We start from the raw sequence: 72,089 nt of genomic DNA, 5'->3' as shown, positions 1-72,089 counted from the left end.
CTAGGATGAGTTTGCGCGTGAGTGGGACAGCTATACAAATTAAAATGCACGCGTATTTTTCTATAATATTGGATCTGAATTCTTATCTGTGATATTGGAAATTGATGATGCACGAATGAGATAGCGCATTTACGTGAGCGAAACGTAAATTTAAGTTTATATGTTAAATCTATATCTGTATGTATACTAATATTATAAAGAGGAAAGATTTGTATTGTAGTGTGTATGTTTGTAATGAATATGCTCCGAAACTACTTGACCGATTTAAAAAATTCTTTCACCATTAGGAAGCTACACTATCCCTGAGTAACATAGGCTATATTATATCTCCAAAAAAATTAGGGATCCTTACTAAAACTTTATTAATGTAACCTAAGGAGCAATAATATTACATAAAAATACCTAACACCGCGTGGGCTGCATAAAGTATTGATGATAGAACAAAATGATTTACAACGACTTTATATAATACATTATTATTTAAAAAAATTGTCACGACGGCATGTGTCCAACTATTATAGTTATGTCACAATAAGTGTTCTTTTAATTTACAAATTTAATTAAAATGCCGGCGCTAGAGTAAGCCCTTTTGGTATATAAATAAAATTGGAGTGTCTCTATGTAATATTGAAAAAAAACCGTTTTTTACTACATACATGCATAAATACGGTACATACACCAAAATAATATTTTCTACAATTTTTGTCTGTCTGTCTGTTTGTTCCGGCTAATCTCTGAAGTGGCTGGACCGATTTTGACGGGACTATTTTTGGCAGGTAGCTAATGTAATAATGAGTAACTTGCCTAAGGTACTCCTTTTACTTTTATTTGAAAAATAATGTTAAAAAAAATACGGAAAATACGATAATATAATAACAATTCCTTCTCAATAAAATATATTACAATATTAATTAATATTTCAACGAAGATTTATAGTTATACTAGTTTTAATACAGACCTAGTATAGTTTAATACAAACTCCATGAGGGATTTTCTCCAAGTAAAAAAAAAAATACATAATTTACATTTATTATATATTGTATAGGAGACATTTTTGAAATTTGAATTATAATATTATGAGGTCCTGTTGTATATGAATATATACATATATATATATGTATATATAATATAGGTATGTTGTGTCATATTGTTATGCACTTTGAGGCCGTCACAAAAAATTGTAATAATTCAACCACACTCTGTATGCATGTGCTTTATATTTTTGTGATACTGCAATAAATAAATATAATAAAATAAAAAATAAAATATAGGTAAAAAATAACGAAAAAAGATATGTGTACCTATATCGTGATATTTGTTACCATACAGAAGTTAGATATAGGTACACATATCTTTTTTCGTTTCGAAACGGCTTTACCGATTTTTAGGAAATTTTGTGTGCACATCGGGTAGGTCAGAAAATCAGCCAACGTCTATTTTTCGTACACCTCAATGATAAGGGTGCCATAGATATTTTTTTTTATTATGATTTAACATAGAAAAATACATACACTCTAAAATTCTCACTCTTCTACCACCAACTCCTATTTTTAATAGCGATATTAATTTATATGGCAAAACAACGTTTGCTGGGTCAACTAGTAGTGTTTTTTTTTTCAAGGTGAACGACCTTCTCGATATGGAAGAGGACGTTACCTTCCCACCGGAAATGCTGGATATCTTGGACACGTTGGGATCCCGAATAGATCTGAATGGTGCCCTGAACGATACAATAGTACGTGATAATTTGGCTCTACTGATGGCAGACGCCTCCCCAGATAACCCTGTTAGGGGCTTGAGACTAACTGCAGGAGGAGAAGGTAGAACGAGAAACTCATTTTCTAAGGACACTTTCGAATTTCTCTCTGGTGAGTGATTTATTATAGCACTTATTAAGTTTAACTATATGATGTGACGCGAAGCGGGTATTTTTTTGTGTAATTGAAATTGCATACAAGCTGACGGCCCGCCTGATGGTAAGCGGTAACCGTCGCCTTTACACATGAACAGCTCAACGGACATCAAGTTATTATGTGATAGCCGTGTTACTTAGCACGGGTGTACATGTATTATATATATATAAACCTTCCTCTTGAATCACTATATATTAAAGAAACCGCTTCAAAATCCGTTGTGTAGTTTTGAAGAATTAAGCATACATAGGGACGGACAGACAGCGACTTTGTTTTATACTATGTAATGATGTGTGTTGCCATTCTACAGGACTAAAATGTTGTAATAATAATAATATACTTTGATAATTCACGCAGCGCCAGTTGTTATTATTTATTTATTTATTTATTTATTCATTTCAATATTACAACACCATATACCATTATAGCCTTGGACATAACATATTAGATGTTCTCGGTGGTATAGTGGTATGGGACATCTCTTCTCTTCTGAAGATTGCGGGTTTGATTCCTCGAATTCAAATTTAAATTAAAAAAACGGTTATGCACGTGGGAAAATGTTCTACATGAATAAATGATTTTTTAATTTGTCGCTTATGAACGTCATATTTTTTATAATTTTTTTTTCCTCGCAAGGTGTAATTTTTTTTTGAATAACTATGATTGTTTGTAGCGGTCGGGGTGTTCTTTGTATAAATTATGTATATATTTACAAAAATATTTAAGTTTCGATTCCTCGTACGGTGTAATCAATTGTATGAATGACTATAATTGTTTGTATCGGTCTGGTTGTTTTCTATATATACAATGTATATATTTACAAACAAAATGTATTTATGTAAGTTGTTTAGTACCCAACATAAGCTCTGCTTATCTTGGGACTGGATGGCGCTGTGTGAATTGTCCTGAGATATTATAGTAGTGATAATTTTTTTTCAGATGACGATCCTGATCATTTGAATGCTGATGCAAGCGATGCTGTAGTGCATTTACCAGAGTCTGTAGCGACATCTACAAGGCGTATTAGTTTTGTTGTCTTCCGTGATGACCAAGCGTTTGCCAACACTAATTCTCGATTAGCTGTCAACAGCCGAGTGATCAGTGTTAATGTAGAGAACTTGACACAGTTCGATAACGACGAGGTATATATTTTCTTTTCTTTTCATTTAATTTATAAGTTTCTTTCAAGTCCGCCATTACAAAAGTTCAAGAATGACGTCAAGTTAAGAATAGAATAGAATAGAAAATAGTTTATTCAAATAAACTTACATTGAAGCACTTTTGAATAGTCATCACATTTTTTTTAATCTACCGCTCATTCGGGAAGCTGTCTCATCACAAGAAGAACGAGCTAGAAACTTGCGTGTTGCCCTTTTAAATAATTTTATTCTTACTTTACATTTTTAAGTTTAAGTGTATGAATACAAACTACCAATTAGCACTAATTCAATTAAATACTCAGATAGAAAAAAATATTAAGTATACAACCAACTGGTTAAACAATTAATAAGAGGAAATCGGTCATAGTGATTAGAGCAGACCAGTCCCTACAAGCAGCATCCGTTCGCGAGTATGACGGATGAGCCAGCCATCACTGCGCTCGTCCATATTTTAGGGAGCCCAATGACCCGTTATTTCATATATACCTATAAAATAATAATAATAAAATTCTGTGTAAATATAGACATTATAAAATATAATTGATAGACAACATTTGCTACACGACACGTATGTCTTAAAAAAGTAGAACAACTTTCTTTAGCTGAAATCCTTAATATGACAGCGAGGTTCAGAATATCATTTTTATTTTATATATTTTTATACAGCCTTCTGTCTTATTATACAACCCTCTGTCTTTCGACTTTACCCAAAGGTTGCCTGGTACAGTTTGCATGCATGATAAGATGTTATATATATATTTTAATTCACTAGGAAAATAATGCAGTAATATATCCTACAAAACCAACGATTTAAATAAATATATACAGTTACCAGATACTCGCCCCGGCTTCGCACGGGTGTACATGTGTTTTACATATAAACCTTCCTCTTGAATCACTCTACCTATTAAAAAAAACAGCTTCAAAATCCTTTGCGTAGTTTTAAAGATTTAATCATACATAGGGACGGACAGAGAGCGACAGCGACTTTATTTTTACTATATAAGAATACACATTTACTTTGTCTTCTATTTATATTTCCCTATTTCTTATATTACATTTCATATCTTTATCTATTATGATTCCTGTAATATAAATCTGGTACAATAAATCGTTAATAAATGAAATAAATAAACAAAATTAAGCAGACGAAGTTCCTTAAACATTCTCTTTCAATATTATTATCTTTATATAATATATAGTTTTTAGGATTTTTAATTTCTAGGTTCTTAGTTGTACAATTAAGTTATGTAAATAAAAAATTATATATGAGAAAAACACCTATTCAAAAGAGCAACACTCGAGTTTCATACTCATTTGTCTTGTGAAGAAACTGCCTTCCGAATGAGTGGTAGAATAAAAAATGTGACTATTCAAAAGTGTTTGTACTGTGTTTATTTTAATAAACATTATTTCTATTTCTATATCAATAAATTGCTTTCCAGGTGGTGAAATTGCATCTGAAGCCTGTTATCGAAACAACAGGCGATATGAACAGATCATGCGTCTTCTGGAACTTAGAAGACGGCAGTGGATACTGGTCAGATAGAGGCTGTAAATTAGTGAAGTCCACAGATCCTGGAGTTCTAGATGCGTGCCATTGCAACCACTTAACACATTTCGCTGAAGTTATAGGTAATTATAGTGTTTTATAATAAAAACAGGCTACTCGCTCCGGCTGCGCACGGGTGTACATGTATTATACATATAAACCTTCCTCTTCAATCACTCTATCTATTAAAAAACCGCTTCAAAATCCGTTGCGTAGTTTTAAAGATTTAAGCGTACATAGGGACGGACAGACAGCGACAGCGACTTTATTTTATAATATGTAGTGAAGAGGTAATTTACAAGTATACTTGTAATTTATTATAGAAAAAAAAACACTCTAACGTTCTTTGTATACAATATAATAATGGGTTTTGGATGTTGTTGGGGCTCCCTCGGTTCTATAGCGCATCAGATATGTTTGGAGTAGTGCGGGTAGCCGCATAATACGAAAACAACTGCATCACTGATGTCTAAAATTCGGTGCAAACAGCATCCTAGCAACTGTTGCAAATATATTAGATTGTCCGCTCCAGAAGCACTAGATATCGTTGCATTGCGAAACCAGTGCTTCTGAGCGTGAGCACAGATATATGAACTAATCTTCGTATATTATAATTGGCTAGCATAGTTTATAAGTTGTTCACTAATACAATATATCCATATTGTATTAGTGTGTAGTAATTCAAATTAAATAAATAAAAAAGTATCTGTGCTCTTTTGTCGCAGCAACAAAAGAGCACAGATTAGAATGCATATGCATACACCAATCTACACTATAATGTATTTGTATTTATATATACTCTTTTGTTTATTGCCAGTACGACTGCCAGTGTTTATGATTATAAAAGTATGGCCATTGACAATAGAACTTTTATACTATTCGAACTCATAATTTAAATTAATTACGGTCTATAAACTAATCATAATAGATCTCAATTAATAAAGTTATTTTAATTAGATGGATGGATTTGATATGAAAACTATACGTCATATTCTATTTTGATATGTAAAGGTAATTGAGTATAGTCATTAAATTTTTGTATCGCTGTGATCTTAGAGATAAGATTAGATTTGTTAACAACATATAGAGCAAATCAAGTTATTTAACTGTCTGTATATCATGATTTCAGTTCTACCACCACCCGATACCACGACCGAGCCGCCAGGTACGAATATGAAAAATTGCATTTATTTATTTATTAATGGGTTTTAATTTATTTTTAAAAATATAGCCTATATGTCATTCTGATGCATAAGCTATATTACTGCAAAGTTTCATCAAAATCCGTTCGGTAGTTTTTGAGTGAAAGAGTAACAAACAACCATTCTCACAAACTTTCTCGTTTATGATATTATTAAGATATACAATTCTCGCGTCACAATTTTAGTTACCATATTCCTCCGAAATGGCTTGACCGATTTTTATGAAATTTTATAGTTAGTATATTTAATAGTTCTGAGATTCGGCTACTATATATTTTTCATTTAAGTGATAAGGGTTGTCCATCCCTAACATTATTTTTTAAATATTTTTATAATGTGGCATTAAAATACATACAACCCTAAATTTTAACCCGTCTACCAGCAACCTCTATTTTTTTAATGGCGATTTTAATTTATAAGGCAAACCTACATTTGCGGCGTCATCTTGTTATATGTATAATTATTTGACGTTGGCATTTCATTGGTACTTATTATTTAATTGCAGAAACATCGACCGGAACAACCAGTGCTACATCTTCACCAGAGGTATAACGAATGTTCATTAAAAATAACATCTAGTATAATAATAATAATCTCAGGACAATTCACACAGCGCCATCTAGACCCAAATTAAGCTAGCTAAAGCTTATGTTATGGGTAGTTAGATAATAGATATATTTTTTTCGTAAATACATACATATAGTAGAAAACACCCAGACCTATACAATCATACTCATGAGTATATATGTTTGCGTCGTGCGAGGAATTGAACCCGCGACCATTGGAAGTAAAGGTGTGCTAAACTACTAGACCACCGAGGCCGTCAATCTCAATATATACATAAATATCGATCGGAAAATCTGTATTTCACCGTATATCATTATTATTAACATTATTGCTGTATATGAGAAAACTGTTACCTTAATTACATTCGTTGTTAATTTAACTTCATTAATCTGAATATTGAATTGTTTATTATTATGTTTCAGCCGGATTTAGAGCAAATTTTAGAAGACCTGGAGAATCTGCTGAATACTACAGACCAAATAGACATCAACCAAGCTGAACCTATATTCGATCAGGTATTTGAAGTTTTAGTCTCAATGAGTATACAATTATTTCGGTTTAAAGTTTGCAATAAGGAAATCTTAAAGCCCAAATATAATGTGCCCAATGTGATATGTTTAAAACGGCCAAAATTTTTTGTATGATCAATTTTTTTCCAAAAATTCTATAAATTAAATTCTAAAGGATTCAATACAGATATATCGTACATTTTGAAGAAAGCAATTCTTTAATACATTAAATAGAGGGATAACGTGAACTAATTATTCTATCGATGTCAATATAGTCCTCCACGCAGTCCCCTCTGGAAATCACTGTGATTACTTCCCGGTGAATTTATCGCGATGGGCCAACTGATCTCATCTTATCATCCTCAACTGGTGTCCCGCTAGCATAACCCGTTAGCTCATTCAGATGGACCATTCCATAATCATTAAAAATACACTAGATAAAATTTGTAGAACTGCGTTCAATAGTTATTATAATAAAAAAATAAAAATTACTTCTGAGAAAGTTTTAAGGAAGGTGTTACTTATAAATGTGGATGATAAGGAAGAAGCAGATAATGATACTCCAGAGAAAGAACTACGTGCAATACTTACTTTAGTAATAAAATTACAATTTATTTTGTAGATCGATCATCATTTGAGTATTGGAGAAGAAGTATTCCCGAGTAGAATTCTACATCTGCTCGATGTACTTGCATCTAGAATATATGTTGACGACTTTGGAACTGAGAGACTAATAAGAAATAATGTAGCATTGATGGTGGCTGATGCCGATCCCGATTCAAATCCTGTAAGAGGGCTTACAATAGAATCAGAAAACGATGGTTTTATGGGCAAACAGTTGGACTTCTTACGAGGTAGCGTTGATTCAAATATTTTTGTGTTTACATGAAGTGTTTTATTTAGATGACAAAGCATCTTTATCATCTTTATCTTCAATCATATTTTTTTGCTAATAATTAAAATGTCCTTAATTTATTTGATGACCTCGATGGTCTAACGGTTTAGTATACCGTCTTGCTTTGTATAGTTGCGGGTTCGATTCCTTGTACAGTACAAACATTTGTGTTCATAAGTATGATTGTTTGTATTGGACTGGATGTTTCCTATACATATATGTGCATGAATTTGTAAACGAAACGTATTTAAGTATTTATATTTATATAAATTGTAAATTCTACTATCTATAACATTGCCCTGGTTAGCTTTAGACTGTTGTGTGTGAATTGTCCAGGGGTTATTATTATTATAAATACCATACGCTATATGCTTGAATGTGGTCAATACAAATTTAGCGTTGCTATAAATGGATGTAGTGATTTAAAAGAATAAAAAATAAACAATTGGCAAAGATTCGAGAGACATAATTTTATTTACAAAATATTTAAAAGATATATTTTATATTTCATAACTTCTTCATTAGCTAATTAAACTTATAGTAACATTAATGTATTTTATTAACACAGATGAAGTCAACGCAACAATATTAGATTCAGATATACACGAAGTCGTAGTGAATCTGGCACCGTCGCTATTAAATGCACGGAGACATATAAGTTTTGTGGTATTATACAATGGTAACGCCTTCCCCCGTGATGACGTGTTCACCATCAACAGCCGAGTGGTCAGCGTCAATATTGCGGATATACCCCAGACCAGAAATGGAGAGGTAAATTAATTTATTAATAACTTATTTTGTTAACATTTTTAACTTTATTCCAGCTCTGCTCCTGATCGTAGCATAATGATATTTAGCCTGCCTTCCTCGATGAACCGGAGATTACCTAGAATATCAAAACGTACAAACTATACCTTTTTTTATTATTCAAATTCAAATTAAAAATATCTTTATTCAAGTAGGTCTATTACAGACTCTTATAATAAATAAAATCTACAGTTAATTTAAAATGATTTCGAAATTAGAAAACCTGACAAGAAACTCATTTCGTACTCTTTTTAAATAAACTTTGGACATGTTTACAATAATACAGATTCATTTTTAAATTCAAATTTGGGAGAATAGAGTGACAACCAGCTTATGCTATTACAAAAGCTAATAGTCTAATAAGTGTTCGTAACCCGAACAGACTAGACCCCACAAGCACCACCCGCTTACGAATATTAGACCCGTGGGGTAAATCGTATTGATTTCATATAGTGTTACGTATTTAGCCCATGTTGATGTTCTGATGCAATATAAAATCATTTCAATTTATAAAATGCGATAACCGTTCACGAGTATGAGGATGATATTATTTGTATAATAATATATAATAGGTAAAAAGTATTCTATATGTTAATCTAAGATATAACACTTCATTCGAATTTGTGCAGTACTTTTTGTGTGAACAACAAACAGCCATTAATCCTCACAAAATTTTAGCATCTATAATAACTGCGATTTCGTCTTCTCAAACGCTTATCCACTATTTCTCCTAGATTCAGTTTATTTATGAAATTAACAGTGCCCTATATTCATTGTGATGATTGTAATAAGATAAATAGTATCTTCATATCAAATTTTGTTAAGATCTTTCAGTAGTTTAGTCGTGAAAAGATAACAGACAGATTTACAGACATTCGTATTTTTTTTTAATATAAGTCTGCAAATGTGGATTAATAAGATTATCCAATGATATAAAATGTAATTATCGAGGTAACCTTTGTACAAAGTACTGCGTAGGTTGTATGTCTCGCATTTTTGAGCCGCTAAGTAACATGTTTTGTAAGACGTGTTTCGGTCAAAAGGGCAATGCGTTTAGTGGTACCATAGTCATTATATTATAATGTAATGTCCGCGATTGTTCTCTCCTGTTTACATGTTTAGGTGACGGCATCTTACTGACTTCTTTTGATAACATTTTAAATATTTGTAATTCTCTTTTCACAGTTGGTAGACATATATTTGAGTCCTTTGCAACTGCCCGAACAAGACAGAAGGCGATCTTGCGGTTATTGGGAGTATCAAGAGGACAGCACTGGATATTGGTCGCAAGAAGGCTGTACTTTTATTCCATCAGACAACCCAACAGTTTTAGACACATGTAGATGCGATCGTCTTGGACGATTTGCACAAATTGTGATATCGCAACCAACATTTTCTAAATCTAACGAGAATGCATTACAAGCTATTACTCTAACTGGTAGCAGTTTATCTATTATTGGTGCTATATTTATTGTAATTACAGCTTTATTGTTCAGATCATGGAGATCAACTTTCCGCAATCAAGTTTGGGTTCAACTCAGCATTGCGTTATTTATATTATCCGTTTGCTTCATAGTCACTGCTTCTGTAAGATACGTCGAATATAGTGTATCATGTTTACTCACCGGTATATTTATGCATTACTCTGTACTGGCCTCATTTTGTTGGATATTAGTAGTGGCTGTAATAGCATACAGAGACTTAGTTATAATTTCAAGACATGAAAATACGCGAAAGATGATAGTAGCGTCAAGTTTTTCTTGGGGTGTACCTATAATATTAATGATGATATATGCATTAGCAGCTGAAGAACCGTATGCGATGCGTTTTGCAGAAATGTCACCTAGTGGAAGTTTCTGCTATCCGTCGGGACTTGGTTTATGGTTATCAGTATATACACCCATAGGTGTCATATTGTTGGCTAATGTCATTCTGTTCTTCTACATAGTCGGATACATTTCCAGAAGCGTCTATATTCTGAATGAAGAAAATGCTAAGAAAGCCATTAAAAGTTCTCGCATAGGATTTGGCCTTGTCATTCTGTTCAGTTTGGCCTGGGTATTTGGCATTTTCGCTTACAATATTGTCACAGCCTATCTATTTACTATCACAGTCACTATACAATGTTTCATTCTATTTATATTTGTAGTATGTGGTGATAAAGATACGAGAGACCTTTGGCTTCATAAATTGAAATTAAAAAGTTCCACAAACAACTCTCTATACTCTAGACGACTCTCTCCGTCGTTTTAATAAATACTTAATTTAATGATATAATCAATAAATTATATTTAATTATAAATGTACTAAAGTTAACTTATTTATAGAAACATTTATCTACCTTGTTAATAGATCTAAGAAGTAATGTTTGTATAAAAATAAACCAAAATACTGTAAATACGATACGTAGTAATTTAGTTGTAATAAACGTATTTAACTGGTAAATATTTTCAAGAAAGAAGCAAAAAGATCTGCTTTGAAATACGTATAGTATTATTAGAAGTAATCAATAATATACAAATGTAAATAATTGCAGTCATAATAGTTTAAGTGTTAATAATTTTATTATAATTTTTAATTACTTTGAAATATACTGCCATACCTATTTTAATGTGCACAATTTGTATTCTAGAATTACGTTATAAATATCGAAGTAAGCTTGTTATTGTTATTTAATATTTGTTATTTATTTTACAATGTTAATATTTATTTAAATTATATTTCGTTGTTTTTTTGTTATATTAATCAGTATTAAATCATTTTTTATGTAACTTATTCTTACGGTTGGAGCTGAAAGTCAGTGTTTTGTAAGTATATATAGGTAATTTTTATTTAGCAATACACACATGCATTTATTATATTATAATTATTTAGGTTTATTTCTTGTAATTTGTATCTAAATGTTTGTATTGAGATGCAAATTTATATACATATCAATGTTTTCAAATCTTATTATATTTGACTGCTCAGAGATAGAAAAAAATCCAAGAGACTAATACCACAGATAACATAATATTACATACTAATACTATAAGAAAGTAAAGCCATTTTTCTAATTATACGTGTATGGCAACACTTTCGTAATGATTGTGTTGCCATGTTTTTGTATAATTTATCAGGTTGAATAAAGAAACGGTCATAAAGACGCAAGAAGTTATTTAATGAAATTGCAACGAAAGTGGCAAGTCAATAAAAAAATGTTGTAACATATTACAATGATAAATTTGTACGTAATTACAAGAATTGTTATGGTAATCGGTTTATTTTGGAAATGTGTTCTGAATATTGACAAATGCTGTTTAAAACATATCAAAGAATAAAATGATTCAGGTTCAGAAATGAGTCCGTGACCGAATATACATATATTACATATTAAGAAAATGGTTTTTGACATCTTCAATTTATTATTCTCATTGTTTTACCTTTTCATTTCTTTCTATTCTGAAAGTCGATTGTAAATGTTCATATTTTAATCCTATAAATTATAAATATACCGAAGTATATCAACATTTGTTATTATTTAATTCCATTTTTAATGACACTCCTGTTATTAGTTGTTTCTGTTAACTGCATAACAGATTTATTAAATATTGTTGTCAAATGTTTATAGTTATTACAAATACATAGATTTTTTTTGTAAATACATACGTAATATACATAGAAAACATCAAGACCGAAACAAACAATCATACTTATGAATACAAATGTTTGTATCGTGCGAGAAATCGAACCCTCGACCATCGGAAGTAAAGCGAGGCTGTTAAGTTTTAGATTTAATGACGTTAAGAAAGACAACAATAGTCTTTCTTTCACGTACAGACAGTGATTAGTTATATTATCATAATATTATTATTGATACAAAAAAATAAAATGTCTGTCTGTAATTTCAGATTACCAGGTTTTCACTAAATACTACACTAACTACACTAAATACTTATTAAAAAAAATCTTATCGTCTGTTTGTTCTTGCTAATCTCTTAAAGCTAATGTTCTAAGAAGTAACTTAGACTATTTTTATTATAATAAAAAGAAGTTTAATTCCAGTTGGGTGAAATCACGGGTAACAGCTAGATATATACAATAGCTTTTGCCCGCGGCTTCGCTCGCGTTAATTTATGCCCTTAGGGATGGAATTTATCAAAAACCTTTCTTAGGGGATGCCCACGTCATAGTAGCTTTATGCATGCAAAGTCTCAGCCCGATCGGTTTAAAATTGACAAAGTTTCATACAAACTTTCATCCCTTATTTTATCCCCTTGGGGATAGAATTAAACCTACCTATGCCTGCCTATTTCAGCCCGATCCGTCCAGTAGTTTGGGCTGTGCGTTAATAGATCACTATGTCAGTCAGTCACCTTTGAGTTATATATATTTAGATAGTACAATAGCGCAAACTAATTTCATAATAATTTGTCTAATCTTAAGTATTTTAAACCTCATATTTATATTAACGTTATCTACTGTGTATAATATTAATGTCATTGAAATATTAGCACCTATTAATAGACATTAAGATTAGAAGAGTAATCGACACTAGAAGAATACAGTATATTTTTTTTCAACACACTCGTAAATTGGATACAATTTAACCGGTTTTCGGTATATAAAGCAGCTCATAAACCACGTATATGTAGACGCAAATAGTGAAGTTATATGACACTAGCTACTCGCCCCGGCTTCGCACGGGTGGTGTACATGTATCGTACATATAAACATTCCTTTTGAGTCACTCTATTTATTAAAAAACCCGATTTAAAATACATTGTAGTTTTAAAGATTTAAGCATACATAGGGACGGACAGATAGTGACAGCGATTTTGTTTTATACTATGTAATTATAACAGTATTATTTGCTATTTTTTAAATTTCGAACTGACCGTCGCATGACGCTAGCCAGTAGGCAGAAAATGATTTAAAAAAGTAAAACGGCGGGAGAGCAACTGTGTGCATCACAGTTTAATGATGAAGTTTATTTAATAGTGAAGTTATATTCCTTCATATCGGGCTTCTCGACCAAATACTCCAATAGATTACTGCTATTGAGTAAAAACAACATATGCATAATGACTAGGGCACTCACAGGACACTGCAAATTGAACAAGCATATGGCTAAGCTAGGCCTATGCACGACAAGTATCTGCAGATTCTGCCAAACTGAAGAGGAAACGCCGCTTCACATCCTATGTGGTTGTAGCCCACTCATGCATAAACGAAATATCTCCTTTGGAAAGTTTACACTCTTTCCCGAGGAGATAAAAACGATCGCTCCTAAGAATATCCTTCAATTCTTGTCCCTGACGGGTCTAGGTAGCGAACTCTGAAAAGGGCGAGCACAATAGATCTATGTAGGTCGCAGTGCTACAGGTGCTACACATCTGACAATAGCCCAAACAACCCAATAAAAAAAAAAATATATTCCTTACCCGAACTCTTTGCTATTTTTTAAATTTCGAATTGACCGCCGAATGGTGCTAGCCAGTAGGCGGCACGCTGATTTAAAAAAGTAAAACGGCGGGAAAACACCAGTGTGCATCACAGTTTAATAGTGGATTTTATTTAATAGTGATGTTACATTCCATAACCGTACTAATTGCTATTTTTTAAATTTCGAACTGACCGCTGCGCCGCATGGTGCTAGCCAGTAGGCAGCACGCTGTTTTAAAAAAGTAAAACGGCGGGAAAGCAATTGTGTGCATCACAGTTTTATGATGAAGTTTATTTAATAGTGAAGTTATATTCGTTACCCGAACTATTTGCTATTATTTAAATTTCGAATTGACCGCCGAATGGTGCTAGCCAGTAGGCGGCACGCTTATTTAAAAAAGTAAAACGGCGGGAAAACACCAGTGTGCATCACAGTTTAATAGTGGATTTTATTTAATAGTGAAGTTACATACCATAACCGTACTAATTGCTATTTTTTAAATTTCGAACTGACCGCTGCGCCGCATGGTGCTAGCCAGTAGGCAGCACGCTGTTTTAAAAAAGTAAAACGGCGGGAAAACACCAGTGTGCATCCTAGTTTAATAGTGGATTTTATTTAATAGTGAAGTTACATACCATAACCGTACTAATTGCTATTTTTTAAATTTCGAACTGACCGCTGCGCCGCATGGTGCTAGCCAGTAGGCAGCACGCTTTTTTAAAAAAGTAAAACGGCGGGAAAACACCAGTGTGCATCACAGTTTTATAGTGGATTTTATTTAAAAGTGAAGTTATATTCCATAACCGTACTAATTGCTATTTTTTAAATTTCGAACTGACCGCTGCGCCGCATGGTGCTAGCCAGTAGGCGGCACGCTGATTTAAAAAAGTAAAACGGCGGGAAAACACCAGTGTGCATCACAGTTTAATAGTGGATTTTATTGAATATTGATGTTACATTCCATAACCGTACTAATTGCTATTTTTTAAATTTCGAACTGACCGCTGCGCCGCATGGTGCTAGCCAGTAGGCAGCACGCTGTTTTAAAAAAGTAAAACGGCGGGAAAGCAATTGTTAAATTTAGTTTACAATCAATTCTATTTCCACTTTTTATTTCATTATTATAGTAATATAAACAGCAATGTTACTTCAGCAAACAAGCTATATTATTGTAGAGTTTCATTAAAATCGATTTAGTAATTTTTGCATCTAACCCTCCATCCATGTACAATATCATTTAAATAAAAACAAAGAAAGTAAAATATTGAATATAATTTTCCTGCTATTTAGGTTTTGTGTTTTGTATTTCTATAATTTAGATAATAAAAGATATATTTAAATTATTTAATCTTAGATATTTAAATTATCGTATTATCATCGGATCGGAATTAGATTGTTATGACTAATAATTGCATTATATTTTTATGCATAAAATCTTCATTGTGAATTCAACAAATACTTTATTAATTAAAACATATTGTATTTCATTATAAGATACCGCAATCTGAGATCTTATTATTGTAGCGATAAATGTATAACAAACAGTCTAATTTAAATCTAAATTATCTATTCAATCTATTAATTATATTCTTCCGATAAAATTAATTAGATCTTTTAATTAGTTTTAATACGGTAGGAGATAGGAGTGATTAATAGTGGTCTGTCAGTAGTCATTTATAGATTATCCGGATATACTTATTAGTTTTACCTATCTACTAGCTTTTGCCCGCGGCTTCGCTCGCGTTAATTTATCCCCTTAGGGGTGGACTTATCAAAATCCTTTCATAGAGGATGCTTACGTCATAGTAGCTTTACGCATGCAAAGTCTCAGCCCGATCGGTTTAAAATTGACAAAGTTTCATACAAACTTTCATCCCCTATTTTACCCCCTTAGGTGTAGAATTAATCAAAATCCTTTCTTAGCGGATGCCTACATCGTAACATCTACCTGCATGCCAAATTTCAGCCCGATCTGTCCAGTGGTTTGGGCTGTGCGTTGATAGATCACTATGTCACTCACCTTTGAGTTATATATTATTATGTATAGATTAACGAAGCCATTCAAAGGGGGAACGCTGGCAGTATCTTCGGAAATATAGAAAGAGAAGAAGAGAACCTAAAGGGACTCCTTCTAATAATATATTTTAGTTATAATTAAATTATTAATTGCACAATAACAAGTAAGAAGCATACTCTATTATCGTTTAGAAACTCTTCAATTTTAACGAAGTTACTTAAAGTGACATTTTGTTTAATTCCGCTATAATTAACATGTGTGAGATCACAAATATTCAGTGCGGAAACTTGACTATCATCACGAACTTTTTTAATGGCGATCAAATTCCGACCGTTATTAAGGTCGGAATTTGATAATGAAATTGAATATTATTCAATACAATTTCATTATCAAGTTTAATTTAATTAGTTAATAAATCCACTAACAAGACAATTAGATTTCCGTGAAATAACACCTAATTCGATTAAATATTTGAATAGATAAAATATATGTATGGATATATTATAAATATTAATTATAATACATTGTAATTAAGTAGGTCTAGCGATCTAGCACACCGCTTTACGACCGATAGTCGCGGGTTCGATTCCTCGCACGGCAGAAACATTTGTATTCATGAGTATGGTTGTTTATATCGGTCTGGGTGTTTTCTATGTATAATATGTATGTATATACAAAAAAAAATATCTATGTATATGTGTCAGTTACCTAGTACCCATAACACAAGCTTTCGCTAGCTTAACTTGGGTCTAGATGGGTCCTGAGATCATTATATTATCTATTACAATATTAAAACGTGAAGCATAAACTTTGGACTAGGAAATTTGCTATAAATACATAAAATTAACACTAAAATCTTGTCACACATGCAATTGTTCAAGTTAGAATATTATATTTTTTTATATTACGATGGTGGCAAAAGCATAGGGCTGGTAAAAGGTTACCGTAGCCTATGGACGCCTAAGACACCAGGTGTGTAACGAGGTCGTTTCCGATCCTTAACGATACATAGACATTTGACAGAAAGACAAGATGTATGAATAAATGTTTAGGTACTAAATATTGGTATTTACACAGAGAGGATCTTATATAACAAATAATAATAGGATATAACAAATAATAGGATAGTACTGCTCAACGCTAGTAGTGTTTAGGTACAAAATATTGGTATTTACACAGAGAGGATCTTATATAACAAATAATAATAGGATATAACAAATAATAGGATAGTACTGCTCAACGCTAGTAGTGTTTAGGTACAAAATATTGGTATTTACACAGAGAGGATCTTATATAACAAATAATAATAGGATATAACAAATAATAGGATAGTACTGCTCAACGCTAGTAGTGTTTAGGTACAAAATATTGGTATTTACACAGAGTGGATCTTATATAACAAATAATAATAGGATATTACAAATAATAGGATAGTACTGCTCAACGCTAGTAGTGTTTAGGTACAAAATATTGGTATTTATACAAAGCGGATCTTATATAACAAAAAATAATAGGATATAACAAATCCCTTATCCCATTATTTGTTATTAGCGCAGTGCGTCATCTTCCACTGATCTTTATCAAATTCCATTCTCCTTCTATACAAATAATTTTTCACACAGTTCATTCATCACATTCGTCTATTCTCTCTCCTAATATTTATAAATTAAGCCACTGGTTTTATGCTAGTACTATCATCCTCTACCGGCGCCCCGCCAGCGTATGCAGATTAACTAATTGCATATCCATATGAAATAAATATGTAGGTATATTTTTAATACCCAAATCTAAGAAACACTTGACAATATCAGTATCAGTCACTGTTATCTTTAATATTCGATAACAAATGAAATCCAATATGCGTTTACCCAAATTATTATCATATTCGCCATAATGCATTACTGCCCTCATATCTATGTATATACATAATCTATGCCCTACTTGAGGACCCTCAACTTTTTAAAAAGTTGTATGCGTTCTCGCCTTTTTTTCTATTCTAAAGCTGTTGTTAGTAGCTGGTCTTTATAGCTTCACCAAACGGTAGGGTGCGAGTGCAGATAGCACTCTAAACCCGGGGCAGGACTTATGAAGCGGCTAAAGGTTAACATGACGCATACGACTTTAGTTTGAAAGCACCGCTAGGAGTTCGAAGCTTAGCCAAGACCGTTGTAATTTCAATCCTTGTTTGAATTCGATAGTGGATCGATCCAAGGGTAACAGGGACGCCAAAGTGGAGCGTCCGGAATTGCGGTCTCGCTTATCTCCACAACCACTTTGTAAGATATACTTAGTTGAAGGGTGAGAAGAAGTATGTAGAGATAGAAGAGGTAGAAGAGGTGCTATTACCATGTGCGAAGGTTTAGCATTCTAGTTCTTTAGAATGGCAACGCATGGCATGGAATGCATACACTAGGGCGATCACAATGACGTGATATGTGATATGTTCATTAATATTCTTTAGCTTTTTGCTATTCCAGTAAAAAATAGAAGAACTAGAGGGAGACTTTCTTAGCATTCACCGTATGAGTGTCGGGTCTATCATGTGGCAGAGAGGCAAAACTTTGAGCAGTTACCGAAACTTGTGACCCTAGTGTAGGTTTAAGGGGTCCTTTTGCCGACATATGTCAACACTCACGTTCACCGCTCGTGATTCTCCCTGCCCAGCCAAATCTGGTAGGACCATTTTAGTGTAGATTTAAGTAAAAAATAGAATTAGTGTAGATTTAGATACACGTTCTAGTATAGAATTTACTGATATACAACCAGATAAAGACAGAAATTTTTATTATACTAACGATAATCATTTTTAGATAAGCTTACAAGTAGTTTATTTAGATATACCGATACTATAACGACCACGAAATTTACGCGCTGGATATGAGAGTGATGTAGATTCCGTGAAAAATTATGGAAATATAAATACGGTACATACACCAACATAACATTTTTTATAATTTTTGTCTGTCTGTCTGTTTGGTCCGTTCTGAATAGTGCTGCTACACCGACCATGGCAGTTTACCTGTCTCGTCTACATTACCCCACTAAGGAACAGGACATTGTTGATTATATCCGTACCAAGAGTAACCTGCCATTGAGGGTGACGCAGCTGGAGTCAAGCCACAACGCAACTTTCAAGGCGTTTGTAGCCCGGGTCCCCACAAACATGCTGCTCACCTTCATGAAGGAGGACTACTGGCCGAAGGGTGTGGTGTACCGGCGTTACAGTGGCAGACTGCCGCCGTCAGTACCGTGATCACACAGACAATTTTAACATCTTAATTTTATACTATTTCATATGTATGTTAGTCTATAAGGTATTTATAATATGGGCCTGGTAGCCTGAAATAAATAAATAAAATAAAATAATCTCTGAAATAGCTGGACCGATTTTGACGGGACTTTTTTTAGCAGGTATCTGAGTAACTTAAGCTACTTTTATTTTAGAAAAACAAAGTTTAATTCCACGCGTACGAAGTGGCGTGTACAGCTAGTTGTAAAATAAAAATATTGGATAAAGGTGAAATATGATTTATTGATTTGACTAGGCTTGTTGGGGCGGTGAAATGACATCAGCTGTGGACTATATAATTCTGTATTTACATATATATATTATTACAAGTTATAAGAGTGAAAGTACGTGTGGTGCCCAATGCACGTAATGCCCGGTTTGAGGCTCCGCGGCAGATCGGGCTAGCTGCCGGCTGGGACACCTCGCGGTGCCCACGGGCCTTATCTATATAAAAGGGCAAATAGCTAATTGTCCATAATGTATAAATCAAGGCATGAGTGTAAAAAAAATTATTTATCTTTGCGTTTGTAGCGCGGTGGTTATCCCTATCACTGTTGGGTTATATATGTTGTGATGAGGTGGCGCTACATAATATATTATTTATTGTAGTGTGTAGGTAGTGAGTATACCGGTAAAATGATTTGATTATTTATTAGACATTATTAAGTTTATTGGCAGTGTGCTACATGGTTTATTAGTAACGCGTCCAGTCGACGCGGAGTCGGGACGTAGACTGATTTTACACTTAACTTAAATCTGCGTTAGTGGAGACGTAAACTAATAGAAGGGTCACTAGTGTCGACAGAAATATTACAAGTGTAGGCACACGTTCATAATAAAAATATATATCTAAAGAAAATTAAAATAAATTAAAAAAGTACGGGTCAAAGAATTTCTACTAGATTTTCTGTGTCACGGTAGTGTTTTAGGAAATGAGCACTGCTTGTCCTAAAATACAGGATTTTTCCTATTTAAGGAGCAGGGTTTCATCTTATATCATAAGGATAAATGTAACACTGTATTGTATAAATAAATAAATAAATCAGTATCACAGATATCACGTCATCATGTGACCCGGCACCTACATATCACGGCACATGTGTCATCCAAAATGACAATGCATGATAACTCATGCATAGCCATTTTGAATGACTTATACGTTATGCTACCGTACCACGTTTCGTGCCAGATGGACACACTGTCATATATAATATTAGTATAGATAATACAGATATAATATGTAGATAACAGTCAGTTATTAACCGAAAAGTATTAAACGCGTACGTTATCATGCTGCCTCAGTACATATTACATACCAGTGCTGTGACGTGCGCAAAGTGATGTAGGTACAATTCTACGAAAAATTAACCGAATATTTTGTTAGATAGTAAAGACTTTGGATTCATTAAAATAAATAAGTATCTACCAAATCAGAACAAATTAACATTCATAGATGAGATTTTAGCCGATTATGAACCACAATATTTTTGAACTAATATTCTTTGACCTTTTACAATTTATACACCGCCATCTAACTCCAAGCTAAGCACAGTCTGTGTTATGGATAGTAGACAATGTATCAACATCATCATCTCAGCCGGGAAGACGTCCCCTGTTGGACATAGGCAAGGTGGACCGACGATCTGGTCAAGATCGTACATATATAATCTACATAGAAAACACACTGACAATACATATACATGAATACAAAAGTTTGTACCATGTATGGCGATGCTAAATCACTGAGGCCGTCTGTGACAAACATTTGACAATTATTTGGTTAAAATAATAATACTCTTTATTGTGCATAAAAAAATAACTTACTATAAAAATATGTTAATAAAAGGCGACCAAATCAATTATCGTTCAAAACAATCTCTTACTGACAACATAAGAGAATTAGTAAGCAGATAGAAGTTTTGAGTACAGTCACTACAAAAATAGAATTAGAAATGCATATAAATACTAAAGGTGTATGAACATAAATAAAATATGCCTAACTAAATAAATAATAATAAATACATGTGTAGCAAAACAAAAATATTTCAGAAACATATTTAGTCGGAGAGAATTTGAGATCTAAATAAATTTTTGAACATAGAAAATACTAATAGAAAGAGTCATCGAGTTCCAAAGACGATAACAATACTATTTGATACATTAGAATAGGTATATATTGTCATAAACATAAAAGGAGCAGTGGCATATATTATCTTTCTTGTTTTCGCCAGTTGGCGCCACTGCTGAGTAAGGTCTATTGGTCCACGATGGTATGATTGATTTATATGCACAATCAAGTAACAGAAAATTTCTTTAGCATTATTGGCAAAATGTTATGTTCAAATTGTGCTGCTTATTTGTTTATTTTTTTAGTGACATACATGTGGTGACTGTATTCAATCTAAATTTCAGGAAGTATGATGATTTTTCATTTCCTCTTGATTTCGAATTTCCGGATAATCGGAAAAATTTTGTCATTGAGTGTATTTTAAAAACGTGGAAATACCAGCTGTAGGTTCGCGGTACTCTGTTGTTATTTATAATATATGTTCTAATAAAGCGATTCATATAGTAATAATCAAACTTCATTTGAGAAGTTCGTTTGATCATGTATTATAATTATGTATAGTCTCATTAGCCCGTGATACCACTCGTCCGTTTCCTTTCCAGAGGAATAAGACATCATGATCCTGGCAGGGTCGCCATGTAAAGGTGGATGGGTGGATCAATGACTACACCAGAGTTCTGATATAGACTATATTTATAAGTATAAATTACGCGTTATACATATGGTTGCTACTCTGCACTATACTGCACCCTTTGTACTTTGTAATTTTACTGCCCTATCTCACCCTTATACTGAAATGCATGTTATAAAACTGCTTGGCGGTTGTTAAGATAAGACTCAGGTATTCACGCAGATGATTTTTTTACAAAGTGTCCTTCGTAAAATTGAGAATTATGCAAAAATAAAAAAACACAATTTTCGGGTTACGTCAATTGGCGTGATAGTAACGTTTTGCCTCACATTTAACTTATTATTTCTTATCACTCCCATTCGTTCGCTGCATTCACTAATAGGTGCTATAACGTGAAACTAAGTCTATATTTATGTTATTGTCTATGCTCTTATTTATTACTAGTTGACCCGCGCAAGTTCGTCTACGTTTCATTTGTACCTTTTGCAACATTTTTCATTACAGCTTCGCTCCTATTGGTCGTAGCGTAATGTTATATAAATTAAAGCCTTCTTCGACAAATAGACTATCCAGAACGAAAATTTCAATTCGAATCAGTAGTTCCTGAGATTAGCGCGTTCAAACAAACAAACAAACTTCAGCTTTGTAATATTAGTATAGATACAATAGTGCGTGTGTGCCAATGTTGTTGTTTTCTGGTCTGTACCTACGCATCCGTCCCGATGGAGTGCGCTGAGAAGGGCCCACTAAGGGCCGCGTAACGTATCGTACTTGATACCACAATACATACATATGGAAATTTTAGAAAAAATATTGCCGGGTTTTGGAGATAATTTCAGCCATTTATGTCAATCTAACTGTGCGTGGTAATCCACGATTTTCTTTTTCTTCAAAAGATAGTTAATGTGACCCAGCGTTTGACGATATCCAGGACTGTGTTGCAAATTTTTTTTATGATCTTCATGCCCATATTATTGCTTTGGCATTGTGGGAAGGTACCGGGAAAGGAATTACAGGTAAGTGAGTGAATCTGTGTGTGTGGTTAGAACCCAACATGTGACGTTATGGATATGAAATTTCGGATACGGATAGGTTTCGGATATAGAAATGATTATTATACGGATACGGATATATGAAATTATTTCGGATTATCCGTTAGTTTCGGCTAATTTCGGTTACGGATATTATTTTTTACGAAATTTCAAGAGTAAAATACATTTATTTAATAAAATGTTTACATAACGTGTCTCAATTAGGCCCTATCCGATATTATCCGAAACTTTTATTTCGGATTCGGTTACGCTTACGAATATTTTTTTATATCGGATATACGATAGTTTCAGTTACGGTTACTGAGCCTTTTGTTTTTTTTTTTAACGTGTGGAAAATCTTCAAAAGACCGTCACCCCGCCGGAGGGAGGGCGGGGCGGTGTGTGAGACTTGTACTCACCAAAAACCACACGGTGTACCTACGAGCGCCTATGCCGGAGCCACGGTTACTGAGCCTACCATCCCTGTAAACACTGTGGGTACCATAATAATCTCAATACGTGTAATAATAATAATAACTACTGTAGAACTGTTCGAAAATGGATGGAAATAGATGAAAATGACATAACTTGTGTCATTAAATGAAAAGACTCACAATTAGTACACACACACACACACACACCCACATATTCATATATATACATTCATACATTTGACGGCCTCGGTGGTCTAGCGGTTTAGCACACCGCCTTACTACCGATGGTCGCGGGTTCGATTCCTCGCACGGCACAAATATTTGTATTCATGAGTATGATTGTTTGTATCGGTCTGGGTGTTTTCTATGTATAATATGTATGTACTTATGAAAAAAAAAATATATGTATTTGTATCAGTTGTCTAGTACCCATAACACAAGCTTTAGCTAGCTTAACTTGGGTCTAGATGGCGCTGTGTGAATTGTCCTGAGGTTATTATTATTATTATATATATGTATATATATATATATATATATTTATTATATCTCCATTTTGTAATATTATTATTATTTTTTTTTATATATATATTATATATCTCCCATTGATGGGGTAATTATTATTATTATTATCATTCTTTATTTTTTCTCAGACTATATAAGTGTAGAGTGTGTGTATGTGTGTGTGCGCGTTATTATTATTATTATTATACACACACACAGATAGCACTATATAGTTTCATCCCGTAAGTGTAGTATACGCCACAAAGCGTAAAAAACCAGCGAAAACTGTGGAAGTGAAGCACAATAGAAATATAAATAATCTTAATTCAAATAAACTTAATATAAGCATTTTTTTAAATGTTAGAATAAATCTAATACACGATATATATAGTAAACACCTAGATGCAAATCAATACTATTAGTTTGGTTATTGTATGGTCACCAAATTTTTTTATCGAGTAGGTTGCCTTAACAACGAGATAGGGCCCTATCTCGTAATTAGGGTACGCTAACACCACTGGAGCCGCAGTAGATATGCTAACGCGACCCCGTGACTCCGGAATTGGCCGCGTAGGTACATCGTGTGGTTTTCAGTGTTTAGTGGGTAATCTTCTCAAATTCTCTTCACCCCTCCATCGGAGGGACGCTCTTTTGAAGATTTTTTGATACCATAAAAATAGGACCTTCATTAAAAGCTGGAGAGAACACTGGAGTGCAAGTTTCATATTTTTAATAATTAAAAACATATACGTATAATTAGTAAAAATCACGGTACCTTACCACGTTTTATATTTATTTGCTGAGTTCCCTGGTACCTGGTGATTGAATAATGACCGCGTCAAGTTTAAAACAGTATATAAAAACATATAATTTTTTATTATGTTGATTTAACAAATGCTAATTCTATTCAAATAAATTCTGTTCAAATCGTCCTTTTTCCATTTTCGAAGAGCTCGAAAGTAAGTATAATTCTTGTCCACTTATTATACTGGACCGATATTTTTCAAAATAAACCGTATCACAGGTTTTTAGAGGTAACCCTAGTGGCAAATAAGCAGGTAGCCAAGTGCGGTAATATTCATTATACTAAAGTCAGCCGCATACTCCTTTCCTTTGATGTTATAAAAAAGTGTACAAATTTTCCAGTTGAATAAATAATTCCATTGTAATGACGAATTTCATAGGAATAAACCACTTTATCTCTTCAATAATACATATATAGAATTCTCGTGTCACGGTGTTTGTAACAAAACTCCTCGAAAACGGCTTGACCGATTTTTTTGAAATTTTATACGTATATTTAATAGGTCTGTGTAAACTATTTTTTTATACCCTTAAGTAATAAGGGTCGTCCTCCTAAATTTATTTTAATTAAAAATATGTCATTCATCTATAATTTAAGAGCCACGCTCTTTTCGATGGAACTCGTGCCACTTTCCACGATCTTCCATCAGGCTCTTTAAATGTAAAATATGTGTAAATAATACGAAACTATTTTTTTTTATTTGCTTGATGTATTTGTGCTTTGGTCTTCCTTCTATTTTTCCTTAAATAAATATATACAATTGTACAAGTCTAAATATTCACCTTTCTACCATCAACTCATTTTTTTAATAGCAATCTTTATATTTTAATTTATATGACAGTACATCGTGTGCCGAGTCAGTTAGTAGATATATATATCTATAGTATTTACGACCCAAATTTGTTTTATTGTGCGTATATATTTCACTAATGCGGTTTTATGATTACCATTCGACAACATTGAGTGATAATAATTAATTCTAGTAAAGGTGTATATTGCGATGAGTATGTTTTGTGCGATTGATATTAAAATGTATGTAAAATTGTGACAGTGTACATTATTTAGTTTTAGTGATACATTGGTTTTTTTTCTATTCTACTCTTTAAGTTATAGTGATTTTTGAAGCCCTAAATGTGAGTATTATTACTTATTTATTTGTTTTCAGAATAGTGTTACAAGTAGGTCTTACAATGTAATTATTCGTGCAAAGTATTTAGTGATACAACGGTTTTTGATTTGTATTCTACTTGTTGAGTTACAATGTATTTCAAAATTCTAAATGTGAGTATTATTAAGAAAGCTATTGTAATTCTTTGATATTTTTATTTATTTTGCGTGTTAGGACTGGTCATTTGATGTTTGTTTTTGCTTGCTATTAATAAATTTGACCGGTTTTATGAACATGAATACTACTGAGGATGATTTTTTTTATTGAGGTTTTTGGGCTATTGTCATGTTCTACGATCTGTAACACTGAGACCTGTATAGATCTATTATGCTCGCTCTTTTTAGGAAGATGTTACTGACAGATGTACAGATGCTTTACCTTTCTACCCTTTTTCAACGCAGTACATGTGTGTATTGTTATTGTATTGTATATCTTATAAATAATATTATATTATTTTAATTATTATATTGTGGAATTATTACTATGTTGGACTTAGCTTTCAGTTTTAATTTTCTTTATAATAATGTCTAGCTAGGCAGAGCTTGTATTATGGGTACTAGACAACTGATAGAAATATACAAATACTTTTATTGTGGATATAAATAGAAAACACTCAGACCGATATAAACAATTATACTTATGAATACAAATGTTTGTAAGGATGTGCTAAACTTCAAAAAAATTTTGGTTCTCAATTCGGCAGCATTCCTTTTAATATTTAACAACAAACATTTGAAAATAAAAAAATATTGAAAGGCTATACTTTCAGGTTAGTTGTTGTAGTATTGTCGATGTTTCTTTTTTAAAAACATTATTTGTCGTGTCACTGTGAATTCAACTGTTTTTAGTGTTGCAATCCAACGCCAATAGTTTGCCATGAAATGGGCAGTATGTTTGTTTGTTACCATTGTTAATTATAAAAAAAAAATTCAGTCGAATTCATTGCCAGTTAACGAATGTATAAATGTACTTATCCTTTTCTGTTTTTAATAGATGATAAAAATATAGAAGTGACTGATAAAGATAATTACGGAATTAATACCATAAAAACAACTTCAGTCGTGACTCAATTAGATATATAGACTGTAACTAACATAATGAATAAAAATACATTAAATCAATTTATAATACCTACGAGCACTTTAGTGTAGATGTCGTGTAAAATTAAAAAATATGTTATTTAAAATTTTAAGGACTCGGTAGTCTACGGTACATTTGTATTCAAGAGTATGATTGTACTGGTTTCGGTATTTTCTATATATATTATCTATGTATTTACTATAAAAAGATGTTTAGGTATATATATATCGGTTGTCTAGTACACATATCACAAGTTATGCTTAGCTTGGGACTAGGCGCTCGTGCTGTGTGTGATGTCCAAACAAGAGAAACGAAATTAAAATTGAAAAAATGAACCATCCGTTTTTTTAGTAGGTTTAAAATATAATTCACATAGTATATATATTTATAGTATAGTATTCAATATAGTCGATTAAAATATAGAAGCATATAATTTCGTGCATAAAGTTATCTGTGAGTTTGATAACTACAATAATTTAATTTGACGTTCGTTGTCGTAGTTTCATTCCGAACAGTTGACACTCGGCTTCCAAACTGTATACAAACTCTATTAATTGCCTGATAAAGCCTCAGACAGAGAGTATTTCTCAGACGTTTCAACATGGGTGTAGATCTGATAAGGGTCGGCGTTTGATTGCTAGTGCGTAAGGTCACAACGCTTCCGGTAGCGGTGGTTAGGTTTCCGCACTGAATGCTTGTTCTAATAGTACCGGAAATAAACTAACTAATACAAATTTATTAACTAATACAACAATTTTGTTTCAGATGGCAGTCCCACGGAAACTTTACTGCTATTTAATATTTACTCTCATATTATGTATTCATACAAATGCAAAAAATGAAACAGTAAAGAAAGTATGTCCAATAGTGCAGCACGGAAGCGGTCTCATGGAAGACGAAGATTGTAATAAGGATCTGGCTTGGTCCGATACAGACGTATGTTTATTATGAAACTGACGACAATGCATACTTCTAATGTTGTTGGCTGTAGCTGGCCTTTACAGCTTCCTCGGATGATAGGGGGAGAGTGCATATAGCACTCCAAATCAAAGGAACTTATGGGGCGGCTGAAGGCCAACTTCCGCCTGATGTGTACGATATTACTCTGAGGGTACCGCTAGGGGTTCGAACTGCGGTTCCGGTAATCGTAATTTCGATCCCCGTTTGAATTAGAAAGGTGTTCGAAGAAAAATATAAAATAAAAAAAATAAAAACAGCAACTATGCAAATTACAATAATAATAATAATAATCTAGACATATACTAACAATACTACTCTAATACTGTGACACAACAAAATTCGTTACCGCTTTGTGAAACTCTGTGGCAGTACAATTAAATATGTCAAGTGGGAAAATTATAGATAACTCATTAAGCAGATGGAGTGCTCTTGGGAGTGGTGCGTGATCAGCATGTATGTATCTACACAATAGCAGGGTAAATATGTACTTAGTATTTACCATTACGCTTTTCAAGTTCTGGGACGTGAATGCTGATCAGGCTCAAGATAGTTGGATTATATCTTATTCCTCTGATAATTTTGAATACGAACTCCAGGAATGATATATTTCGTCTCAATCCGAGTGCTCTATAACCCACTTTCATTTTCTGATCCTGTTACGTATGGTAACAGGATCAGAAAATGAAAGTGCTCGGATATATATGTGGGTACCCTACGCGATAACCGTATCGTTTATGGTATAACCATCTTATAAACTTTTTTTGCAATTTTTCAATCATCATTGAATATTTTGTCTCGTTATTATGATTCTCGCAAATTATGTATGCATTTACAAAAAAAAAATGTATAGGTATTTGTTACAGTTGTTTAGTGCACCTAATACCACTGCTGAAGTCACCACTACAACTGAAGAGTCGACGAGTTCGGAGACTACGACTCCAACGGCGGCCACTACTGAAACAACCACTAACGAGACCACCACTACCGAAGCCACCACTACAACTGAAGAGTCTACGACCTCGGAGACTACGACTCCAACGCCGGCCACTACTGAAACAACCACTAATGAGACCACCACTACAACTGAAGAGTCGACGAGCTCGGAGACTATGACTCCAACGGCAGCCACTACTGAAACAACCACTAACGAGATCACCACTACAACTGAAGAGTCGACGAGTTCGGAGACTACGACTCCAATGGCAGCCACTACTGAAACAACCACTAACGAGACCACCACTACAACTGAAGAGTCGACGAGCTCGGAGACTACGACTCCAACGGCAGCCACTACTGAAACAACCACTAACGACACCACCACTACCGAAGCCATCACTACAACTGAAGAGTCGACGAGCTCGGAGACTACGACTCCAACGGCAGCCTCTACTGAAACAACCACTAATGAGACCACCACTACAACTGAAGAGTCGACGAGCTCGGAGACTACGACTCCAACGGTGCCCACTACTGAAACAACTACTAACGAGATCACCACTACAACTGAAGGGTCGACGAGTTCGGAGACTACGACTCCAATGGCAGCCACTACTGAAACAACCACTAACGAGACCACCACTACAACTGAAGAGTCGACGAGCTCGGAGACTACGACTCCAACGGCAGCCACTACTGAAACAACCACTAACGACACCACCACTACCGAAGCCACCACTATAACTGAAGAGTCGACGACCTCGGAGACTACGACTCCAACGATGGCCAGTACTGAAACAACCAATAACGAGACCACCACTACAACTGAAGAGTCGACGAGTTCGGAGACTACGATTCCAACGGCGGCCACTACTGAAACAACCACTAACGAGATCACCACTACAACTGAAGAGTCGACGAGCTCGGAGGCTACGACTCCAACGGCGGCCACTACTGAAACAACCACTAACGAGATCACCACTACAACTGAAGAGTCGACGAGCTCGGAGGCTACGACTCCAACGGCGGCCACTACTGAAACAACCACTAACGAGACCACCACTACAACTGAAGAGTCGACGAGTTCGGAGGCTACGACTCCAACGGCGGCCACTACTGAAACAACCACTAACGAGATCACCACTACAACTGAAGAGTCGACGAGCTCGGAGGCTACGACTCCAACGGCGGCCACTACTGAAACAACCACTAACGAGATCACCACTACAACTGAAGAGTCGACGAGCTCGGAGGCTACGACTCCAACGGCGGCCACTACTGAAACAACCACTAACGAGATCACCACTACAACTGAAGAGTCGACGAGCTCGGAGGCTACGACTCCAACGGCGGCCACTACTGAAACAACCACTAACGAAACCACCACTACAACTGAAGAGTCGACGAGCTCGGAGGCTACGACTCCAACGGCGGCCACTACTGAAACAACCACTAACGAGACCACTACTACCGAAGCCATCACTACAACTGAAGAATCGACGAGCTCGGAGACTACGACTCCAACGGCAGCCTCTACTGAAACAACCACTAATGAGACCACCACTACAACTGAAGAGTCGACGAGCTCGGAGACTACGACTCCAACGGCAGCCACTACTGAAACAACCACTAACGAGATCACCACTACAACTGAAGAATCGACGAGCTCGGAGGCTACGACTCCAACGGCGGCCACTACTGAAACAACCACTAACGAGACCACCACTACAACTGAAGAGTCGACGAGCTCGGAGGCTACGACTCCAACGCCGGCCACTACTGAAACAACCACTAACGAGACCACCACTACAACTGAAGAGTCGACGAGCTCGGAGGCTACGACTCCAACGGCGGCCACTACTGAAGCAACCACTAACGAGATCACCACTACAACTGAAGAGTCGACGAGCTCGGAGACTACGACTCCAACGGCAGCCACTACTGAAACAACCACTAACGAGACCACCACTACCGAAGCCACCACTACAACTGAAGAGTCTACGACCTCGGAGACTACGACTCCAACGGCGGCCACTACTGAAACAACTACTAACGAGACCACCACTACAACTGAAGAGTCGACGAGTTCGGAGACTACGACTCCAACGGTTACTTCAACTGAAACAACCACTGATGAGACTACCACTACCGAAGCCACCACAGCTGATACTACTACCGCTATATCCACTACTCCAGGTATTTCGGTTAGTAAACTGATATTATTATGTCTTTTATTTTCATCCGACTACGGTGAATAAAAAAAACAACAGTCAGTGACTGTTGTTTTTTTTTATTTTATACTTCTATTTATAATCGTATTAATATTAAATATCACCCGCATGAAATTAGTGGCAAATGTGTTATTTTGATGAACCTATACTATTATAGAGTTTCATTAAAACCTCTATCCATACTAACAAACTTTCGCGTATATAACATTAATAAGATTCTTCAGTGATGTTTTGTCTAGGGTTATTATAATTTTCACCTACTTCTTAGTTCTCAGTTAAGATTAGCTAATTATATTGCTATAGATAATGTAACCAAAATTTCTCTTGCAGCCTGATGACATAATAGATCAAATTATAGAGGATATACTTGACATTTTGGAAAACGAGGATGTCCCGGTCTATGTGGATACTATCACAGACGCCTTTGATCAGGTAATAACTATACAATATTGAACAACTGTACATACCTCAGTCTCGCCTATTTCGGTTGCCAAGCATTACTTTATATGATGTGTTTCGGTTGTACAATGAGATTACAGGTGAAATTACAGGGTAAGAGAGACATTTCTTGATTTATTTAATTTGATCTTGATTGGAATTAATTGCTATTTGTTTCTTGATCATACTTGGTATGTTGGATATGATTATGGAAGGACATATCTGGGATGAGTATGCGCGTGAGTGAGACAACTATACAAATTGAAATGCACGCGTTTTTTTCTATAATATTGGATGTAATATCTTATCTGTGATATTGGTAATTGTCGATGCACGAATGAGATAGCGCTATTGCGAGAATGAAACGTAAATTTAAATTTAATTATTTATTTAACTGTTAATTATATAATGATGTTGGAGGCAGCCCCCAACCTAAAAGCCAGCCTCATTAAGGTTGAGCTTATATCAGCAACAGATGAGGCAGCTCCTATTGCCTTAATTGAATTTTTTTCTCTTAATTTGTATGTTTTTCGTAATCTGTTAATGATGGCAAAGATTTTATGTATCTTAAAAGCGAACTAAATGAACTATTGATGCATAGGGAAAATATAGGTAAAAGTTAATGAAAAAAGATATGTCGTGGTGTTTGTTACCATACTTCTCCGAAACTCTCTTCTCGGCTTTACCGATTCTTATGAAAAAGTAGGTCTGATAATCTATTTTTCTATTTATTGGCCAACATCTATTTTCCGTACCACTTAATGAAGGCGACCTACCCCTAAATATTTTTTTTACTCTAAAATTCTCACCCTTCTACCACTAACTCTTATTTTTAATAGCGATATTAATTTATATGGAAAAACAACGTTTGCTGGGTCAGCTAGTAGTGTATTTTTTTTCAAGGTGAACGACCTTCTCGATATGGAAGAGGACGTTACCTTCCCTCCGGAAATGCTGGATATCTTGGACACGTTGGGATCCCGAATAGATCTGAATGGTGCCCCGAACGATACAATAGTACGTGATAATTTGGCTCTACTGATGGCAGACGCCTCCCCAGATAACCCTGTTAGGGGCTTGAGACTAACTGCAGGAGGAGAAGGTAGAACGAGAAACTCATTTTCTAAGGACACTTTCGAATTTCTCTCTGGTGAGTGATTTATTATAGTACTCTTTATGTTTAACACGTTAAAAACCGCATGTCCAACGATGGGTCACTTCGCAAAGAAATTAAATTAAATTTATTTATATATACATTCGAACATACTAAACTAAAAAAAAAAGATAACTTAAGTGTGATTAAATAAACAAATAACAACTTATTATATATATAAAACTATCTTTTTTTAATGCACCGCCTACATGAATCTCTGTTCACCCAATGGTTGACTGGGAGAAAATACCTCTAGGTGTTAAGTCCGCTATGTGCACCATTATTTATGCATTTATGCATTAAAGTTTCAATAAATAAATAAAATATAGACGTCCTCGGTGGTCTAGCGGTATAGGACATTCCTTCTCTTCTCAAGGTTGCGGGTTCGATTCCTCGCACGCTGTAATCAATTGTATGATTGTTTGTATCAGTATCTGGTTGTTCTCTATATATACTATGTATGTATTTACAAAAATGTATATATATATATATGGTGTTTAGTTTCCAACATAAGCTCTGCTTAGCTTGGAACTAGATGGCGCTGTGTGAATTGTCCTGAGAAATTATTACAGTGATAATTTTTTCAGATGACGATCCTGATCATTTGAATGCTGATGCAAGCGATGCTGTAGTGCATTTACCAGAGTCTGTAGCGACATCTACAAGGCGTATTAGTTTTGTTGTCTTCCGTGATGACCAAGCGTTCGCCAACACTAATTCTCGATTAGCTGTCAACAGCCGAGTGATCAGTGTTAATGTGGAGAATTTGACACAGTTCGATAACGACGAGGTATATATTTTCTTTTGGAAGGAATTAATATTAATACTTATTTTTAAGTCACTAACACAGTAGCCGAAGAGATCAAGCACTGCTACTCGAAAGACAAGACCAGGATAGTAAACCAGGATGGTAGGATGGATAGAACGTGCTGGTCAATCAACTGATAGTCCCTGACAATATAGGTCGGCTTAAAAGGCGTAGGTTACTGACGATTAATCAGGACCACCAAAAGAGACGGTATTTCTGCTGGGAATCACACCACTAATCTACCCACGACGTATCCTTTACCACATCTGTTCATAGTCTTCGACTGATTGCAGAATAGACACAGAGAAAAATAAGAAAATAAAGTTTTAAGTCAGCCATATTGAGTTTTGTATGACGTCATGCTATTTCCGTAATATCTGTATAACCATATATAGTCATAAAATAATAATAATGAAATTCTGTGCAAATATAGACGTAGTAAAATATTAATAAGATACACTTGACACACCAGAAAACATTTGCTACACGGCACGTATGTTTTCAAATCTGTACTATTTTCTATTAATGTATGCATGTATTTATTACTATTTACGTGTATTTTTTTTATTATAATTCTATTAGCCATATTCATATATCTCTACTCTTTCCTAAGGTTGACTGGGAGAGAATGCCATACATTAAGTCCACCTTTTATACCAATTTTAGTGGTCAATAAAGCAAATAAATAAATAAATAAATAAAATAAATAAATAATATTATAAAGCTGAAGAGTTTGTTTGAACGCGCTAATCTCAGGAACTACTGATTCGAATTGAAATTTTCGTTCTGGATAGTCCATTTGTCGAAGAAGGCTTTAATTTATATAACATTACGCTACAATCAATAGGAGCGGAGCTGCCATGAAAAATATTGGTGGTGAAATTAAACGCAGACGAAGTTGTGCGGGTCAGCTAGTAGTGGAATAATTTTATTTAACTGAAATTCTTAATATCATATGGAATTCCGGAATTTGATTTTAGTTATTTTTATATTGCCTTCTGTTTTTCTTCTTTACCCAAAGGCTGCCTGGAGGTATAAGACTGCCTATATATACTTGTATATGTATTACATGTTTTAATTTATTACGAAAACAATACAGTATGTTGCGGGTGAATAATAAGATGTTGCTGGTCGAGACGATGTATATTACATATGATGATAAACTGACAACTACTATTACATAACACACGATTTAAATAAATATATACACTTTTACATTATATTCTGTTTATATTTCTCTATTTCTTATATTATATTTTATATTTTTGTTTATTATGGTTCCTGTAATATAAATCTGGTGCAATAAATAGTTAATAAATGAAATAAATAAAACAAAATTAAGCAGACGAAGTTCCTTTAACACTCTCTTTCAATATTATAATCTTTACTTAATACTATATCAATAAATCGTTTTACAGGTGGTAAAACTGCATTTGAAGCCTGTTATCAAAACAACAGGTGATATGAACAGATCATGCGTCTTCTGGAACTTAGAAGACGGCAGTGGATACTGGTCAGATAGAGGCTGTAAATTAGTGAAGTCTACAGAGCCTGGAGTTCTAGATGCGTGCCATTGCAACCACTTAACACATTTCGCCGAAGTCATAGGTAATTATAATGTTTTGAAATAGAAAAGTAGCAATTTACAAATATAATTCACTAGCTTTTGCCCGCGGTTTCGCTCGTGTTAATTTATCCCCTTAGGGGTGGAATTTATCAAAATCCTTTCTTAGGGGATGCCTACGTCATAGTAGATTTATGCATGCAATGTCTCAGCCCGATCGGTTTAAAATTGACAAAGTTTCATATAAACTTTCATCCCCTATTTTATTCCCTTCGGGGTATAATTAATCAAAATTCTTAGCGGATGCCAACGTTATAACATCTACCTGCATGCCAAATATCAGCCCGATCCGTCCAGTGGTTTGGGCTGTGCATTGATAGATCACTATGTCAGTCACCTTTGAGTTATATATATTTAGATATAGAAAAGTAATCAGGAATGCAAATATTTTTTAAATTATTCATATAAAATACCTATACCATCATATATTACATCAATAAAAAAACTTTGCAGACACTACTATAGATTTGTATTTATATATACTCTTTTGTTTATAGCCAGTACCTGTGATTATAGAAGTACAGTCTTTGACAATAATGGCAATATGGCAATTAATGGCAATTTAATAATGTTCGTTATTAGTAATTTAATTATGGTCGAATTTGAACTAATACGACCACTAATCATAATAGATCTCCATGAATAAAGTTATTTTGATTGGATGCATTTGATTTCATTTAAAAAAACTGTCCGTCATATTATATTTTTAAATATAAATGTAATAGAGTATAGTTATTAAATATTTTGTACTGTTGTGGTCTTAGAGATAAGATTAGATTACTAATCTAATCTTATCTCTAAGATCAGTGAGAACCTAGAGCTATTTTATGTACTTGCCATATGATAGAATAATATTCCCCGACTCACAAGATTTGTTTTTTAAGAAAACAGATACTTCCTATAAGTAAATAGATAGATACTTGATTTATTAAACCACATATATTTTAATAATGTAACAATTTCTTATATTTATACAAGAATCAACAATCATTTAACATTTACACTCTGAAGTTGTATAAGAACGAAATTATTACAATTTACAATTATAAATTATTTGTGCCTCAAAAATCAAAATATGATTGAGAAGAACAAACTATTTGTATTTATCTAAAATAATAATAATCTCTGGACAATTCACACAGCGCCATCTAGACCCAAGTTAAACTAGCTAAAGCTTGTGTTATGGGTACTAGATAACAGATACAAATACATAGATTTTTTTAGTAAATACATACATATTATACATAGAAAACACCCAGACCGATACAAACGATCATACTCATGAATACAAATGCTTGTGCCGTGCGAGGAATCGAACCCGCGACCATCGGTCGTAAAGCGGTGTGCTAGACCGCGAGACCACCGAGGTCGTCACGTCAATTAAAATTACCAACACGTTTAAACAATAATTTACTTATTGAAACAAATAAAATCAATGGTCTATGAATGGTTATCCATATTAACATCAATGTTTGAGGTCCATCCTAAAGAGGTCTGCCTACTCCGATCAGTGCGAACAACATGTAGAGCAAATCAAGTTATTTTACTGTCTGTATATCATGATTTCAGTTCTACCACCACCCGATACCACGACCGTCGAGCCGCCAGGTACGAATATGAGAAATTGCATTTATTTATTATCAAGCCGTGCCCACGGTTTCACGCGTTATATTTCAATATGTAAATCTATACATATAAATAAAATTAGAGTGTCTGTTTGTAATATTGGAATAACCGTTTTTTACTACATGCATATGAATATAAATACGGTACATACACCAAAACAATATTTTTACAATTTTTGTCTGTCTGTCTGTCTGTTTGTTCCGGCTAATCTCTGAAATGGCTGGAACGATTTTGACGGGACTTTTTTTGACAGATAGCTGAAGTAATAAGGAGTAACTTAGGCTACTTTCAATGGTGTGTTATTTAATTGCAGAAACATCGACCGGAACAACCAGTGCTACATCTTCACCAGAGGTATAACGAATGTTTATTAAAATAGTATAATAGTATATCTAATATAATAATAATAATCTCACGACAATTCATACAACGCCATCTAGACCCAAGTTAAGCTAGCTAAAGCTTGTGTTACGGATACTAGAGAATTGATACAAATACATATGTACATTTCATAGAAAACACCTAGACCTATACAAACAATTATACTCATGAAATTTTTGTGTCCTGCAAGGAATCGAACTCGCGATCATCGCAATTAAAGAGGTGTGCTAAACCACTAGACCACCGTGGCCGTCAATCTCAGTATACACTCGTATATATACATAAATATATCTTGTTTATTAGCTATCGTTCTCACCATAATAAACTTTGTAAAAATTCGTCTGCTGAGATACTCAACCGACAAAGATCTACAAACAGAAAATACTCGTATTTTACAAAGTACAAACCTTTATATCTTCATCATCATCATCATCATCATCGCAGCCCGGAAGACGTCCACTGCTGGACATAGGCAAAGATCTCCACGACGATCGGTCCTGCGCTGCTCGCATCCAATGCCTTCCAGCGATCTTGACCAGGTAGTCGGTCCACCTTGCTGGAGGCCATCCCACGCTACGTCTTCCGGTCCTTTATATCTTACGCTGAATATAATCTGAAATTGTGATTCAGTCTCTACTTTTTTTATTTCGAATTCAGATTCAGTATGACACTCGTAGTACATTTTTATCCTTTTCTTGAATTCATAGATCTGTTATTATTGGTAAAGGCCATGGCAATGCTCTTAGCATTAGATCAGTATCCTTTGTTGTAAAAATCAACTAATTCATTTGTTTTTTTTCGAACTACTTTTTGCCTTTACAACTTCAGCGATGATACGATAGGGGGCGAGTGCAGATGGCACTCCAAACCCACGGAAGGACTTATGGAGTGGGTGAAGGCCAACACCTGGCTGACAGATATGACTTTAGGCTGAGGGCACCGCTAAGGGTTGGAACCTCGGATTAGGCCGTCGTAATTTTGATCTCAGTTTGAATTAGACGGGGGATCGATCGGAGAAATCTGTATTTCTCCATATATCATTATTATTAACATTATTGCTGTTTATGAGAAAACTGTCACATTGATTACGTTTCTTGAATATTGATTTGTTTTTGTTATTATGTTTTAGACGGATTTAGAGCAAATTTTAGAAGACCTGGGGAATCTGCTGAATACTACAGACCAAATATACATCGACCAAGCTGAACCTATATTCGATCAGGTATTTGAAGTTTTAGTCTCAATGAGTATACAATTATTTAGGTTTAAAGTTTGCAATAATTAAATCTTAAAGCCCAAATATAATGTGACCAATTTATAGTGTTTAAAGCAGGCAAATTTTTTTCCATGGTAAAATTTTTCCGAAAAATTCTATAAAAAAAATTCGAAAGAATTCAAAACATATATATTGTACATTTTGAAGTCTTTAGAAAACAATTAATTATTACATTAAATAGAGGGGTAACGTGAACTAATTATTCCATCGCTGTCAATATAATTCTCCACGCAGTGCCCTCTGGAAATCATAGTGATTAATTCCTGGTGAATTTGTTACGATGGGCCAACTGATCTGATCTCAAGCTCATCTTATCATCCTCAACTGGTGTCCCGCTAGCATAAACCGTTAGCGCAGTCAGATGTACCATTCCATAATCATTCATTAAAAATCCAAAAATATACTAAATAATGATAAAATTTGTAAAAGAACACTATGAACTAAAAAAGGACTAGCAATGAGAGAACTGCGTTCAATAGTTATTATAATAAAGAAAATATAAATTACTACTGAGAAAGTTTTAAAGATGGTGATGTGGTGACACATGAATGTGGATGGTTATTAGGGCAGAGGGAGGCCGAAAAAAGATGGATGGACGGTGTGAAAGATGATATGGTAAAAAAGGTTGAGTAAATAACGATATGACTGCGAACAGGGATGAATGGAAGAGAAAATCATATGCCGACCCTAAATATATGGGATAAGGAAGAAGCAGATGATGATACTTCAGGAAGAGAACTAAGTGCAATACTTACTTTAATGATAAAATTAAAATTTATTTGGTAGATTGATCGTCATTTGAGTATTGGTGAAGAAGTGTTCCCCGCTAGAATTCTACATTTGCTCGATGTACTTGGATCTAGAATATATGTTCAAGACTTTGAAACTGATAGGCTAATAAGGAATAATATAGCATTAATGGTGGCTGATGCTGATCCCGATTCAAATCCTGTAAGAGGGCTTACAATAGAATCAGAAAACGATGGTTTTATGGGCAAACAGTTGGACTTCTTACGAGGTAGCGTTGATTCAAATATTTTTGTGTGAACATGATATGTTTTGTTTAGATGCTAAAGCATCTTTATAAAGTTAAATATTACTTATTATCTTTGATCATATTTTTATTGCTAATAATTAAAATATCCTTAATTGGTTTGAAATACTCGATGGTCTAGCGGTTTAGTATACCGCCTTACTTTCTCTTACTTTCTATGATTGCGGGTTTGATTCTTTGCACAGTACAAACATTTTTGTTCATGAGTATTATTATTATTATAGAGGCCATACGCTATATGCATGAATGTGGTCAATAAAAATTTAGCGTTACTAGTTTTTACAAGTTTTTCGGTAATAGAAATGGATTTAGTGTACTACCAACCAGTAGTAATTTCAAAGAATTTTAAAAATGGACAAACTTTCGAGAGACATACTAAAAGTATGTCTCTCGAAACTTAAGATATGTATTATGTTTGATAATTTCCTCATCATCTAATTAAAATTATAGTAACAATAATGTTTTTTTTTAACACAGATGAAGTCAACGCAGCTATATTAGATTCAGATATACACGAAGTCGTAGTGAATCTGGCACCGTCGCTATTAAGTACACGGAGACATATAAGTTTTGTGGTATTATACAATGGTAACGCCTTCCCCCGTGAAGACGAGTTTACCATTAACAGCCGAGTGGTCAGTGTCAATATTATGGATTTACCCCAGACCAGAAATGGAGAGGTAAATTAAATTATTAATATTTTTTTTGTTAACAGTTTTCTTTCCAGCTCTGCTCCTACTGACTGCTAATAGCGTAGCTTTTTGTATTATCAAAATATCTTTATTCATGTAGGTCTATTACAGACTCTTATGATGTGTCAAATCTACCGTCGGTTCAGAATGATTTCGAGATGAGAATAACTGACAAGAAACTCAGCTCGTATTATTTTCAAATAAACGTTGGACATGTTTACAATAATACATATTAATTTTTAAATTTAAATTTGGGAGAATAGAGTGACCACCAGCAAATGCTATTGCAAAAGCAAATAGTCAAATCAGTGTTTGTAACCCGAACAGATCAGACCCCACATACCGGATCCGCAATAAGATTACACAGTGATATAAAATGTAATTATCGTTGTAACCTGTACAAAGTACTAACTAGGTAACTATGTCTCACATATTTCAGCCGCTAAGTAGCTTGTTTTGTTAAACATATTTTGGTCAAAGGGGCAATGCATTAGTGGTATCCCCCTCCGATCGATACCCCGTCCAATTCAGACGGGGATCGAAATTACGACGGCCTGAGCCCCTACCGGTGCCCTCAGACTAAAGTTTATCGTATAGTATCCGTCAGGTGAGAGTTGACCTTCAGCCGCTCCATAAGTTCTTCCGTGGGTTTGGAGTGCCATCTGTACTTATCGTCCGCTGAAGCTATGAAGGCCAGCCGAGGCCAACATTATTAGAATAGTCCGAAAAAAAATTGTGGTACTAGCATCATCATATTATAATGTTATGTCCCCGATTATTCTATTCTGTTTGCGTATTTAGGAGACGGTTATCTCCTACTGACAACTTGTGATAATATTTGTTATTCTCTTTTCACAGTTGGTAGACATACATTTGAGTCCTTTGCATCTCCCTGAACAAGACAGGAGGCGATCTTGCGGTTATTGGGAGTATCAAGAGGACAGCACTGGATATTGGTCGCAGGAAGGCTGTACCTTTATTCCATCAGATAATCCAACAGTTTTAGACACGTGTAGATGCGATCGGATTGGACGATTTGCACAAATTGTGACATCGCAACCAACATTTTCTAAATCTAACGAGAATGCATTACAAGCTATTACTTTAACTGGTAGCAGTTTATCTATTATTGGTGCTATATTTATTGTAATTACAGCTTTATTGTTCAGATCATGGAGATTAACTTTCCGTAATCAAGTTTGGGTTCAGCTCAGCATTGCGTTATTTATATTATCCGTTTGCTTCATAGTCACTGCTTCTGTAAGATACGTCGAATATAGTGTATCATGTTTACTCACTGGTATATTTATGCATTACTCTGTACTGGCCTCATTTTGTTGGATATTAGTAGTGGCTGTAATAGCATACAGAGACTTAGTTATAATTTCAAGACATGAAAATACGCGAAAGATGACAGTAGCGTCAAGTTTTTCTTGGGGAGTACCTGTAGTATTAATGATGATATATGCATTAGCAGCTGAAGAACCGTATGCGATGCGTTTTGCAGAAATGACACCTAGTGGAAGTTTCTGCTATCCGTCGGGACTTGGTTTATGGTTATCAGTATATACACCCATAGGTGTCATATTGTTGGCTAATGTCATTCTGTTCTTCTACATAGTCGGATACATTTCCAGAAGCGTCTATATTCCGAATGAAGAAAATGCTAAGAAAGCCATTAAAAGTTCTCGCATAGGATTTGGCCTTGTCATTCTGTTCAGTTTGGCCTGGGTATTTGGCATTTTCGCTTACAATATTGTCACAGCCTATCTATTTACTATCACAGTCACTATACAATGTTTCATTCTGTTTATATTTGTAGTATGTGGTGATAAAGATACGAGAGACCTTTGGCTTCATAAATTGAAATTAAAATCAGATTCTACACACAACTCTCAACATTCTAGACATCTTACTTCATCGTTTTATTAATACTTAAATTATAATCAATGAATTATATTTAATAATGAATGTACTAGTATAAACTTATTTATAGAAACATTTATCTACCTTGTTAAAACATAGATCTAAGAAGAACTAATGCTTGTATAAAAATAAACCAATATACAGTAAATACAATAATAATATGTCACAATTTAATTGTAATAATCGTAGCCGGTAAGTATTTTCAAGAAAGAGGCAAAAAGATCTGCTTTCAAATACGTATAGTATTATTAGAAGTAACAAATAATATAAACTAATGTAAATAATTCCAGTCATAATAGTTTAAGTGTTGTTAAGTGTTGTTGATTTTTATTAATAACTTTAATATGCACAATTTGTACTCTAGAGTTAACGTTATAAATATAGAATTAAGCTTGTTATTGTTACTTAATATTTGTTCGTAATTTTATAATGCTAATATTTAATTCAATTATATCTCGTTGTTTTTTGTTATATTAATCAATATTAAATCATTTTTAGTAACTTATTCTCACGGTTGTAGCTGAAAGTCAGTTATGTAAGTATATATAATTTTTATTTAGCAATGTAGCATTTATTATATTATTTAAGTTTGTTTCTTGTAATTTGTACCTAAATGTTTGTATTGAGATGCAAATTTATATACTATATCAATGTTTTCAAATCTTATTGACTGCTCAGAGCTAGAATAAAGTCTAAGGGACTGCACAATAAAGTTTTTCTAATTGTACGTGTATGGCAACACTTTCTTAATGGTTGTGTTGCCATGTTTTTGTATACTTTATTAGGTTGAGTATCGAAACGGTTATAAAGACGCGACCAGTTATTTAAGACGGCGCCTCGCAAATATTGACCTAAGAAACCTCAATTTTTCTCAGTAATTACAAATCCTTCGGGGCTGATATTTAGCTATTTCATTTTTCACATCTTTGACATCTTTACTTTTCTAACTTCTTTACTTTACATTACTTACTTAAAATCTTACTTTCTTTTTTAATACATTGACATCATATTTACAGTTCTCGTTACATGATTGATTAACTTTTGTAGTAGAGAAAAAAATCTCAAAGATTGGTCTTATAAAATACATTTTTAATTTCTATATGTAAACGGGACTGATTTAAAACTCGAATTTTCCAATGTACATTATACTAAATACACTCTTAAATAGAGTCATTCAGATATATATAATAACCAATAGTTTTTATTTTAAACAAGATAAAGTGTTTTTCCACAAAAAATCTCTTGCTCACAAGTTGTTTTGTATGAGAGTTAGACCAAGTCAGTCAGTCCCCGGCCCCTGCCAATGTTGGACTTGTGCTTAGCGCGGATAGCCCGCCTGAGAACGCGCGCTATCCAATCGTAAATTATTTCGTCTCACTATACACGCTGTATTATCTTGCGGGTGACAGTTACTAGTTTTACATTTAACAATTACTGCATATAAGTTAATACAGTTATTAATGACTTAATATATTACGAATGTAATACTAAGTCATAATTTGTAAATCGCGGCAACTTTTAAAAGTGAAACGTAACATTAACGAAACTCACCCGTACCATGCTATAGCGCAGATCGTATAGTGACAATTAATTATTAAAAAAGAAAGAATGATTTTTAGTATTTTTAAAAGGAAAACTTATTTGAGAGAACAATCGAAGGAAATGGTTAAGAAAATATAAACAAATTTTACATTATTTTTATTTCGTAGTTATTTATAAATAAAAATGTAGTACTCCCATTATCTATACATCTATACATATAAATAAAATTGGAGTGTTTGTTTGTAATATTGAAATAACCGTCTTTTACTAAATGCATATGAATATAAATACGGTACATACACCAAAATATCATTTTTTACTAATTTTATCGTTCTGTCTGTCAGTTTGTTCCGGCTAATCTCTGAAATGGCTGGACCAATTTTGACGGGACATTTTGGACAGGATTGTAAATGTACAATACTTGTTAGTTTTATACTAAAAAAACGAGAAAAAAAAATAGAAACCTCAAGTAACCCGATTTTTCCTAACCCATTTTACTTGTTCAATTTGTTTCGTATTCGCACAAGCTCTTGGTAGGTTCTTAATTTTACGGCAAAATGATGAGAGAGATGGTAGTGGACATGTTTGCCGTGAGCGAGCGAGGCAGATAGTGTGCCACGCAGTGAGACGGAGATGCGTCGTTTAAACGCATGCGAATGAAACAGATAGTCGCCATACCAAGCAAATGGCTACGCTGCCAGGCTGACACCAGTTAGTATCCAAAAGCACAGCACATCGTATTTTACAAAGATCCGAAATGCATCCGTTCCACGTACAACGAGTTCAAATTCTTCTTCCTCGATATTATCCCGAAAGGATTTCATTTTGTAGAATAATTGTACGGAGGCATACTGAAAATTTCCAATTCATCCAAAAAATTCTCTCTGGTCAGATGAATCTACACTTTAAAAATTGTGTCAGTTTGTGTAATACTTACATAAACTTACACAATTTAGTTACACAAGTGCGGTAATATTCATTATACTAAAGTCAGCCGCATACTCCTTTCCTTTGAAATGTTATAAAAAAGTGTACATTTTCCAGTTGAATAAATAATTCCATTGTAATAACGAATTTCATAGGAATAAACCACTTTATTTCTTCAATAATACATATATAGAATTCTCGTGTCACGGTGTTTGTAACAAAACTCCTCGGAAATGGCATGACCGATTTTTATGATATTTTGTAAGTATATTCAGTAGGTCTGTGTAAACTATTTTTCATACCCTTAAGTAATAAGGATGCTCCGCCTAAATTTCTTTTAATTAATAATATGTCATTCATTTATAATTTAAGAGCCAGGCTCTTTTCGATGGAACTCGTGCCACTTTCCACGATCTTCCATCAGGCTCTTTAAATATTGATATGAAACTATTTTTTCAAAAATATGTTTGATGTTGTTATGCCTTGGTTTTCCCCTCTTGCATAAATATGTACAAATCCAAATATTCACCTTTCTACCATCGACTCAATTTTTTAATAGCAATAGATAAAGTAGATAACCGAACAGCGTGTGCGCAATCAAAAGCAAATTTATTAAAAAGATAGGCAAATCAATTAATATTTATCGATTTACTCGAATTATATGGAATGCAATTATTTCATTACGTTCACTTGCTGCGGTACGGTTCGGATGGATCTATTTCTGTATTCTTAGTATAGTATCTATAGTATTTACGACTCAAATTTGTTTTATTGTGCGTATATATCCCACTAATGCAGTTTTATGATTACCATTCGAGAACATTGAGTGATACTAATTAATTCTAGTAAAAGTGTATTTTGCGATGTGTATGTTTTGTGCGACTGATATTAAAATGTTTATAAAATTGTGACAGTGTACATTATTTAGTTTTAGTGATACATCAGTTTTTTTGGTATTCTACTCTTTAAGTTATAGTGATTTTTAAAGCCTTAAATGTGAGTATTATTATTTTTTTTTTATTTATTAGGTCTACAAAACTGGATGTCTTACATAGTACATAACTTAATACACATAAAACAAACTATTTAAGTAACACATATTTGATGATAGACACAGCATGCATAACTTAATTTTTACACACACAAAATGACACTATACAATACACTGTTTCAATTTATTGACCGATAATAAGGTAAGGGATGTCAATCGTGTGCTTGAACTTGAACTTCTAAAGTATTATTTATATGTTTATTTGTTTGCAGAATAGTGTTACAAGTAGGTCTTACAATATGATTATTCGTGCAAAGTATTCAGCCTGCATACACACATGCAAAATTTATATACATTATTATTTTTAAGAATCGATTTTTTTTAATAATTGCTATAATTAAATTAAATTGTTTGTTTGACAACAAATAAAATTATTTTATACGTCAAAAAAATCCTTAATACTATAAAAACATTTTTCCAATAACCAATTATAAAGTCTACATTTAAAAGTCTAAAATGTTGCATATTTATGTCAGTTGGTAATTTATTTTAAATTTTAATCATCATGTTGTACCTTTTTTTTCTTTATATTCTATTATTGCTGGACATAGGCCACCCCCAAAGATCTCCATGACGATCGGTCCTGCGCTGCTCGCATCCAATGCCTCCCACCGATCTTGACCAGATCGTCAGTCCACCTTGCTGGAGGCCTATGTCCAGCAGTGGACGTCTTCCCGACTGCGATGATGATGATAATGATGATTCTATTATTAAGAAAGATGTTGTAATTCTGTAGTATTTTTCTCGTGTTTGACTGATCATTGGTATTTTTATATATTTTTCGTGTTAGGACTGGTAATTTGATATTTTTTTATTGAGGTTTTTGGGCTATTATCATGTGCTAAGACCTGTAACACTGCGACCTGTATAGATCTATTATGGTCGCTCTTTTAAGGAAGATGTTACTGACAGATGTACGGATGTTTAGGTTTTGTGACATTAGTATCCAAAATTCTTTATTTAGGTAACACAATTTTATCTACATTCTATAGTTGTTGGAGACTCCTTATAAGCATAGAGATGCCTGTGCCAGGAAGCTCCTCTTCCATAGCTTATATCATGCATAACTTTTGAAAACTATTTCCAAAATTATAATATTATAATATATTTAATTATAATAATTTTAATTTGTTACTAGTATTTACATAACCTAATTGTACAATTAAGAACCTAAAATTAAAAAGCTTAAAAAATATATAATATGATGACTAAAATATATTATTAAAAGGGGTCCCTTTAGGCAACGTTCCGAAGATACTGGCAGCGTTCCCTCTTTGAATAGCTAGACTAATTCTTTGTCCAAGGTAGCTGCCAGCTCTTCGGTCTTCTGTGATGTCGATTTTTATATATAATTCAATTTCAAAAGGTGGAATGTGTTATCTGCCAAATTTCTACACTTTTTAAACGGGGTACATGTTGTATCTTATTATAATTGTATATGTGGAATTATTAATAAATATTTATTTATTTTTATATTATTATTATATTATGCAATTATTACTGTTATAGAACTTACCTTCAGGTTTAAAATTTCTTTATAATAATAATAATACATCAGGACAATTCCCACAGCGTCATCTAGTCCCAAGCTAAGCAGAGCTTGTGTTATGGGTACTAGACAACTGATATAAACACATTTTTTTATATACATAGAGAACATCCAGACCGATATAAACAATCATACTTATGAACGCAAATGTTTGTACCGTGCGAGAAATCGTACCCGCGACCTTTGGAAGTGCGCTTCGATGTGCTAAACCGCACTTTACAATAATCAGCCGTAATACAACACAACATTTTTAACCAACCTCAAAAAAGGAGGAGATACTCAATTTGGCTGTATTTTTTAATGTTTAACATCGGCATATATAAGTCGACTTGTAAAAAAATATATTGAAACTACTAGATGAAACTACAACTTCATCTGCGTAAATAAGAAACCCTTACAACCATTGTTTTGGATTAAAAAGTAGCCTAGGTCCTTCCTCAGGCTCTGGACTATCCGTGTACCAAATTTAATTTACATCGGTTTATTAGTTTTGGCATGAAAGCGAGACAGACAGACATAGGTAATTTCGCATTTATAATATAAATAATGATTAGTTTAGTTGCAATTTAGTTCATAGAATTTTCGTCTTTACTTTTTTGAAAAAATGATCAGTACAAAAATGTGATATCATTGTTTTTAGTGTTGCAATCTGATGCCAATAGTTTGTCATCAAATTCGCCACATGTTTGTTTAATTATAAAGAAAGAAATTCAGTCGAGATCATTGCCAGTTGACTAAATTATAAATGTACTTGTCCTTCCCTGTTCATAATAGATAATAAAAATATAAAAGTGACTGATAAAGATAATTACTGAATTAATTCCATAAAAACAACTTCAGTCGTGACTCAATTAGACTGCAATTAACATGAATGATAAATATATATTAAAGTAATTTATAATACCTACGGGTACTTTAGCGAAGATGTATAAAAATATTAAAAATAATAATCTATAATAATCTCAGGACAATTCACACAGCGCCATCTAGACCCAGGTTAAGCTAGCTAAAGCTTGTGTTATGGGTACTGGATAACTGATACAAATACATAGATATTTTTTTTTCGTAAATACATATTATACATAGAAAACACCCAGACCGATCCAAACAATCATACTCATGAATACAAACGTTTGTGCCGTGCGAGGAATCGAACCCGCGACCATCGAACGTAATACGGTGTGCTAGACCGCTAGACAACCGAGGTCGTCAATACTTTCTATGCCAAGCTGTATTGAGTCGACTGGAAGAGATCTCTTCTAGAGTTAAGTCCTCCTTTGTTAATTTTAAATTATGTATCTAAAAAATTTATTTAAGTGCAATAAAGAATATTTAAATTAAAAGAAAATGTATGATTTAAAGTCGTATTCAACTAACGGTCTCGGTGGTGTACCATTTTAGGTATACCGTATTTACTTTCGATAGTCGCGGGTTAAATTCCTCGAGCGGTACAAATTTTTGTATTGATAAGTATGATTGTATGTGTCTCGGTATTTTCTATATATATTATGTATGTATTTGCTGAAAAAAGGTATTTAAGTATTTATATCACTTGTTTAGTACCCAGCATAGCTTGGGCTAGATGGCGCTGTGTGAATTGTTAAAAAACAAAAAAAAAAATAGCAATCTCACCTTTTTTAGTTGATTTAAAATATAATTCATGTAATATATATAAATTTATTTATAGTATAATATTCAATATAGTCGATTAAAATATAGATGCATATAATTTCGTTCATGTGCATGTGCATGTAATAGATGCATAAAATAAGTCATCTCATTAAATGTAATTTTAATATCTATGTACAATAATTTAATTTGACATTCGGTATCGTAGTTTCGTCGCAATATTTTAATTACATTAAGTTTCCAAACTATAACCAAACTCTATTAATTTTCTGATAAAGCCTCGTTTAGAGGCGAAACACGTGTCTCTATATAGGTGTAGATCTGATAAGGGTTGGAGTTTGATCGCTAGTGCGTAAGGTCACAACGCTTCCGGTAGCAGTGGTCAGGTTTCCGTACTGAATACTTGTTCTATAAATAAATAAATATATAATGCATAATCCTGAACAATTACCACAGCGCCACCTAGATCCAAGTTAAGCTAGCTAAAGCCTGTATTATGGGTACTAGATAAGTGATACAAATACATAGATTTTTTTTCGCAAATACAAGCAACAATCTTATTTATGAATACAAATTTTTGTGCCGTGCGAGGAATCGAACCCTCGATCATCGGAAGAAAAGTGGTGTCGTTTACCTCTAGACCACCGAGGCCGTCAAAAAATTCATTAAGCAATATAATAATTTCGTTTCAGATGCCGGTCCAACGGAAACTTTACTGCTATTTTATGTTCACTCTCATATTATGTGTTCATACAAATGCAAAAAATGAAACAGTAAAGATAGAATGTCCAATAGTGCAACACGGAAGCGGTCTCATGGAAGACAAAGATTGTAATAAGGATCTGGCTTGGTCCGATACAGACGTATGTAAAAAATTACAATATAGTATTACACACATGTAAATATTTACAATACAGTATTACACATATGTTAAAATTTACAATACAGTATTGTAATGTTAACTATGAAACTGAAAACATTGTATACTTTATATAGAAACTAGCTTTTACCCGCGGCTTCGCTCGTATAATTTCATTACTGGATGCCGCTGATTCATTACAACTTCATTACCAACTGCTAGATGACGCTAAAGTAGCAAAATGTTGATATTTTATTTTTTTGCATTTATAAAATATATATATATATATTTTAATAAAAAGTATCCTATGTTATATATATTTTTTTTTATCTCAGGACAATTCACACAGCGCCATCTAGACCCACGTTAAGCTACCTAAAGCTTGTGTTATGGGTACTAGATAACTGATACAAGTACATAGATATTTTTTTTCGTAAATACATACATATTATACATGGAAAACACCCAGATCGATACAAACAATCATACTCATGAATACAAATGTTTGTGCCGTGCGAGGAATCGAACCCGCGACCATCGGACGTAAAGCGGTGTGCTAGACCGCTATACCACCGAGGTCGTCGATTTATATAGTCTTGTACCTTCAAGAACATGTGTTCAAAATTTCATGATGATGGTTCAGTAGTTTTTGCGTGAAAGTGCAACAAACATCCCTTCTTTCACATTTATTATATTAGTAAGGCTATGTAATATTATGTTATCTGTGGTGAGGCTAAATATAAATTTACTTTAATGATAGCAATTCTATTCTAATCTAAATTCGAAAAGAACACTTGATTTGCAGAATTTTCTTAAGCAATTTCAATAACCGCAGTTTTTTTTCGGGCTACTGTAATGCTGTTGGCCTCACCTGGCCTTTACAGCTTCACCGGACGATAGAGAGCGAATGTAGATGGCACTCCAAACCAGCGGAAGGACTTATGGAGCGGCTGAAGGCTCTCACGAGACTCTCAAGAAACTCTCACCCGACGGATACGACTTTAGTCCGAGGGCACCGATGCTATGGGTTCGAATCACGGCTCAGGTTATCGTAATTCAAACGGGAATTGGAAGGGGGTTCGGTTGTTTATCGGATTACCTCCGATGGTCGCAGGTTCGCTTCCTAGTACGGTACATACATTTCTATTCATGAATATAGTTGGTTGGGTATTTTTTATGTATATTATGTATACATTTACAAAAAAATGTATAGGTATTTGTTACAGTTGCTTAGTACTAAGTTGTGATTTGCCAGTAAGCCGACCGATTTCTGATGAATTTGGTTTGTTTTGGCCGTTATCGTTATTGGAATGTCAGTCAGAAATGTTAATTAAGACTCAAAGTTATCTGATGTTAGATTTAAAGTCAAGAGTTTTTGTGTTCAATATATTGGAATACTATAAAGTACTATGTCGTAATAGGTTCTTACTATTATCTTTTTTCTTTGAATACTGTATTAATATAATGTATTGTTTTAGTATATGGAATACGATGAGTTATTGATAGTGAACAACAGCAAAATCTCCAATTTGGGTGATTTATCAGATATACACGTCGTGCAAAAAGTCGCAGCAAAAAAATCAGGTATAATATTATAAATAAATAATCTTAATAGCACGCTTGAAGAATCAGAAAGAATTACATAGTGTTTATTTGAATATTATCTAATTAGAAAATCTATCATAATTAGAAACCAAAGATGATGAATGAAAGACGACGAAATGTGAATATTGAGATGGATGTGTGGTATGACAAGCATGGATAAGATAAAGACACAGATGTACACATTTGAGGAACTCAAAAGTAACGTTTTGTCTTGGTATGGATGTATAACGGTATAATGCGCAGGAACAAAGGAGAATGTTTGACAGAAGGTGTTTAAAAATTTGAATGAATGTAAGGGTAGAAGAAGATATAAAAAGAGTTGGATGGAATGTCTTAAAGACGATATGGTGATAAAAGTAGTGATTAACTTATTAACATCTCGATGAGTATGAATGAATATAAAAGAAAGCGCAAAAGGTAATACGATAAAATTGAAAGAGAACAGGGTCTTCCACGACAGTGCCGTGGGCTGGGTCATTGGGCTCTCTAAAATATGATACAGTGCAACGATGCCTGGCCTAGCCGTTGTATTCGTGAACGCGTGATGCTTGTAGGGACTGGTCTGCACTGTTAACTATGACTGATTTATTTTGTTACTCAATTAGTAGTATTTATTTATTTTAATAGCAAGATTGACTGCTAGTTAGCAGTTTGTATTCGCACAAAATCTTTAATATGTAATGCTGAGCAACATTTATTTAAAAGAGTAACTATTAAATTTCTTTCTTGTCCTTGTGATGAATCTGATTTGCGAATGAGCGGTAGAATCGAAGAAGTATTATATGACTATTCAAAAGTGCTTGTATTAAGTTCCAATAAAGATTCAAATTTTCAAATTCAAATTCAAAATATCTTTATTCATGTAGGTCTATTACAGACTCTTATGATATGTCAAATCTACCGTCAGTTCGGAATGATATCGAGATGAGAAGAACTGACAAGAAACTCAGCTCGTAATTTTTTTCAAATAATAGTGGAACATGTTTATGATAAATACAGTTATTAAAATTCAAATTTGGGAGAATAGAGTGACCACCAGCATATGCTATCGCAAAGAACAAAAAATTTAATCAGTGTTCACAACCTGAACAGACCAGTCCCCACAAGCAGCACCCGTTCACGAGTATGACGTATGAGCCAGCCATCATTGTACTCAACCATATTTGAGGGAGCACATCGACCCGGCCCACCACGCCGCCACAAGTTTGAACTTTATAGCGAGCATGACTGTTTCAGGTTACTCCACTACGTCAATTATATTATTTACAGCATAGGCTGTACCGATCACAGTTTTCAGATTCTCTTTCTATTTCAAGATACAATCAACAAAATATAACCGATATAACTGTTGCAGATACATTCGACGCCATATTCTCTGGAGTTACTGACGATGATGAATCTAGTGGATCGATACCTCCACCGCAGGTATTATAGAACAAACTTTTTTCTATGTAACTAAAATAGGAAATAAGTCATGGAACCGCGTATATGGACAGTGGTAACTGTGGCTTTCATAGAGAAACAATGGCACGAGCATCAAGCAATGACCATGATACTGCTCATTTGTTACTATTCCAGAGTCCTACAAACTGGAGCATAATTTACGAAATAGCTATATAGTGACAGGAATAGGCCGGTCAAAACAACTCATTAAAATGACTTATGTATATTACGTCTCCTCGATTATTTCTATACCTCTTTTTCATTGTTTAAATAAGATTAGTGGAGACAGGTTTTAGTTAAACATTAACATCTTGATATTTCAAAAAAGAGTTGAGACAGATTTCAGAATGTCATTAACTTCTCGATTTTTCAAAGAATAGAAGAATGAGATTTACAGCCTACAATTTAACTTTTGACTTTAGATAAGTCAAAAGATCGACGTGCCTGTTTGTCCATATATTATTTCACGCTTCCTGTGTGAAATGAAGAGACTAATTTTATGTCGTGATTTGTTTTTGTTATGTAATATAATAATTAAATTACACTTATACAGGTAGAGGACATTATAAATGATCTTGAGAATATGCTGAACGGAACTGACCCCATACATATAGAAGATGTCGATCAGATATTTGATCAGGTAGGTTTTTTATTATACTTATTAACACTGTTTGTAAATTAATAGGAATGAAACTGTAGTGTAAATACAAAAAAAAACATTTTTGTGGTATTTCACAAACATCCTGAAATGACGTGTTTATAAAAAATGTACAAAAGACTACTGATTTTTGTTGATTAGATTGTGAAAGATAACAATTACGTCAATATTGTGAGAGATAATAATCGTTTAAATCGCCTTTTGAAAATTTCAAACTAACCGCTATCATACAATTTTATGATATATGAAAATCCACATTCTGATAGGCAACACAAAAGAATTGAACACAACCAGAGTGTGTTGAGGTTCATGTGTGTTTTCTATCAGATTTGCATTTAAATTTGAAACCACAACCTGTAGTCAATCCTTAATCTGTTCCATTAAGTTGGATACATTGTTTCGATTTAAAAACTATACTACTGTACCGATTTCGATTAAATTTGTTATTAGACGTAATTCTAATGACAATGATTATAAGCGGTAACCGTCACTCATATACATGAACAGCTGTAATCACGGACATCATGTTGTCAGGTCATACTGATGCGTTGCTATTGCAGCTATGCCTTTTGTCCTATAATTTCACTGATTACTCTGACCCTATAACCAAAACACACAACTTGGTGGCTGAAAGAGGTGAGAGAGTTTTGGTAAACGTATACTTGATGACGCATACCGTATACAAATATTCTGGAGTAACTTATATAACATAATGGACAGTAGGGGGTAGTTCTAAAAAAATGACGTGCATAAGAGGAAGACATTTAATTTCAATTTTACTTTTAATGAAAATTCAAATCTGGTACCCTCCGATCGATCAGCATTCAATTCAAACGGAGATCGATTGGACGACGGTGTGAGCTGAGATGTGAACACCTAGCAATGCCCTAAGACTAAAGTCGTATCCGTCAGGCGGGAACTGGTCTTCAGCCTTCGGTCTATAAGTCCTTCCGAGCGTGCCATCTGCACTCGTTTCCTATCGTTCCATGAAGCTGTAAAGGTTGGAGGCTGAAGCGGCTAACAGTATTAGACTAGTTCGACACAGCTAGTGTACATTATAATAATAATTTATTGTTATTTTATAGATCGAGGATCTTCTCAGTGGAGAAACGGAAGCATTCCCCGGTGAGCTAATACAGTTGCTCGAAAGACTTGGCTCCAGTGTGAATCTCGAGTCCTCCAATTCTGATATGATAGTGAAGAGTAACATAGCGTTGATGGTGGCCGATGCTAACTCTGATTACTCTGTGAGAGGACTCACAGTATCAGCAGAGGGTCAAAACTTCAATGATAAGGAATTGAAGTTTTTAAACGGTAAGTATTTTGAAATTTTACAAGATAGAATTTCCGTCATTTGTACGCTTGTTCGGTTTAAATTTTGCAACTGACTTTTTCTATAGTTATCCTTAACAATTGAGCTGAAAACTTTTATACACATTTATTTTGGATACCAAAACATGGTCAAATAAGTATTGTAAAGCCAAAATATTTATGCGAGCGCCCAATAATTATGTGCAAGCACGATACTTATTTGATTTTTCATGGAGAAGAACAGACCTGGACAAATTGAATCCTATTTCTGTTGTACTGAGTCTACTCTACGATTTTACGGTTTTGTTATAATGCACATTATATCGATTTCCAGACCTAGACACATCGATATGTAATTATCAGGATTTTCGTAGGATGGTAGTAGATTATTTAAGAAGTGTATAAAGTTTGGATTGTTTCCTTTTAATTGTTCATGTAATCTTCCTAAGCGAGCATATTGGGAAAGTGTTCGCTTACAATGATGTAAATAAATAAATAAAAGGCAGAATTTTCGACACGCTTAAATACTACTTTCACGGTAATTATCCCAGTCATCATCATCATCATCACAATTGACTACATACAATTAATTGGAATTGTTTTTTTTAATACAGGTAACGTCACCGAAGACATATTAGATTCAAATTTAAATGAAGTTGTCGTGAATCTCCCGGAATCACTATTGGATGGCCCAAAACGTATAAGTTTTCTATTATTTTCCGATGGCAATGCCTTACCTTACGATGGGGAGTTAGCAATTAACAGCCGAGTGGTTAATGTTAATATTCGGGAACCGACCCGAGTAATGAATGGAGAGGTAAGTTTATAAATGTTAGATACTAGCTGACCTGCCCTACTTTTACTACTTGTCTAAGCTATATTACTGTAATGTGTCATCAAAATCCGTTCAGTAGTTTTGGTCAATTTAAAAGTCCTCATATTAAGTTTATTTGAATAAACATTATTTCTATTTCTTATATTGCATCATACATTGTTTTTTAATGAAATTGGAATAGTAAATAAGCTTATTGCCCATCTGATGCAAAGTGGTATAAGCCAGTTTGTCCATATATACAAATACAAGCTCTGCTTAGGTTGAAACTAGATAGCGCTGTGTGAATTACACTGGGTTACTATTGTAATTGTATTACCCCAATACAGTATTTAAACTGAACCAAGAACTGCAAGCTGCTGCTGGTGGTAGAAATGTCTATACCTAACGATCAAAACATGATTTGCGGTTTTTAATATACACAGAGAGACACCCAAAATATTCAAAACAAAGACCTATAGGACACAAAGTAGGATAGTGTGCTGTATGGGACACAGTTACCTACATACATCAAAATAATAATTACATTTAATAATGTCTAGTAAGACAAATCCAACATTGTATACTAAGAACTGCCGTGTCTAAACTGTGTCACCCCACCTTACATATTCCTATTGTCATTTAGTATATAAGATCAATATTCTTATGTACATACAGTCAGTCTATTATCATCTATAATATATATTGTCTCGACCAACAACATCGTATTCATTTACCCGCAACATGCTGTATCGCTAGACCACCAATGTGTCGTTATGCTTTTGCCCTTTGAAAGAATAGAGAAAGAAAGAAAGAAATTTGTGATTTCATTTTAACAAAACAGTCTTATTTCTTTTTTCTTATTAATTTTCTTTGTAGTTGTATTGTTTTGTTTTTATTTTAGTCCACTAGGCTCAATAAAATTAAGAAAAAAATTTTCGGCACTCAATGGCTATTGTAAAAATTACTTTTATTTGTATATTTATATGTTTTTATAACGACTATTTGTTGGCAAAATAAAGAGAAAAAAAAACATAATATTTTTTTACTTTTGTTTGGCAGGTAGTAGACATTCATCTGAAGCCTTCAATAGTCCCAGAAAGAAATAGAAGACGATCTTGTGGTTATTGGGAGTACCTGGACGATGCTACGGGACATTGGTCGCAGGAGGGTTGTACGTTTATCTCCTCACAGAACTCAGCCCAATTAGACACGTGTAAATGCGAACGTATAGGACATTACGCTGAAATTTTGGTAGCATTACCTTCGTTTTCTGAAACTGATGATAATGCATTAAGAATTTTATCAATAACCGGTAGCAGTTTATCTATTTTTGGGGCTATCATTATTGTGTTTACAGGAATTTTATTCAGAGTCTGGAGATCTGATAGTAACAATCAAGTTTGGACTCATTTGACTGTTTCTTTATTCATTATGTCTGTTTGCTTTTTGGTCACTGTTTCCGTTAGATATATAGAATATAGTACATCATGTTTAGTTACTGGTGTCTTTCTTCATTATTCGGTATTGGTCTCATTCTGTTGGATATTTGTGGCGGCTATAAACTCATGTAGAGATTTAGTTGTATACTCTAGTCGTTCATCTCATAGCATTGCAGTAGCTTCTATTTTCTCCTGGGGATTTCCAATAATACTGATTGGTATATATGCAATAGCGGCTACGGAACCGTATATAGACCTTTTTGAAGAGAAGACACCAATAGGAAGATTCTGTTATCCATCTGGTTTAGGGTTGTTACTATCAGTTTATATACCAATGGCTGTGGTGTTATTGATAAATGTTATTTTATTCTTTTATGTGGTAGGTGTTGTGTCTAAGAATGGGCATATTGAGACAAATAGTAATGCTCAAGAATCAATTAGAAGTTCACGTTTGGCGTTTGTATTTGTTATTATTTATAGTGTACCCTGGATATTTGGATTTTTCGCTAACAATCTTGTACTAGCCTATATGTTTACTATAACGGTGTCTATTAAATGCTTTATTCTGTTTATTATATTAGTGTTTGGGGTTAAGGGTACAAGAGATCTATGGCTTTATAAATTGAGTATAAAATCATACGCTAGTAACCAACCACCTTCAAGACAGCTGCGACGTAGCTATAATTAACATGTGATTTAAAATAGTGTATCCATTGTATATGATTTCTTGATTTGTAATATATGTTTCTGTAGCATTTATATTACATACATTTTTCTTTAAAACGTTCTCAATTTCGTTATAACTTAGTTTTAAGCCAGGCTGAGTTATAAGAGTCGATCCCTCTTGTTTTTCTGCTCTTATATATTTTGTATGAGTGTAATTGTATATATAAATAATTCAGTTTCTTTGTATATATGTATATCTACGTTAAATGTAACATTTATAATTCTGTATTTAAACTGTCATTCTGTGATCTTCGTATTATTAGTTTAAACTAGATTAGCTACCAGCGACTTCAATCGCGCGAATTTGTTTTTAATAAATGTTATTAAATAAATGTAGCTCAAATTATTCCTTATAAAATGCGAGTGACCTGCGATTTAAAGTCCCGACAAAATTGGTCTAGATTTTGGAGAGATTAGCTAGTACAAAGAGACAGACTGACAGATTAATAAACAAATTAATTTATTTTCGTACAGGGAGCGTATAAATCCTCATTTTGCCATGTTTCGTAAAGTGTACTATGGCATCTATAGTGAACCAAGTCATAACAATATTGTGCTCGGAAATAAAAAACGGACGGTAGGGAAAAATTATAATACAATAAGAAAATTACATTCATAAGCGGCTAAAATGTCCTACATGAATAAATTATTTTTTAATTTGTATCAAATGGTAATGTTTACCATTACCTTTTACAATTAACATTACCGAGCACAATATTGTTATCACATGGTATGAAAGGTAAAACTGTCGTTATATAGTATTCGGTGCTACCTGTGTTTTTACTTATGTACATAGATATAGAGTCCCATATACCATTATTTATTATTCCAACTTACCACGTCTCAACTACTCTGCAAAACAAACGGCGTGAACTGAGAAAAAGAGAGAAAGTGTCTTCTAATGAAGCTCTCTCTTCAACAATTATTATATGCACAGAAAGAAGACATAAAGAGATCTGTTGTTATTTATGTTGTGTTATTATTTATTGTAATCACTGAATAAATATAAAATAAAATATCTAAGTTACATATAGTAATGTAGGTTAAATATTTAAAGTAATATTGTACATATTAATTATTATTATTATTCTTTATTATTAATAAGATCTAGTACTATCTTAAAGCAATATTTTCGAGGACTGTATATTGTCAAGTTAAGTCTTTAAAATAATGTTTTCGAGATACATCTTGAAAATACGTATTATCTAAGTATTACAGTAAAATTAGTACATACCTACTTTCTTGTATCCTCTTAGTTAAATCTAAGCTGATAACATGACAGTAGTAACAAGACGAACTTTTAATAATGTTTATAAGTTTATATAAACATCAATTATACGTCAATATCTTCGCGTCTTTCGTTCTTCTTTAAAAAATGTGTTTATAAGGCTAGCCTTATAAATACAGTTTTTATTATACCTTGAACGATTATATGGGTGTAATTAGTATAAGTATGTAATTTGTACAAATTATTCTAAAAATAATTTAAGGTATTATATCTGTATATAGTAAGACAAACGACATAGATTATATAAATATGTGCATATATAAACCGTTGTATCTACTTATTATTCAAATATCAACGATATTTATACAAATACATATTGTAGATATAAATAATTATTTTCAGTAAACAAAATACCCTTTCTACGCAGTAAGGCAGTGCTACGATGAACTGATCTAATTCCCAGATGCTATATTTTTATAGTTAGTCGGATATTAACATAGGTACAACGGGTTAAAATTATTGTGTGTGTATGTGTGTGTGTGTGTATGTAGTGTAGTGATAATAAGTATGTAAGTTAAATTAAAATAAAAATATATTATTATTGAATAAGTTCAAACCAAAGTTCCACAGCAACAGTCAATAAGTGTACGTATACCACGAGTGCTGTGTCTTGATCTTTTGTTGGACAATCTAGTGACGGTAGTTGAGAAAATTGCGGGCACCTACCGACATTCCATCGCTATACTCCAGTCAGCTCGTGATCACGGTTAGCGAAACCTAATTGAAACGTAATGTCTAATTATATATAACTCAAAGGTGTCTGACGTATTGATCTATCAACGCACAGCCCAAACCACTGGACGGATTGGGCTGATATTTGGCATGCAGGTAGATGTTATGACGTAGGCATCCGCTAAGAAAGGATTTTGATTAATTCTACCCCCAAAGGGATAAAATAGAGGATGAAAGTTCATATGAAACTTTGTCAATTTTAAACCGATCGGGCTGAGACTTTGCATGCATAAAGCTACTATGACGTAGGCATCTTCTAAGAAAGGATTTTGATAAATTCCACCCCTAAGAGGATAAATTAACGCGAGCGAAGCCGCGGGCAAAAGCTAGTTTATTATAAAATCATTGGGGTTAAGACTCGATACTAATAATTTGTATTAACCACGAAAGTTAAAAAAAGTATTACAATAAACCTTTTTTACTTGGAATCCTTTTTTAAATCGATCTAACGATAGAGGACAAGTGCCAGAGCGCACTCTATCATTTTGTGAATTTGTAAATGTTAGCTACGGTTAACAGCATTAGAATAGTAGGTAGATAGATAAAAAAAGGGATTCAAGTGGAGATCACACACCAAACTCTATTGAACGGATGTAGAACAATTCCTGGCAAGGGAGGTAAATTCCTCCCTTCATAATTACCGTAAAATTATTCGTGTTATGATCCAGATATAAATAATGTTTAAAAAAAGGTTTCGTTTAGAATTGTGTAAAGACATTTCATATTTATCATAGACGCTTACTGTTTTTTATACTTGTTAATTGCATTGCCACTGTTAAGGTAAAAAAATGATATAAATAATTTATTATTGTAATTTTTTTATCAATTGAATCATAATTACCTTTTGATATACATATCAAGATGCATTATCAAGAGAAATTAAATTAAATTAAAATTCCAATTCAATGATCGTTAATCCGACGTAATAACGTTAAAGTACGAGCCATAAATGAGTTTATATGTCTAATTCCTAAAGTACAGGTTAGGAACACTGATTAGACTTTTTGCCTTTGCAATAACATATGCTGCTGGTCACTCTATTCTCCAAAATTTGAATTTAAATGACTCTGTATTATTGTAAACATGTATATATACGAGCTGAGTTTCATGTCAGTTCTTCTCGTCTCGAAATCATTCCAAACTGACGGTAGATTTGATTTTATCATAAGAGTCTTTAATAGACCTACATGAATAAAGATATTTTGTATATGAATTTACACGGTTCATATATTACAATAAGTTAACACGTATACAGCGAAAATATACACTACCTTTTTATAATTGTCTGTAATAAATATGGTACTAGATTTGAGTCCTGAAATGAGTATCTAGACACGCGGTAGCGTGTCAAGCCGAGTTTCAAGTAAACTGGCAAGCAGCACCGTGTGTATATTTACACGAACCATTTGGAGCCACTTTTGACCCCCTCATAACTCAAAAACTCTTTCACACAAACCTGTCAAATTTGGTTCATATATTGAGACTTGCGAGATAAATATGTGTTCCAAATCTCATAAACATATCTCAAACGGTTATTTAGATATTAATGTCCAAAAATCGTCATTTTTATCACTGATCAACTATAGATCAAAATTATAACCCACTTCCAGATGACCTAGGAAGTTCAAATTTGGCATGCAGATAGGTAATTAGGTGAATATAAAGGAAAAAATGCGAAATATACTGTAGCCTTCGCAAGTTCTAAACATGTTACTTGTCGGTTCCTATTTTAATATTAGTAGTAACTAGCAATCGAAAGTAATAATTGGTATATGAGAACTGGCCAAGTTGGAACTTAGGCTACAGTATATTATCCTAAGTTATAAGAAGAAATGATATTTTATATTGTTATAAATACATTTCAGGACAGACCATTGAACTTGGCACCCATTTAGATCTCATCTCTTTTGTCGTAGAAGTCAACAATCAAGGCATATATCATAATATTAAACTCGGCTATCATTTCACATTTATGTTTTTGATGGGATTAATTTATAACTGGCTATACCCACGACTTCGTCCGTAAAACAGTGATCTTGATCAAATATTAAAAAATATTTTATAATCTAACCCAATAAAAGCCAAAGTCCAAGCTTGAAATATGACGAATTTCCATAAAACTTACATCATTTTCCATTTTATTTTACCCCTTTAAGGGTAAAATTTTTACAAACTTTGAATTTCATATTTATTTATATTTGATCAACAAATATGTAAGTTTCAAGCTAGCTAGGTTTAAAACTGTCGATTTTTCCGTATAAATTTTCAACTCCCCTTTCAAACCCTTACAATCCTTTTTTCACATTAAAAAGTAGCCTACGTCGTTTCTCAGGGTCTACACTATCTGTGTACCAAATTTCATTTAAATAGGTTCGGTAGTTTTGGCGTGAGATATAGACGTGAGAGATAGATTGAAATCATTACTGAGTTGCTCCCGCGTGTATATGTTATATAATCAATCTTACGCGAAAGTTTGTATGATGGATAATCTTATCCATCATACAAACTTTCGCGTCTTACATCTGGATGGATGGACAAAAATTTTATTTTCCCATACAAACTGTTCGTACCTGTCAAACGGTGTTCGTTCAGAAATTTTCAACGTAACTAAAGTTCAAAAAACCCATGTCATATTATTTAATTCTGTTTAATTAATATGTATAATTTTAAATTAACTTTTATCTACATCAAAATTACTGAAGTACGTAAGTACTAGTGGTACTTAGTATACTTGATAAAAGTTAATCAATTCCACGAATCATAAATCGTAATCATATTTATATGTATATCTTATAGGTACACACTTTTATTGATTACTATATTAAATTGTATTAATTACAGATGCCAATGTTGTGGAATTTTATTTGCAGATATCAGTTTGTTAATCTTATTAATTAATATTATAAACGCGAAAGTTTGTGAGTATAGATGTTTGTTAATCTTTCACGCAAAAACTACTAAACGGATTATGTTGAAACTTTATAATAATATAACTTATGCATCAGATTATGTTTTTACAGCTATATACCTGTATAGCTTATACATCAGAATACATTTTACAGACATAGTCTAAATTTTTTATTGAAATTTAATGTAGGTGAATCCGCGGGCACAGCTAGTAATAATAATAACTGCCATTGAATACCTGTAGAACTGTCCGCAAATTATGAAATGGTAATAGATGAAAATAAAACAACACCTATCATATAAATGAAAAGGACTACAATAAGTACATAACCACTGTTTTGGCAGATTAGTGGTATACTTTTTATTTTATTTATTTATTTAATTCAGGCTACATGGCTCATATTATAAATACCTTATAGACTAACATACATAAGAAATAATAATAAAATATGTAAATAAAATTGTCTCTATGGTCACGGCACTGACGACGGCAATCTGCCACGGTAGCGCCGATAGACCACCCCCGTCGGCCAGTAGTCCTCCTTCATGAAGGTGGGCAGCATGTTGGTGGGGACCCGGGCCACGAACGCTTTGAAGCTCGCGTTGTGACTCGATTCCAGCTGCGTCACCTTCAATGTCAGGTTACTTTTAGACCGGATGTAGTCAACAATGTCCTGTTCCTTATATGGTATACGCCACAAAACGTAAAATATCAGATAAAGTTGAAAAAAGTAAAGCGATCAAAAATAATATTTAGCATTACTTGCACTAAAAACAACTAGGTTGTTAGTTGTTGAACAGAAGCACGTCGTTACTCTGAATACTTGCAAGTAATTAACAAAACGTAGCAATATCGCTAAGCGATCTCTTGTATTGCTTGTATTAAGATTTGATAAAATACTTATGAAATAAACAAACAATGCAAAAGGGAAAAATATATACTACTAAATTCTCGGCATTGCTATTGTATATAATTTTTTACAATTAAATCTATGAAATATTTTGCGGTTAGTTTTTTGTAGTTGGCTTTAGCTTGGTATAGATATTCTAGAGTTACATTTAACCGAAAATATTGGGGGCGAGCCATCAGTGGCCTCATGTATCAATTTGGTTTATTACATATTCTATATTTTTTAAACAATTCCGACCCGACTTAGAAGTTACCATAGCAAATCATTTGGTACCAATTCGCTCAAATAATACTTATTGCAAGTGAAATAAATAAATAATCTAAAGTTTTCTAGATAAATATCAACAGTATACATAATTATACTTTTAGTAACTGTTTAGACAATGTCAAATTTTAGCTCGATTAAGTAAGTGGTCATGTTCTATTGTTTATTATGATCTCTGTGATAAGATAAGTATGGATATATTACAGAGCAAGCGATGTTTGCCGTTTTCTATTTCAAATGCATTTCCAACGTCTAATTACCGCTTATGTGCTTTACATATATTTGTATTTAACATGTATTCTAGAAGCTAAGAAATCTGAAACAGTGTTGTGTCCGATTGGATTTAAAATAACCTACAATGAAAACAGTGGACACTATGTATGCTACAAACGAAAATTGGAAACATTCGCAAATATATTTAAAAATTGTGACGGGAATTTGTATTCGTCGAAACTGTATCGCAGTCTAAATATTGATGAAACTGAAATAGATGACGATGAGCCTGATGGATTGGATGAGGTGTGGGCTGAATACAAATCATTATATCCAGGAGGACCATTTATTAGTACAGCACTTAATAAATATGAAGATACAATAATCGATAATGTAACATATTATCCAGATTTAGATATATATCAAGAAACATGTCTAATTGTAAATAAACTTGGACTATTTACAGCAGTAGGATGCGATGAAAAGCATTATAGATATTGTATAGTGAAGCCATATGACGTAAAAGAAGAAACAAATCAAACAGGCTGCGATCAGGATTACCAGCTGTATCAAAGATTCAATAGTCCTATAGAATTATGTGTATTTGATGTAACAAATGAAAAAGAAGAACATATAGAAGCAACGTGGAAACAGTCGCAAAAACTTTGTGCTAAATATGGTGGAGCATTGCTATCTAGAGGATGGCAGTATTCTAACTTTCATCTGTTCAATAAAACAAATGCAAGCACACCGATATATCCATTGGGTATGATTTGGAATCGTGAAAGGAAAAAACATAAACATGTAGCTGATGACAATTTCGAAGAAGTGCGTTTGCTTTTTAAATTTATTTCATTTTGTAATAAAAAACTGATTATTTTTTTAACTCACACTAAGTACAAATTGTTTCAGAAACCTGATCTAGTTCCGGTGTTGAATAATAACGATATTGTATTTATGGCGATTCAAAATGAAACTTGGAAACTTATCAATAGTTCTTTCATTTTTAATAATATAATTTGTGAACGTCCAATACAGCAAAGAAATATATTAATGGAACTCATCAATCACACGTAAGTAGATTAACTGATTTTAAAACAATATATTATCAAGTAAAAACGTAACGTGACGATTCTACAATATTTTAATATTTCCTAAAAGCAGACTGCCTTTTGTTTTTTTATAGCTATATTACATTACTACAGATTATCTGATTTAGGCAGGCGTTTGGATTAAATAGTATTATTATTATAATAAATAGAATATAAGAAAATAATAAATAAAAAATGTATTTTTTTAATGGATGATAATGGAGTGGTGGTCCGCCTGCACTAACGGTTTATGCTGGCGGGGCACCAGTGAACGATAAGATAAACATCATGTCAGTTAGCTCATCATCAACAATTGACCAATATATCACGTTGGTTTTCTGTTAGAACTAGCATGGTACATTGTTAGCAATGAGTCATCTGTTCAGATTACTAACAATCATGTCATGTCAGTCATGGATCAAGTGGCAAAGGGGTAGCCCCTTGATCCATGACATCTTCTTAACGCCAACTACTTAATGATTAGAGTATACTGGTTTCACTGTATCATATGTTGGTTTGAATATATTATTTACTAGCTGTACACACGACATCGTCCGCGTGGAATTTAACTTTATTTTTCTAAAATAAAAGTAGCCTAAGTTGCTCCTTAATACATCAGCTACCTGCCAAAATCCCCTAAAATCTGTCCAGCCTTTTCAGAGATTAGCCAGAACAAACAGACCGACAAAAATTATAAAAAGTAGTTTTTTGGTGTGTATGTACCGTATTTATATTCATATGCATGTAGTAAAAAACGGTTATTTCGATGTTACAAATAGACACTCCAATTTTATTTATATGTATAGATTTACTACCACCTTTCGTTAGTTGGCGTTAAGATGATGTGACGTAAATATGACACTTGAAATATTAAACATAAATATTTTTCGCATTGCTATTCTTAAGGATTCTAGGTACTCTACTGATTTCACTATCAGGTAACCATTTATCTGAGCTTTTGATGGCTTTAATAATAATATAACAGACGTTGGTAAGATAGAGGTAACCACGTAGATGACAGATCAAAGTCTCCCTCTGGTAACTCGGTTGTAAACGATGATGGTAATACATTTTTATTTGTTTAATTTGAAAGATTGAAAACCAAAGAAAGTTCAATTAACATATTTATTTAATTCTAATTACAATTAAGACTCTCGATTGATTCGACTTATAACTATATTAACCTATTCGGATGCGCGACTAAATCTAGAGAGTCCATCCATTTGTATTCTCGTACCTCTTGCATGCCGTTCTTTTAAGTCATTTACTCTTGGAAAGTATGGGATACTTTTCTTCCTTTTCAAGAACAATAGCTGTAACCATGCCGATTGTGTCACTACTAGTGGGTAGTTGTATGGATTTAGGGGTTTGTACCCGTAACATCTTAATGTTTTGTAGTTTATGTTTAGTTATATGTTTGTCATCCAGTAATAAAGTATAATTCTGTAACAAAACTTAAAAAGTATCTGACATAATCTCAAATTTTATCTATTTACAGTAAAATATATAGGGACTGGTCTGTTCTAATCACTACGACTGATTTCCTCTTATTTAGTTGTTTAACCAGTTGGTTGTATATTTAATATTTTTTCTATTTGAGTATTTAATTGAATTAGTGCTAATTGGTATTCACACACTTCAACTTAAAACAAATGTAAAGTAACAATAAAACTATTTAAAAGAGCAACACGCAAGTTTCTTACTCGTTCTTCTTGTGATGAAACAGCTTTCCGAATCAACGGTAGATTGAAAAAAATGTGGTGACTGTTCAAAAGTGCTTCAATGTAAGTTTATTTGAATAAATGATTTTCTATTCTTATTCTATTCTAATACTTTCTCACTAGCATATGTGGTTAGGTAAGCCCGCCTAGGTATAAATTGAAATCAGTGCTAGGCGCCCATCAATCCAGCAATAGCTGAGTTTATATCTATTGCCAGTCATTTTATAAAAAACTTTTTATAACTATGTCACTGTACTATTGTTGGTAGTAATAGATTTATTATTATTATTTTATTTTTAGAAACCAAATATTGTTAGCTGTTAACAATATGGATGACGTAAGAAATATCTACTGTTACACCGACTCTGAAACTTACTACCCAACTAAAGTAAATATTCTTAAAGATATTAATAATAGTAGTAATTCAAATATATATTATAGACTATTATTAGTAAACAATGGTTATTATTGGTGCATTCACATCGATCCCGATAACTTCCACGTCACTGAAACACAGAAAACTCTCTTCCTTGGTGACAAGAAATTATTAGCGAAACAATATGCAATTAAAATTAAACTCTATAACGAATATTCACTTAAAGATATTGAGGAAATTAAAACTATTTGGCAAGAAAAGTTCAAAAGGTCCATTTCATTTAGAAGAAGAAATGTTAACAAGAACGGAGTTGAGAGTATTAAGAATACAAACTTGAGTAAACATCTTGAAACAGATAACTTAAATTTGGATGACACTAGTACTATTTCAAATATTAAACTCAAAAGGATCTATATAGACAAACGAACAGTTCTATTCCATGTACAAATTAGTGAAGATATGATACCATTTGATATAGCTAAGACAGAAGATGCTGAAGTGCTGTCTGTGAAACCAGTTTACTATTGCGATGGACTTGATGTAGTAACACCGTTGTCTACGAAATTGGAAATGGAAATTGGAGATAATTTTACATCTTTAATCAGATGTAATACATATAAATGCGTAGGGAATTTCAATGAAGGTGTATCATTAGTAAAGGAAGGAAATGCCTCTGACTGTGTTAAGAGTAGCTCTCTTATATACGAACTTGGGAATGTTGAGCAATTTATAGCGAAAAAACAGAATCGTACAAAAACTAATGCAATTGGAACTAGATCATCTGCCTTGACAGTGAGTATGGCATATTGTATTTGTGTCTATGTATATAAATAAGTAAAATTGAAGTATATGAATATATATATGTATTTATAATTTAAAATAACAGCATTTCACTAAATATGAAACTATGTATGGTACGTACATGTAAAAATTAAAATTGTTTTTGTCTGTTTCTTTGTTCTTGCTTATCTATGACGACTGAACTGATTTTGATGAGACTTTCACTGGCAGATAGTTAATATTATACAGAGTAACTTAGGCAACTTTTATTTTAGATTTTTTAATTTCATAAAAAATGTAAATTTCACGTAGATCAAGTCGCGGGTAACAGCTAGTTATCAACAAAAAAATTGTTTAATTTAATTTATGTTAATTAGTATAGAAGCTGTGTATTTTATTCCATATAATGTAGTCTTTTTTACTACGATTTTCGAAAATAAGCATACGGCTCATATGCTTATTTGCCTGCATGGTAAACGGTTACCTATGGACCCCTGAGAAATACCAGAGGTGCGCGTACATTATACATCTATCTTCCAAGATATCTGCGACCTCGTCTGCTTTCTAGAAATAACACATGTCCATCCTCTTTATTTCCGTTCTTGCAACATCCAATTTTATTACATCCGTTCAACTAGACAATTGTTAAAATATAACAAATAGATGGATTGACAGTCAAAATTTCGCACCTTAATAAGGTATGAATAAAAATCTTAAAGTAAGTAAAAGATTGTTTTAAATAAAGAAAGAGTTACACTTTTATTTTAGTTAATGTTTTCAGTCATAAATCTTATATATTAAATTCTCGTGTCACAGTTTTCGTTCCCATACTCCTACGAAACGGCTTGACCGATTCTCATGCATTTTGCGAGCGTATTGAGTAGGTCTGAGAATCGGCCAACATCTATTTTTCAGCCCCTTAAATGTTAGGGGTAGTCCACCCCTAATTTTTTTTTTATTTTAAGGCAAAACATCGTTTGCCGGGTCAGCTAGTTAATATATATATTTATTATGAATGATGCATGTTTCAGCCTGAAGATGAGATTGATCAAGTGTTACATGATTTGGATGTGCTGCTACAAGATGATGGTTTATGTTTAGCAGTAATGGAAAATCAAATAGATAGCACATTTGACCGGGTATGTATCTAATAAATTAGATAATTTGTTTGTTATAATTAACTAAGATTCTAATATGAATTATACATATAAATTTCTTAACTTACAGGTGAATAATTTATTACAAATCGAAGGGGATTTTAATATTCCGAGTCAGTTACTCCACAAGTTAGATAATTTTAGTTTAAGGCTTAATTTGAATGGTAATAAGACTGGCGAAATAGTTCGAAACAGTATTGCAGTACTGATAGCAGATGCTGGACCTGACAATCCTATCAGGGGAATAAAAGTCGCCGTCAGAAATTCAAGCATGGATTTCTTTACATCTGACTCATTTCAGTTCCTAGTTGGTAAGTTCGTTTAACAATAATAATAAAGACAGAACAGGAAGTGCCATCTAGTCAAGCAGGGCTTGTGTTATGGGTACTAGACTACTGATATAAATACTTAGATATATATTTTTTGTAAATGCTTACATAATATACATAGACAGGGGTGTATGAACTGTCACTAATGAGGATAGTAGTCCCATTATTAGCAATGTCTTTTATGATAAATTCCTCATACCATCATGTCCAACTAATATATTGAAATTGTGATACTACGGTCTCGTCCTTTCTTAGGCGCATACAAGTTCTGCTCTTCAACACTATGGCTGTGTACTAGACATGTAACAAGTAAGTTTTAATACAGAAAAAAATATATATTAACTTACAGGTGAAATGAACTCCACACAGCTATTCACAAACAATACTGACACCGTCGTATATTTACCCAAGTCAGTAACCAATTCACTGCACCGTATAGGATTTCTAGTATTCCTGAACGAACGCGCCTTCTATACTACAAATACTGATAATACAGTTAATAGCAACATAATCAGTGTTAATGTTGAGAATATCACGGCTTTTGAGAATGAAGAGGTGAGTTTTAAATACTATTATTTAAACATTGAAGAAAAAGATTCAATACAATATGAAGGCAGCGTAACATAAATACAGAATGACGCCGAAATTGACCTGGCATTATCAGTTTACAATGATATAGACATACGTAATTTCTTTGCCTTTCTTATTAGGGATAAGACAATGCATCTAAAATAGAGAAATTAATATTACTTCTTCACTTGACACTTTCAATATAGTTTTTGAATGAGATCATTAAAATAAAAATCTTTTCTAGCAAATATAACAATAAAATAGTTATTGTAAATTTTTAGGTGATAGATATTTATCTACGCCCGTTGGTGAAAGATCCAGGCAACAGCATGAGTCGCAAGTGCAGCTACTGGCAGTTCGCAGAAAATAACACTGGATACTGGTCAACAAAGGGCTGCACTTATGTGAAGTTAACCGACCCACATACTATCGACACTTGCCGATGTAACCACCTGACGCATTTCGCGGAAGTGCTTGTTACATATAACCTAAAGTCGAACCACGATTCGGTACTCGAAATTATATCTATAGTAGGATGTTCATTATCTATATTTGGTACCCTTTCTATTATATTAACGGCTACAATGTTTCGAGTATGGCGAAAAGAATATAGCAACATAATTTGGCTTCAACTTTGTGTAGCTATATTTCTTTTGAAGTTGTGTTTTATACCCATAGCTGTTATAGATTTTAAAGGTCATCTCATTTCATGCTTAATAGTAGGAATAACGTTGCATTACGCTTTATTAGCTACTTTCTGTTGGATGTTAGTAGCAGCTATAGTGTCCTATAGAAGACTAGTTTTAGTTTTTGCCAAAGATCTCTCACATAAATGTTTGAAGGCATCGGCTTTTGCATGGGGATTTCCTTTTGTAATAGTGGGCATTCTTGTATCTGTCAATTGGCGAAATTACACGGTGTATATGGAAGATGTAACTTTGAAGAGGAAGTTCTGCTATCCTTCAGAATATGGATTATGGTTTGGGCTGTATTTACCTGTTGCCGCTATGTTACTTGCAAACTGGATTTTATTCTTTTTAATAATACAATCTGTATTCCTTTGTAAGAAGGTGCAGAGGTTCGGAAGTTCAAATGAGGCCTTAAGGTTCGCTTTTGTCAGTTGTTTGCTTGTTTTTCTATTCGGCTTGCCGTGGGTTTTCGGTTTCTTCGCTTACAATATAGTGGCCGCTTACTTTTTTGTCATCACTGCTACTTTTGAGGGGTTCATGCTGTTTATTTTTATAGTTTTAGCCAACAGACAAACCAGAGATCTTTGGTTAAACAAGTTAAATATAAAACAGAATCAAAAGATGCTTCTCATGTCCCCTAACAATAACTGTGGAGTTATGAAACAGAAACAAGATTTATTTTGTTCCTCTGCAGCAAATATATGTGCTAGGAAAGTATTTAATATAGATTTACCAGAAATATAATGTATAAGGATTGCAGATTCTTAGAATTTAATTGTATTGTCAGAAAGAATAATAACATTATTATGGAATAAATAAAATAATAAATATGTTTTGCTTTTATTTATTGCAGCACTGTTCTATAATCACAGTTTCCAGAATAAGATAAAACTTAACTAAATTTAACTCATTATCATAAAATAAAAATAAGCAGCTGAGTGACGCATCTGATATTGATTATCAACATTAATAGAAGCTGAATCGCTTTCATTACATATTTAATATAAGGACGATAGATGGAGCCACCATGCGGCTTAAAATCCACTCGTAATCACTTCAATATTATATTAGCTGTGCTTCATTCAATAGATGGTGTCATTATCACTCCTTTTTAATAACTTATGTTTATTATTTAAAATTACTGTATATAGTAAAAATTGAATGAAATATTAACAATAATTATTAATTAAGTCATTGTATGTGAATTGTAAATAATTTTATCTATGTCAAAAGCAAATGTCGGATGTTACGTATCGTCCGCAATTTGCTTGCGGGTTACCCTCATAATAATTGAAACTTTGATAAATTCTAGTAATCATTTAAAAAATAATGTGATTATCTTGATTTAA

The 72,089-nt window shown here is 33.3% G+C and overlaps 3 protein-coding genes across 3 annotated transcripts in view; all 3 read left to right on the top strand.

Moving 5' to 3' along the window:
- The window catches only part of LOC131843359 (adhesion G-protein coupled receptor G2-like), a gene marked incomplete at its 5' end in the record, with an annotated part of 16,524 nt that extends 5,666 nt beyond the window's left edge, over positions 1-10,858 (top strand). The window contains 3 exons of the mRNA XM_059191987.1: positions 1,622-1,868; positions 2,853-3,055; positions 9,791-10,858. Coding sequence (XP_059047970.1) covers positions 1,622-1,868; positions 2,853-3,055; positions 9,791-10,858 — 1,518 coding nt within the window. The remainder of the gene's footprint in view (positions 1-1,621; positions 1,869-2,852; positions 3,056-9,790) is intronic.
- Positions 10,859-19,210: 8,352 nt separating this feature from the next.
- Positions 19,211-42,165, top strand: LOC131843358 (mucin-4-like). Its single transcript, XM_059191985.1, has 8 exons — positions 19,211-19,291; positions 27,820-27,990; positions 28,878-30,033; positions 30,817-30,977; positions 31,512-31,613; positions 32,523-32,769; positions 33,360-33,562; positions 41,092-42,165. The coding sequence occupies exons 1-8, from the start codon at positions 19,211-19,213 to the stop codon at positions 42,163-42,165; spliced, it is 3,195 nt and encodes a 1,064-aa protein (XP_059047968.1).
- Positions 42,166-44,258: 2,093 nt separating this feature from the next.
- Positions 44,259-71,484, top strand: LOC131843360 (uncharacterized). The gene is made up of 15 exons (XM_059191988.1): positions 44,259-44,291; positions 49,550-49,720; positions 51,195-51,300; positions 52,676-52,746; positions 53,318-53,404; positions 54,508-54,736; positions 55,348-55,550; positions 56,607-56,859; positions 64,119-64,855; positions 64,940-65,100; positions 67,140-68,007; positions 69,027-69,134; positions 69,223-69,463; positions 69,831-70,036; positions 70,333-71,484. Exons 1-15 carry the CDS (start codon positions 44,259-44,261, stop codon positions 71,482-71,484), a joined length of 4,626 nt encoding a protein of 1,541 aa, XP_059047971.1.
- Positions 71,485-72,089: the final 605 nt, after the last annotated feature.

The sequence above is a fragment of the Achroia grisella genome, unplaced genomic scaffold, assembly GCF_030625045.1.
Source record: "Achroia grisella isolate CSIRO2021 unplaced genomic scaffold, CSIRO_AGI_Agris_v1 utg30203, whole genome shotgun sequence".
NCBI lineage: Eukaryota > Metazoa > Arthropoda > Insecta > Lepidoptera > Pyralidae > Achroia > Achroia grisella.
Note: the sequence above shows the minus strand (reverse complement) of the source record. Positions and strands in the feature narration are given on the sequence as shown.

What these genes read in the sequence shown, in the direction of transcription:
- LOC131843358 (XM_059191985.1), top strand. Translation starts at nt 19,211, where the DNA reads ATGCTGCTCACCTTCATGAAGGAGGACTACTGGCCGAAGGGTGTGGTG. An exon ending in GTGGCAGACTGCCGCCGTCA is followed by an intron (nt 19,292 to 27,819) that starts GTACCGTGATCA and finishes ATTTTGTTTCAG; the next exon opens with ATGGCAGTCCCACGGAAACT. An exon ending in CACTTTCGAATTTCTCTCTG is followed by an intron (nt 32,770 to 33,359) that starts GTGAGTGATTTA and finishes TAATTTTTTCAG; the next exon opens with ATGACGATCCTGATCATTTG.
- LOC131843360 (XM_059191988.1), top strand. Translation starts at nt 44,259, where the DNA reads ATGATGAGAGAGATGGTAGTGGACATGTTTGCC. An exon ending in TGGTAGTGGACATGTTTGCC is followed by an intron (nt 44,292 to 49,549) that starts GTGAGCGAGCGA and finishes ATTTCGTTTCAG; the next exon opens with ATGCCGGTCCAACGGAAACT. An exon ending in GATCGATACCTCCACCGCAG is followed by an intron (nt 52,747 to 53,317) that starts GTATTATAGAAC and finishes ACACTTATACAG; the next exon opens with GTAGAGGACATTATAAATGA.